This window comes from Aplidium turbinatum, chromosome 4, assembly GCF_918807975.1.
Source record: "Aplidium turbinatum chromosome 4, kaAplTurb1.1, whole genome shotgun sequence".
In the NCBI taxonomy this organism is placed as follows: Eukaryota; Metazoa; Chordata; class Ascidiacea; order Aplousobranchia; family Polyclinidae; genus Aplidium; species Aplidium turbinatum.
The window spans coordinates 17,022,281-17,094,369 of NC_137475.1; the positions used below are offsets into that span (position 1 = coordinate 17,022,281).

Here is a 72,089-nt window from a genome sequence, read left to right on the forward strand (position 1 = left end):
ATTCCACCCTTGCCGCGAGAAATAACCACCATCAATTATTTCCAACTCAGCCTTTCCACCCTCCTTGTTAACAACGTGTGTATTTCCACAGTTTAGGGTGGATTAAATTCTAGATGGTGGAAATATCCACAATTCTTTTCGCTTTCCACCCTTGCCGCGAGAGATTTCCACCCATGGAAATTTCCACCCCAAGGTTTCCACCCTTTTGATTAACAGTGCACCCGGTAGATCCGCCCCTGCCACACAGTAGCCTACGACGATTGAGGTTTGAGATCCAGTTTAAGTTATTGCTTCTTGTCCTGGTGGGTGATGGAATGGGTGAGCTGGTAGATGATGATGTCCTGATGGTGTTGATGAAGCTCTCGTCTGCTTTGGTGTCGTGTTAGTTATGGAGTGTTGCGTTTGCTGTTAATATCTACAAACATAAAAGTACAGCACAAGCAGTCAACATTATTGTTAGGTAGGCCTAATATTTTGTAAAGTATTTCGGATTTCAACTGGAATCTTCATAAGAATGCAAAAACAGCCTTTCTACGTTGTCTTTCTATTGTGTATCCGATCCGTTTTGTTTGCTTAAATGAACATTGCTTTAGTTTGTGGACAAAAAGTGACTTTGTATCACTCTTTCTAATTGAAGAAGGAAATTCGTTCCATGTTTTTGCACCTGTGAATTCTATTGAATGCTGAGTTACAAGCGTTTTTGAGAAGTAGGCTATGGAATGTTTAGAGAATCATCATCATGGTTTCTTGTACACAGGCTGTGAACCTCTTTGACATATTTAAAACGGTTGGAGAAGCAATCTGGTAGTAAACTGTTGTGAAATTTAAACACGAAAACACCATTTTCCAGTTTGAACACAAATGCTCAATTGATATCGGGATCTTGCTACAACTATCATTGTTGGGGCAAAAAATACGATGAATTCAAAGCAGACTTTTTCTCCTAATTTACAAGTAACAAGGAAGTGTCCAACATGAGAGTGACAATCTAGCCTATACAATATACATTGGTTAAAATTATTTGCAGTATCATATATATAATGTACATAAAGCACTGTTTTGTAAATAGTTACCAGTTTTAACAAATTAGGTAGGCTATTAATAGACCTAACGCGAAACATTAAAAGATTAATTAATCAGTACATACTTAACTTTAGGATATCTTCTGAAGATCTGATTATGTGTGTCTGTGAATAAATAAATACAAAACTGTTGCCATTGATTGTCCAGACATTTCTTTTCCCAAATTGGTGTTTTGCATCATTGACGAGCTGAACTATCCGCTAAGTAGTGAGTTACTCAGTCAAGGCCATAGATGATCCAGCAAAGTTTTTCTTTTGCTGAAATACAAGATTTCTTGTGGATTGTCTGACAAATTTTATTATGATGGGTTATTTCATCATTATGAATAACAAATAAACAAAAGACACAAAGTTCCTACAGTGGATGCTGCACATGTACTATAACTAGGGTGGATACAACTTAGGTAAACAGTGGGATAAACTACAAAACATTAGTTTCTTACAAATAAACTGCTCCATATCAACTGGAACCAAGCTTATTTATAGACAAAATCCATTCTTCTTGTTTTCTTTTGAGCAAAAAGGTAAATGATTTTGTCGTTAATGTCTGGGAGATGAAAAATAATTTCTCCGTTGAAATGACGGCAAGAGCATTTAGTGATTAGAGCCTTTCTTGATTGATGGTACTCCTCAGAAAAGTTTTGATTCTTTTTAATGTTGAAAAGCAGCGTTCAGGCTCTGCTGTGGTCATAGGAAAGGTCAGGGGGAATTTTAACAGTTTGGAAATTTCACTGAGAGTGAGAGCATCATTTAAATTACTTTTCTGAATAAATGTCAACAATTCAAATAACGCGGAATATTCATGCATGTCCGACCTGCTGCAGAATACTGCAAGTTCAGTTTCAAACTTTTCTTTTTCTATGATGATGATGGGATATGCTTCAACAGTTACTGCCACCTCATGTATGGGCAGTTTATTCTTAAAGCTATTGAAGCTTCTCTTGTTGAACAATTTTGCAGCTACTAATTGTTTGGTGAAGGAATATCTAGCCATTAAGTCAACGCATATGCAGTCACACACCTCCTTCGCTTCAGCCATAAGTGTTTTTGAAGAATTCTCACAGTAGCCTACAGTACTTTTGAGTTTCTTATCACAGAAATTGCACTTTTGAAATTGCTTATATATTCATGTACTTTCAACACATCAATATCTCGAGATTGCATTTGGTTGAAAATCACTTCAACATGAGGCATTATTTGATGAAACAGCTGCAACCAACAGAGCAATTATTTTTCGTTGGTAAGTTAATGCAAAATACCTGTTGCTTCTGAAATGGTATGATCAGTGGTTGATGTAGACTGTATTTCATCAAGGCAGAATTTTAAGGGTTCCAATTGTTCATGAACTTTATTAACTGTTCGTATATGAAAGTTGACATTGACAGCACCACGTTGCAGCCTCCCATGTCATAACCTATCCTTCTACCAGTCTACCACTTGCTGCACAAGTAGACTAGCACTTATTTATAAACCATCAACACACAGCCTGAAAATAACAATGCGATGTGGAATTAATGTAAATATGGCAGACCCTGCTCAGCAAAATGCTGATAAAAAATCTAGCCAATTAAGAAGTTGCGTTGTTCTTACAGTTACACCCCTAGATTTTTGACCTTAACTTATTATCACAAATAAACAATGAACCTAGCTTAAATTTAATTAGTAAGAACGATAATGATAACCTAGTCTAAGCTTTATCTTTTAGTGCAGAAAGCAAAGCACATTAGTCTAACAATGTAACAGCATCAGTCGCAGCCACCTAACATTATGCTTGAAAACGATGAAGTGTACTTGCAACAATAGCTAGCCTGACAGGCAACTGCAAAATTTGCAGTTCGGAATTGTGCAGTTTTAAAGCAACCTCAGCCAAATATGACGTCACCATTCCTGTTTGTTCTTTTTTTTATAAGATCGCAACTGCAGAGCTTGCAGTTCAGAGCTTCCAAATATAAAACTTGAAAAATCATAATAATTTTTAAAATTTAGAAATTATGAAACTTCTAGTCGGTAGGATCTATAGAGAAAATAAAAAAAACGTAACATTAATAAAAAAAATAAATTCGGAAATGTGCAGGGGGTGTTGCAGTTCTGCAGTTTCTATAGACGAGCCGCCACTGGTCATAAATATGATTTAAGATCTCAGTGGTTAGGTGTAAACCCCACTCGTCTAAAGCTTCGATTATTTCAAATATAAAAGGAAATATATTGTGGAATAAAATACAACATTCTCTAAATAAACAGAAGGCATCGTTGTCGATTTTATGTGAGCAAACAGTTCAATTCAATAGTTCAAACATTTTTCGCTAAATTTCATTTCAATTTGTTTTTCTTTGTCGGAGTGCAAAAGAAACCATATTGTGGAATAAAATACAAAATTCTCTAAATAAACAGAAGGCGTCGTTGGATTTACAGAAGGATTTTGTTGGATTGCAGAAGGATTATCGTTTAATTTTCAAAAAATTGCCGAATAGGAAACTATCTGATAAAGACTGTAGCCAAATAGGGAACTAGCCCAATCGGACTAGCCAAATCGGACTAGCCGAATCGGGCTGTAGCCGAAAAGGGAAATAGCCGAATCGGACTAGCCCAATCGGACTAGCCGAATAGTAACAGACCCCGAAATCCTAGCCAATGCCTTTAAATTATAGACAATGCCTGAAAGTAGCTACTCTACAATGCCTGACTTTGGATATTATATTACGGGATACGAAGCCTCATTCGTTTTTTTCCTTATCCGCACACTAGAAGGGTTAGTTTCAGGATACTTCCTTTTCGTGATTGGCAGTAAGCTAGCGTGGCTGCAAGTGAGAAATAACCAAAAGATTGCTGCTGTGGTACTTCAATTTGAACAAGATAACGGAAATAATGTGTTAACTATACAAATTTGATAAAGTGCTTTTGAGAAGTACGTTAGCCCAAGGCAGTTTGGTTGGTTTTGGACTTTGTTTAGCAGTTTGGACACAGTTTAGCAGTGGAGACTATTTTCAAACTTTTCTTTAGTCTTATAGTCTGCTCTATATTTTATTGAGTCAGTGACAGAGGTGGGCACCCGCTACTTTTAAAGTAGCGCGCTACCCGCTACCGCTACTTTGGCCAAAGTAGCGCGCGCTACCGCTACCCGCTACCAATTTACAAAAGTAGCGCGCTACCCGCTACCGCTACTCGGGCTAAAGTAGCGCGCGCTACCGCTACTTCTTCCGCTACTTTTGTCTAAAATGACACTAAGAAACACTCAAGTCTCTAGTGACGCAAAAATGACCTTGAAAACGAATGTTATCATTCGTTTACGCTGTCATTTTAACGTCGTTATAGAAAACTAGGGATAGTAGATCATAGGGATGCGAAACTTCATCCGCTTTTGGCTTATCCGCAACACTAGAAGGGTTACGTTTTTTTCTAGTTTACAAAATATTTTACTTTTTATGGGTTATATAAGAAGAGTTAAGTTGGTTTTAAAGTAATTGAAGGTTTTAAGTTGAAAGCAAGCCTGCAGTAAAGCGTAAAAAAATGTCAAATTGGCAATTGACCCTTCTAATGTTGAAGGAACAACGGAGTTGCGCGTCCCGTAATGTACCGTCCACATTCTAAGGGAAATTCTAAGGGAAATTTATTGTTACGCATCTTTCAAAAATACGAGCATTTCAAAATGAGAGTCACTAAGTCCTAGCCGCACTTTCGCTTAAGCACATCTTTTCCAACAGAGAAAAGTCTCTCCACCGCAGCACTGGAAGGAATGGGGGTGTTGTATTTAATGAACAGATGTTTTAACTCGGTATTCGAAAAGCTCAAGGACTTGCTCTTATCCGAAAAAAAGGCGTCCACAATTATTGCTGTTTCCTTCTGCACCGACGTTTCACGGGATGGCGCAAACACTCCAAAAAATACATTCTCGAGTCATGACTGGTGTTGGTGTCACTCTTCTCGGTATCAACCTGGCTTGATGTCTCCTGCAACAGTCGAATTGCATCTGTCTTGACTTTTTTTCGCAGTGCGTCAGCATCATCCGTGGAAACGTAGTGCAGAAATTGTAGCCACGACGTCTTGAAGGAGGGATGAAGACATGATGCCATAACGCATTTCATGTTGTTGAAGCACTTATTGAATCGTTTCTTCACCCCTTCAAGGATTTTCACTTTCAACTCCTCACAGGTCACAAGATCACTGATCTCGGTCAACTTCTTCGCGCAAATTGTAATGGTTGGAAGCAAGACTCCGTCATACGCCTTGGACTCGCCCTAGAGAATGTCTAAAGCCTGGCAGATAGGCTTCATCACACGGAGATATTCCCCGAAGAAATTGACGTCAGCTAGAAAAGACCGAAACTTTGCAACCAAGCTGATTATATAGCTGCTTGACCACGCCAGTATTGCAAAAAACTCAAGCATTTTTTTCAATTTAAATTAAAAAGTAGCGGTAGCGGGAGTGCGACTGAAAAAAAGTAGCGCCTCTCCCGCTACCGCTACTTTGGAATAAAAATAGCGCCGCTACTGCAGCCGCTACTCCAACTAAAAAGTAGCGGCGCTACCGCTACTTTTACCAAAAAAGTAGCGCCGCTAGTAGCGCCGCTACAAAAGTAGCGCGCTACTGCCCACCTCTGGTCAGTGACAGTAGTCAATTAGTTTATAATAATGATGACATTGAAGGTATGTTGTTATTTGCTAAACCTTAGATGTCATGTAATAAATATTATTCATTTGTTCAAATAAAGCAGAAATCCTGTTATTAGCAGAATGAAAACTAAGCGGATTACCCGTAACTTTTCAATTGTTTTATTTATGTAAAATCTGTCACCTGTCTCAAATAAAACAGCTTTTATACCAGAAAATGCTTCACACATAAAACCTAGGCAAGGTATTGATGTCATAGGTAATTCTGTAGTTTTAACGTACCGGTATTAATCATTCTTATACCTTTAGTAGTATTTATAAGTATATAATGCATTTGACCATTAATTCTTAAAATAGTTAACACTTGCTATGTACCCGGATGTACAACTGGATATAAATCAAGTAGCGAGGTTAAAATGTCTCTGTTCAAATTTCCCAATGATGTTGAACTGAGGAAAAATGGGTGCGAGCAATACCACAAAAAAATTCGAAGTTGAATGATTGTAACAGAGAATGCAAGAGTATTGCTTTGATATTCCAACTTCTGGCTTTGAACACATTTTGGAACACTCATGCAAGCCATGTTTTTCTGACACATGCTCTCAGTAAGTCAAAAAGTATGTTTACAGTATTTTGTGTTAATCGTAAACTAAAATTTTGACTTGTGCAGATAAAATTGATTTATCACATGTATATAGATATTTTGGTTAACCATTATTTAATCAACTATAAAAAGTTTGCGCTACCATTGGTTTCATGTACTGCAAGGTACAATCATCAGGCGCATACTGAAAAACACATAAGCAGAAAATTAAAAGCTATAAGTCAAAGGCAATTTCTTTTATCAAGCAAAATTTAGATATGTTTTGAAGATGTTGCTAAGAAAAAGCGGACAATCATTCATTGTGACGTCTGAATAACAAATTAAATATAATTATTGAAAAAGGAAAGGGAGTGAAAAAAAGCAATGGTTAAGAAAAATATGCGATATTATGGTAAATAAATTAAAGCGAATGCAAAAAGCAATAGGCATGTTCGATAGGAAGCAGCAATTGAGCGTAGGCTAATTATGAAGATGGAAAAAATGCAATAAACATGAAAAGTGCGTTACAAGCAATACTAACGATAATTTTTTAATTTAAATTTGTTGCGATGTCTACATTTTGATATAATTTCATCTCTCTTGTTGATACAAATTGATTGATCGTCAGTTGCAATTAAAACTTTTTCAGTAAGGCACAAATCACATCTTCTTGATCCGCAGCGGTATGGTTTCGAATGGGCAATAATTTTCTAGTTGATTTTGTATTCTTGATTATTACATTTCAATGACCAAATTAATTTAGAAAGTTCAGTTTCATTTTTGTACTTTATATTATTGAAAGACTTTGTGTGGTTGCGGAATCTAGTTTTAAACTGTCCTTCTGTTAATCCGTAGTATTTCTTTTGAACGTCAGGTTGATGGAGAACTGTAGCTTCGTAGACTATGCATTCTGCAAGACAATTACCATTCAATGGGCAATCGTCTTTTTTTCGGCAATTGCATGTTTTTGCTGCTGGTGTATCCGGGTTGTTTAGAATTTTGCAGTTGTGGCTTTGGATCAGGTCTGATATGTTCTTCATGCAAGAATATCTGAGTTTAATGGTATTACGGTTAAAAAGTTTGAAATATTTGTGATGAGATGTGAAGTGTTTATTAACAAGAGATAGAAATTGTTTTCCAACATTGGTTTTTACATTGGTACTAAAGGGGGGATTAAACCAGATGACGTTTCTTTTTCTTTGTTTTTTCACCGGAGAAATAGCTTCGTACTTCAATGAGAAGTCATATCCACTTTTCTTCAAGGCATTGTCGTAAATGGTCTTACACTTGTCAAACTCTTTTTTATCAGAAGACAGATATATTATCAGAAGACAAGATATATTAAGAAAAAATCTCATTAAAGTCTTCAAAATGAATGGTCTCAGCATCACAGTTGATACCAATCTTTCTTGCACAGATTTTCTGGACGTAACGTTTGATCTAAATCTCAACAAATATTGGCCATACAGGAAAGAAAATAACAATTCTCTGTACATTAATGTCAAATCTAACCATCCTCCTTTAATCACAAAACAACTTCCACAGATGATTAACAAGCGGATAAGCAGTCTGTCTTCTGATAATAAAGAGTTTGAATGCCTTGAAGAAAAGTGGATATGACTTCTCATTGAAGTACGAAGCTATTTCTCCGGTGAAAAAACAAAGAAAAAGAAACGTCATCTGGTTTAATCCCCCCTTTAGTACCAATGTAAAAACCAATGTTGGAAAACAATTTCTATCTCTTGTTAATAAACACTTCACATCTCATCACAAATATTTCAAACTTTTTAACCGTAATACCATTAAACTCAGATATTCTTGCATGAAGAACATATCAGACCTGATCCAAAGCCACAACTGCAAAATTCTAAACAACCCGGATACACCAGCAGCAAAAACATGCAATTGCCGAAAAAAAGACGATTGCCCATTGAATGGTAATTGTCTTGCAGAATGCATAGTCTACGAAGCTACAGTTCTCCATCAACCTGACGTTCAAAAGAAATACTACGGATTAACAGAAGGACAGTTTAAAACTAGATTCCGCAACCACACAAAGTCTTTCAATAATATAAAGTACAAAAATGAAACTGAACTTTCTAAATTAATTTGGTCATTGAAATGTAATAATCAAGAATACAAAATCAACTAGAAAATTATTGCCCATTCGAAACCATACCGCTGCGGATCAAGAAGATGTGATTTGTGCCTTACTGAAAAAGTTTTAATTGCAACTGACGATCAATCAATTTGTATCAACAAGAGAGATGAAATTATATCAAAATGTAGACATCGCAACAAATTTAAATTAAAAAATTATCGTTAGTATTGCTTGTAACGCACTTTTCATGTTTATTGCATTTTTTCCATCTTCATAATTAGCCTACGCTCAATTGCTGCTTCCTATCGAACATGCCTATTGCTTTTTGCATTCGATTTAATTTATTTACCATAATATCGCATATTTTTCTTAACCATTGCTTTTTTTCACTCCCTTTCCTTTTTCAATAATTATATTTAATTTGTTATTCAGACGTCACAATGAATAATTGTCCGCTTTTTCTTAGCAACATCTTCAAAACATTTCTAAATTTTGCTTGATAAAAGAAATTTGCCTTTGACGTATAGCTTTTAATTTTCTGCTTATGTGTTTTTCAGTATGCGCCTGATGATTGTACCTTGCAGTACATGAAACCAATGGTAGCGCAAACTTTTTATAGTTGATTAAATAATGGTTTACATTAGCTCTGTCTTTTAAACATTGAGCACTTTTATTTGCAACTGCTGCAATCAATTTCTGGATTATATATTTTGGTTAAATACACAAACCGTTTTATCGCATGAGATTCTTGAATACCATAACATAATTGGATAATCGCATGTATCATAAAAATTTGACAATTGGACTATGCAATTATCCGGTTTTGTCTGTATTTTATATTGTAATCTAATATGCTTGTTTGCAATATAAAGAAATATGCTTGCTTGTCAATTTTGCATGACTGTTATTTAGCCTACATTAACTTCGGTGTTCTTGAAAGTTGCAATGTATTAACTCTTAAACATGTGACACATTTTATGGCATTTTCCAAGAATCAACTAGTCGAGGATTGGAATTTTATGCTGAGGATCACCCATCTTTTCTTGAAACTGCTCGATTTATCAAAATAGTGGAGAATTTGTGGAAAGTGATGTCTGTGAAACATTCGTTTAAAGGTTAGAGCAACTTCACATAAATATTAACATTTTGCTGCAAAGGTACACATTGAAAAAGTATAGGTAGTGCGGGGCAAGACTAGTCACATTTTGGTATTATTGTGCATATCTTCACATAAAGTTAAAAATGTCTCAATTTTTAGTGTTAAACAGTTGTACTAAGGCTTCCTTAAACAAGATGGCAAAAAAAAGTGAGATTTATTTTTAAGTTATGTTATTACAACCAGTGGCGTACCGTGACCACTTTGACAGGGTGTTCAGTGACGGCAAAGCAACAGCGGGGGGTCTGGGGGACCTCCCCCAGAAAATTTTTAAAATTAACATTGAATTTGGTGCGTTCAAGAGAGCATTTTCAGCACAAATTCTGAACATGAACAGAACTGACAAAAATAATGTTGTCGGAATGGAGAAGAATACAAAATAGATATTTATTTGACAGCGCATTGAATGAAAGACTTAATAATATCAAACATTAAGTTGCATTTCTAAAGTCACATACTTCAGTTCACTTTTTATTTCCGACCATCAAAACGAACAATATTACTTGCCATAACACAGCAGGAGTCTGAAAAAACGCGAAAGTTAAAGCGTGCTCGAGATGGAAATGATTTACTTCATGCGATGATTAGGCACGGTCGCAACACCTTGAGAAATGTACAAGCGAATTAAAAACAAACAGATGAAAGTTAAAACAATAGCAAAGCAACTCGATAATAAACAAGAAAAGAAAGTCGATTGCTATGTTGGTCGGCTGTACTTTTATCCGCCGTATTACTTAGTAAAAACGAAAATGTTTAACACCTCGATCCTCGACTACAGAAGGAAAATTCATCTATAGCATAATTCGATTCTTCTTGTTTGTGCAATAAATTTTTGAATTACATCGTCGTAGAAAGCTTGCTTTTGCTTCAGTTCTAGCAAAAGTTGTTTCCAACGCTGATCACCTCAAACTCTAATCCAACAAGCTAAAACTTGCTATTGCCTGGGATTCCCCCAATGACGCGCCAAGGTGTGCAGATCAGCGAGTGCACAGCCTGGCTTACCTAAAACCATTGCTGTTTTCGCTGCCTTGTGACGTCATTTTTCTTAATTGTTTATTTTAAATAGCACTCGCCAAGCTGTCAGTGCACACCCAGCTTAAAGGTAATGACCGAAAAAAAATTAAAGGCAATGACCTCAAACGTTGGAATATTAAAATTAAAAGGGGACGAGTTTTGCAATTGAAAAGAAAGCAATCAGCATGCAGCAAGATGTTAGAATATCATGAAAGTAAAGAACATCGACAACTGATGGAAATTTTGTTTTTTTCTGGATTTCTTGGGGTGTGCAGTGCACACCTTGAACACCCTGAATATACGCCACTGATTACAACATCATTTTTACGACCGAGTCAAATGACTGGTTTTGCCCCTAAGTAAGGGTAAAACAGGTCAGTGTTTTTTTGATGAAGGAAAGAATAAATTTACACATAAAAAGTGCAGTTACACATACAAAGTGCACTACTGCAGCACATTTGTTCAGAACAGACATCAGCAAACATGCTGGATTCTATTTTATGACATTATTTGTTCAATTGCTGTGCCGAGTAACCACGGTTCTTCTTGACGACAAAACAAACTGAGCAAGGAAGATTATGACAAAATTTGCCATTTTGTTCATGACAATGAGGTCCACATGGTAGGCTACATTACAGTTGTCAAATGTTAGAACAATTGCTTTGTGACCAATTGATACAAACACAATCAAAAATACACTTCAAATGTTTTCTAGTAGCCTCTATAGTTCAATATTGTTACATTTATTTTAAATCTTTCATTTGGGATTTTTTGCGTTTTTGTCCAAACTTTGACGCACACTTTCTATAAAAAAACATTGAAAACCATTGATAAATTTTGCATGGTAGCCTTACCATATCTTAGTGAATAAGTGGACAAAATTAATTTAGTGCAAATTTTCACTGGGGTCATGGGCAACCGTGGCCCACGATATAACACGGCCGTATATCGTGCCGCAAAGAGAAAAAATTAGAGGGGTAACGCTTTGCGTCTGGCAACACTGTCAGTTCAATTTTCACCATTTAATTTCATTCTCTGAAGTTACTAAACTGTAGCCTAAATGTAAAGTGTTGCTGTTGCAGAACAGCTCCTATAAAACCAAAGCTTTTAAAATGGTATCTGTTGCAAGAGTAGGCACTAGGTAGCACCAGTAATCATACACCATTTTAACATCTTTGGTCTTGTTAAAAACTTTGATGTAGCAAGCAGTATCAATTTTGCTGACAAAACAGCAAATGTAATTCGGAGTGGCTATTTTTACCGACATATTGCCATGGTCACAATCAGGTTTTGCCAGAGTTAGGATTAAAGTTAGGATGGGTTAAGCTAAGGATCTTTGCCCAGGACTAAAAAAATTTCCAAAATACAAGTTTTGTTTTCAACAGCTTTGAACTTTTCTCAAATTAGGGCAGAATTCCTTATCTGGCAATGCTATTGATCCATATCTAATCTAGTTTGAATTGCTGATTGGAGCAGCTTGTTAATGCTTGAAGATAAACAATAACAATAATATAGCGATAACTTTTTGCACAGAAAATATTACTTAGCAATAATGACTAACAGGTTAAGGTTTTAGTGCAGTGATGACACCACAGGGTAGACGTATATTGTGCTGCAGTACTAAGTTATGCTCTATGTTATAATCTGCAATAATGGGTAGGCATTACATTATTAGTCATTAGATTATTCAGTTTTGTGATGTGATCTAGGCCGTAGTCAGGATCGAGAGCAGCAATTAAATAGCTTGCATTTTTTCCAAAAATCCTTTTATTAACATTTAGTAATTTGATGTCAAATTTTTTAAAAATATCCTTGTACAAAGCCCAGAAGCAACCAAACTAGAGGAAATTTTGGCTGATATTCCAAAAACCACTTGGTTATAACCAGTATACGGTATATTTGTCAAATGTCACAAGGTTGAACAGACATAATCATGCACATTAAAATTTTTCTGTGGAAGTCAAGTGCCTCATTTTCGTCAATATAGCCACAGCCTTCGTTTAGATAGTTTATGTGCTTATACTGTAATTGTACATATTAATTATAAAATATGTTTGTAGCTTTAGCAATATTTGGAATACCGTTAATCGGGGTGACTTTTGACATTGGTTATCAAAGTCACACTGAACGTCAAATTTGAACAATGGTGTCCAAAATTCTGTATAGTTGTGTTTTTATGATAGTAAATTTGTATTTTGTGTTGTCTTTGTAGATACTGATTAAGTTTGATACTATACTGTAACAATTATGCCACGAGTCTACAAACGGAAAGCTGGGTCGAGGGGGTATCAAACTGCATATACTCAAGTAGACCTAGAAAATGCTGTGCGGCAGGTGCAGAATGGACGATTGACCATTCATGCTGCATCGAAGCAATTCAAAATACCATATGGAATGGTTGGGAACAAGACACGTCCAACAGTGAAACATGCAGGATAACCAGGTGGACAATCAGTGTTATTGGCTGCTGAAGAGACAGCACTAGTAAAAGTCATCAACCACCTAACTGATTGGAAATTTCTATTATCGTCTTCTGACATTCGTTACCTTGTACAAGATGTTAATCGACAAAGTAAAACCATAAAAATCTTCCGGGAAAACCTGCCTGGTTAGGACTGGCTAAAAAAATTTAAGGAACGTCAACATCTTACACAACGACTTGCTGACAATGTGAAGCTAAGCCGTGCTGAAATTAGTTCAACTATCGTGAAAGAATATTTCAAAAACATTTATGAGGAACTGCATGGGGTAGAGCCCCAAAACGTGTACAATTATGATGAAACCAATGTAACAGACAATCCAGGGGCTAAACAGTGCATTGTGAGAAAAGGACTTCGAAGAGTGGAAAGACATCACACTCCAAGCAAGCCGTGAGCATAATGTTTTGTGGAAATGCAGTGGGAGAGTATCTCCCTCCGATGGTCGTGTATAAATCAAGGAATCTCTATGCTGGTTGGATGGAAGGTGGCCCACCTGGTGCATTATACAATCACTCAGTTGGTGGTTGGTTTGATTCCACTACGTTTGAGGAGTGGTTCAAGTTGTTTCTGGACCATGTAAAGGAGAAGCCTGGGAAGAAAGTGCTTATTGGGGATAATTTGGCATCACATTTCAGTACACAGGTGATAGCTGATTGTGAAGAAAATGATATCAAGTTTATCAGTTTAGTACCCAATGCAACCCATCTACTTCAACCACTGGATGTTGCCGTATTTGGGCCAGTAAAGAAGATGTGGAGAATGATACTGGAGGACTGGAGAAAGGAGAGCAGAGTGAGGGGCAGCATACCAAAGACTGTGTTTCCATCGCTTTTGAAATGACTGTGTAACAAGATGGAGGAGAAAAAGGAAAACCTTGCAGCTGGATTCAAGGCTTGCGGTCTAGTACCTCAGGATGAGCAGCAGGTGCTTAAGCGTCTCCCTGATGCAAACAACAATCCAACTGAGACAGTCCAAGAGGCCCTGGGAGAAGTTGTGGCAAACATGTTGAAGGAGCACCTGTCTCCACCAGCAACAACACGTCAAAAACGTGGCCCCAAAGTAGCAGCAGGGAAGGCATATACGTCTGAAGACATAGCTGCACAGAAAGAAATGTCGAAGATGCCATCTGGAACAGGATCTGGAAGTACCAGTAGTCAGAGAGGCAAGAAACGCAAGGTCATTGAAGTACCATCGAGTTCTGAAGAAGACGATGAAAGCGAAAGTGCCAATGACGGTAGCTGTGATACTTTGCCACATCGAATTTTCAAGTTTTGACTGACCAGATTAGCAATTGAACCAAGCATATCAGCGTATGATTACAATTTTATGTTGAATGCTTTTTAACGCATCATTATGTCCATGAATTGTTCAGAAATGTAAAATATTTTGTCTGTTAACCATTGTAAAGCTGTTAGTATATGCAACTTTGTGCAGAAAAGTTACCCTCTAATTTTTTCTCTTCGCGGCACGATATCCGGCCGTGTTATATCGTAGGCCACGGGGCAACCAAGATATTAAAAGGACCCCACTTATTGCTTTTTTTTCATTTCGACCCACGTTTCACATTAAATAAACTCCCAAACCCTTTAATATTTTGTACTGATATTTTCTCAGTTTATCGAAAATCTTATAAACAACATTTTTACCAAATTTCAGCCAAAACCAATCAAAAATGAGGTCTTGGCAAGGTTTTAAATTTTGGAACATCTTAGCCGAGAGCTGGAAACGGCCAACTTTGGATGTCAATGACCTTTGACCTTTTAGAGTGACAATGTAAACGATGTTGTTTTTTCAATATTTGGCAGAAGTACTATCACCTGTAAAAAATTTGGGTTGTTACCTAATTTGGTTTAGCAGTGATAGGGCCTCAAACATGGCCAAAAATCAAAAAAATCGTGCCCCCTTGGCATACCCCCCCCAAAACTAAATGCTTCGCTCACATTAGGATAAGCTGATTTTTGATTTAATAGGCAAATAATACCCTATGAACCAAATGCTAAATTCTTTGGTTAAAGAATTTAGCATTTTCGCCAATTGAGGCAAAAATTTGGCACAGCACTTCGTGACTGACTTGTGTTGCCCCAACCAAAATAGCCATGACTGAACAAAAATAAATACCCAATAAAACTAATTTCCAAGGAAGAACTACAAAATGAGTAGTTTTGAGACAAAGTACAATAATTGTAATTTTGTTTAAACTAGAAAGTCTTGGTTTAATTAACAATTTTCATAATGTAATGCTCTGTTTAGTCGAAACCACAAAAAAAAAGTTAGTCCAAAATATGAAGGTAAAATTTTACACCAACTTACGTTTCGCAGCCTAGACCGAGACAGCAAGCAAAAACTGCACAGCAGTTGCTGTTGTCGCATCACAAAAGAACCACCAAGTGCTCTAAAGCATTTTTTTGAGTGTATTATTTCCCCAAAAAAAGTTATGCTTGATTAAAATCAAACTGACCGGTTTTACCAGACGACTTGTTTTGCCCCGAACTACCCTATATTTTTATTCTTATTTGTTAAATTATTTATGGAGACTGAAGCTTTCTGGCATGTTACCTCCAAAATTTGTATGACTGAATACAAAGAAAAAATATACGTATTAGAACACATTATCTTCATAAAGTACTGTCATTACCCAAAGATTATGCTTATGCCGAAATTAGTTGAAGCTTCTTAGATAGATATTACATTTACTGAATGTTTCAGGTAATAAAATACGAGATAATGCTGTCTTTACTTCAACAAGAAGCTTTGCTAGCTGGAGCCAAATTGTCATCCTTAAATTTTTCAGCAAATACAGCAACAAAAGTTGCATTGTCAGTAACTTGGCTGGTTGATTTTTTTAGAATTGTGACATTAGATGACCTATCCACATCTGACATGAATGTGGCATACTATGTTGCTGGGTATATTGACAGAAGCATTTGTCGTCGTAGGAAATGTAATGATTGCAAGGAACTTCTTGTTGCCGGTCAAGATGACACTTTAGTGGAAAAAAGCAACGAGTATTGCAAGCTTCTTGCTTTAGCTGATCGTAGTCGTTTATCCAAGCCAACAGAACTATGTTTTATTGTAACCTCTCTTGCAGTGCACCATTATTATGCTGTGTTATCAGAGTGGGAAATTAAAAGGAGACTGTTCACTATTGGGAATCAACGTAATATTTTTGTTTCCGCTCTCACGAAGTCAGTGTCTCAATTTGATCACCTTCTTGGTGTCACGATTTATTTCTATCTCTTACCAGGAAAAAGACTTGGAAAGGTTCAATGACGTAGTTTAATGGGTTATAATCGAAAAGCAGTCAATTAAATGTCAAATAGTTCTACTAGTGAAATGATATATATGAAAACGCTTGAAGGACTCCAACGAATGGTTCACCACTTCCAGCAATTAATCAAAGTAACAGTAAACAGCAATAAATTCCAACGCTTGCGGCTTTTGATCGAGTTTAACGTGATCCACTCACAGCTTCTCATACGATTCTAATTTCAATCAGAAATTATATTAGCATCAACTTTGCTTTACTCGTATTCAATACTTCAACTCTCGATCAACAATAATCTTTGCGTCTATTAGCAACTGATACTACTACAACAATGATCTCTCATCACCAACTCATCATAATAATCAACTCATCATAATCGACTCCCATAATAATCGACTCAATCATAATAATCAACTCATCATAATAATAATCCATCAATTCACACCACTATTTATAGCAGGTTTAAAGAAGCTTCTAGATCGTCACGTAGGAGTAGAAGGTTGTAGAAAACACGTTACATAATAAAGATTTCGCAATCACAGATCTACTGATAAACATCCTTATGACGTCATGACAAACGTCACTCGGCAATTGTGAAAAACAACAGAACATTCCAGATTTGTTCTGAATGAATGTCCCGAATGCTCTGGAAACACATTACATAATAGAGACCTGTAATCAAAGGTTACTTCAGGTCAATAACCGATAATAACACATCGCTCAAAATTCCATAATGAAAACAGCACATTCTGTCAAGATACAAAGCAGCCCATCGCGAGACCTCGCACATTGATTGTGACTTACGCCCCCCCTTAGAATATTGTTGCAAACAATATTACAACACAATCAATACAAAACACACCACAAAACAATTAATTACTCAATAAAACAGTCTCATTAGTCCATCGTTGCATGATCTACCAACGACAGTGTTTCTCAAAACAATAATTATCACGTTTACTGTGAAAGTTTCCACTGTCCTCAATGTCTTCAGTGCACTGGCGAGCAAGATGACCCATCTTCTTACATCGGAAACACTTCCTCTCCGGACAGTCCTTGGCCAGATGACCTTCTCTGTGACAGTTGTAGCAAGCCTTTTCATCAAAAGGGCAGCTCCTGGCTATGTGTCCAATCTCCCCACATCGGTAGCAGTGGTTGTCACGGCAACTTCTGTTTTCCGAATGTCCGCCATCAGCAACACACTCCCAGGCGAAGTGTCCGCGTCTACCGCATCTATAGCAAACTCCAAATGGTCGTCGCCTGCCTCCTTTCCTCGGTTCTTCGCGCTTGTAGTATTCGTGATCGTGAGATCGTCGCTGATCATCTGCAGAACAATCTCGAGCAAAGTGACCATTCTTTCCACAAGAAGAACAAGTAACTTCAGAATTTCTCTCAATAATATTTCCGATTATAAGATCAACTAAAGGGTTTTGTAAACATAACGCTTTCACAGTCCCACTACAATACGGAGTTTCGATATATATCCTCGCTAACGGTCCTTGGAGTGAAGTGTTATTTATCGACATCACAATTCCAGTTTTTCCCGTTAGCTGACTTTCTTTAACCAAATCTCTCCTCACCATTATACCCGTAGAACCAGAATCACGTAAAACTTTTACCTTTTTGTTTCCGACTGTTCCATTCACTACTGGCAGGTAATCTTCAGGTATTATTTCTTCGTAAGCATCTTTTTTTGTCTTTCCCGTTTTCTTCTCCAACTGATCATCTTCATCCGATCTCTCATTTCCAAGCGTGGGTTCATAAATCATTAACGCACAACCGCATCGATAAACGTCCGTGTCTTTATTCTTCCCAGACTGATTGGATAGGGAAAACGACTTGTCCTTGCATTCCTTCGCTTCGTGTCCTTGCCTATTGCAACGATTGCACCACTTTCTCGATTCCTGATGATTTCTGTTAGTCTTCCTCCGGCAGTTAACAGACTTATGACCTAAGCCATTACAATTAAAACAACGTACTTCTCTTGGAACAGCACCTCCTTTAAAATTAGTTGTTTGCTCCTCGTCATCATCGAATGACAACATCTCTTCGGTGGACAACTTCTCATCATGGGCAACTAAATACTGTTCCGCCACACTGGCTATGTCTTCTAGAGTCTTTGGACTCCTCTCCATTAAATAAACAGACAGATCTTTTGAACATGAATCTGTGAATTGTTCCTTAACCTATAAGGTTTGCCAATCCGTCCAATGATTGTTCGGCCCCCGAAAGTTCAAACCATTTTAACAAAAGATTTCTCAGACGTTCAATAAATTGACCTGGGCTTTCGTGTCGTTCAGGCTTTGCCTCTCGGAATCTTTGACGGTATCCATGCTCGGTAAAATTGTATCGCTTTAACAGAGCTAACTTCAATCTGTCGTAGTTCATGGCTTCTTGTGAAAGTCTTAAATATACATCAAGAGCTTGTCCCGATAATAACATGCTTAGCTGGGTAGCCCACGTCGACTTCTCCAACTTGGCTATTGTAGCATATCTTTCAAATCTTAACAAATAACTATCCAACTCATCTTTTTCTTCAACAAATGATGGAAAATCTGGACGTCTAAATTGCGCCACAATAACATCTCGAGCATTATCGTTAGTAGATTTAGATCGCTCACCAATATCCAGTTTTTGTCTTTCTAAATCAAGTCTTAACTTTTCCAATTCATATTGCGCTCTTCTTTCTTCAGCTTCTGCTTCGTACTGCCGTTGTGCCCGTTTTTCTTCTGCTTCACGTTGTGCTCGCTTCTCTTCAGCTTCAAGTTCTGCTTTCCTTATTTCACGAACAGCTCTTCTTTCTTCTCTTTCGACAGCTTCTCACTGAGCTTTTTGAGCCATTATCTTGTGATACTCTTCCATCACAAACTGAGACTTCTCATTGCCAGTCAGCTCCATTCGTTCAGCCATGCTCCCTAAGTCTTTGATCATCTCATTTTTGACAGTATCCGCCATTTTGATAGCTTGTTGTTAATTATCTTTTTTCGGTTAATTCCCGGACGAGCCCCCAGAATGTCACGATTTATTTCTATCTCTTACCAGGAAAAAGACTTGGAAAGGTTCAATGATGTAGTTTGGGTTATAACTAGAGATGTAAATGCAAAAAAAACGAACCGTTTTTTTTAAAAAAAAACGTGTTTTTTTTCAAAAAAAACTTGAGCCAAAAAAAACACTCGTTTTTTTGTTTTTTTTGTTTTTTTTCATATTTTTCTGAAAAAGTTGCAATTTTTTTGCAATTTACAGCTTAGTTTCATTATAGTGCTCTTGAAAAACATTAAATTACTAAAAATAGTTTTATTGGTGTGCTGAAATTCCTAAGTGTTTGTGTTTGGCTGCATATGTTCTTGCATAGTCCTATGAGGACCTATGTTGTTTCGCTTTGTTCTTCATTCTCTGGCATGTTTGTGGCAGTAGACCTGACAAACATTGAATTAATGAAATTTGATACATGACATAATGTAGATGAGTTAATTTCTTTTTCCTTTTATGGAAGTTAGCCTATGATGTTAGTATACTGTGGTACTGGTTATTCTTGTACACACTCAATGGGTTGACGAAATTTTGACAAAACAAGGTGGCAGTATTCAGTACACACATTTACCTTGTTTGTGGACGTGGTAATTTACTAATGCAAGCTATTGCCAATAGCTTGTTTAAACATGTTTTGTAACTGATAGCTTGCCAACGATGTATATGCTTTATAAATGTTGAAACAGAAGTATTCTTTTCGTGTGTTGTAAGATCTTGGATTGGACACTTCGTCATTGATGCTTCTTGCAGATTATTTGGGACATATAATGCAAGAGACCTTATCACTGATATTTTTAGCTGTCAAAAGTTAGTGCATTTGTCAGAAAAGGTTTAGGTTAATGTTCCTTTCAAATGCCCACCACCCATGTTGACTATTGCTAGTAACTACCATTCTACCAACCTTGAATGAAGAAATTTTTCCTTTAAAGTGGAGTTTTTCAGCACTGCTCAGTGCTCAGTGTTCACATAGTGAATAAATGCTTTATAATGCTTTTCCTGACAAGAATAAAGTTTTACCCATATTCCCACAATGCAGGATAAAGATACAAAACAAACATCAAAGATGAAAACCTATTTTATTTGAGAACTAGGCCTACTGTTTTTTGAGATAAAAAGAAATTGACCTCTTGTCGTTACGCACCAATAAAACCATGATGCAAACTTTAATTTTTTTTATTGGGCAGAGGAAAGATTGACGAAAAGTTAGGCAAAAACAAAAAAAGTGCTAAAGTCTCAAAGTTCTGCAAACTAGTTCAAATTGGATGGATTAAGTGCAACCAATAACCATACTTCTTTTAAACATGTCTATGACAGCACAATGGTGTGATTAAGGGAAAACAAACATGACTATGACGTCACAAAGGATTATTGAATCTCTTCAGGGAAAATAAAAAAACATCAAAACGTTTCCATCTTTCACTACATTTAAATGGGGTCCACGTCTTTTAGGCGCTGACAGTTAGGCGCTGGTCTAATAGGCGCGCACACTGTGGCGTCTGGATATTTAGGTGCGGAGCACTGTGGCGCCCGTTCATTTAGGTGCTATTCCTAGTAAAGTCTGTAGATTGTATCAGCTTAGCAGGTAGGGGCGTAGGGCAATGCTTTTCACACAAAATATTATATTGAACAGGAAAATATATTGTTTTGTTAATGCGTGTGCGTTGTTGGTCATGGCTTCAGTGAGTGAAGCTGCTTAAACCGGCAATGATTTTCACACAAAATGTTATATTGAACAGAAAACTATGTTATGGCTTCCGTGAGTGAAGCTGCTTAAACCGGCAATGATTTTCACATAAAATGTTATATTGAACAGAAAAATATGTTGTTTTTTTAATGCGCGTGTTCTGCATTTATTTCTTGTTAGTCCAGGTTTGCGTCGGCGAAAGCTTTATCAATAAATTATTCAAGTTTCCGAACATGTATGAGTTCACTTTTAGTTAGGTCAAATAATAACTACACTAAACATCAGTAAAAAATGTACCGTAGCCTGTATTCAACCGGGCGGTAGGCTTAAGTGAAGAGTAACTTAGCTTTCCGTCAAAACCCCGACTAGGTTTAATAACGAGCGAAGTCCCACCATTATGTTTGAAAAAATTGCTGCTGATGGCTTCATGTATACGTTGCAGTGTTTGATTGCGCATTTTTCGTATTTATTAATTGTTTAATAAAAATCTTCATCCTTCCACCTCGTGTAGCCTACCTTCTCAAACAAAAGAGCTTGCTGTGGGTTCTTTGCTGTAGCCTAGGCTACTTGCAAAGTCAGGCACTGCACACCAAAATTTTAACCACCCGCTTCAATATAGGCTAAGGTATGATTTTTTTTACTGATGTTTAGTGTAGTTATTATTTGACTTAACTCTTTCGCAACCACCAAGGTCAAGACGTTTAATCTAAATAACCAGACATTTTTCACACAAATCTGTTGTATTTATGCCGTAAAAACATCTCATGTGATCGACGTAGACGCACAATCTTGACATCAAATGAAAGCATACATCTTCAGCTATCCGAAGATGCAAAGCTTTGCAATAAAATTTAAAACATTCAATGTACAACTAGCAACTTTCCATACGGTGTTTTTTCTAAGTTCTAAAAAAATTAAAAGTTGGCAGAAAAGTGTACTTCATTATAATCTTTACTACCCAAGCATGATAAAATAATTTGAAAATATATGTAGTTTAATCGAATGCCAAAACAATTCTGCACATAAGAAAAATTTTTCTTCGTTTCTGCGCGCAATGCTTTAGGAGGTACAGCAGAATGATTATGGAGAAAATTTGGAAAATTTTAAGCAAAAACTTTACGTAGTTTAGCCTACAGTCTTTTTGATCGAGAAACATTTTGTGTGAAAAGCATTGCCGGTTTAAGCAGCTTCACTCACGGAAGCCATGATATAATTTTCTGGCAAGCTGCCATGCTGATACAATCTACATACTTTACTAGGAATAGCACCTAAATGACCGGGCGCCACAGTGCTCCGCACCTAAATATCCAGACGCCACAGTGTGCGCGCCTATTAGACCAGCGCCTAACTGTCTGCGCCTAAAAGACTTGCTCCCTTTAAATGTGATTTGGGCTAAAAGTTGGGACTTTAGCACTACACTGCTTTTGCCAAACTTGTCATCAATCTTTCTTCTACCCAATTATTTTTTTTTTAATTTACGCACCATGGTTTTATTGGTGCGTAACGACAAGAGGTTAATTTCTTTTTAGCTCAAAAAGTAGTAGCCAAAACTTGTTTTAATATTCATAAACAGATAGCCCACCCCATAAAACATGGGGGTAGAGCTAAAACTTATGTAAATATGTTGAGAGGTTCTTGAGATATGGCCGTTTTTCTATTGCTCCTTATCTATAAAGCCACTTAGTGGCTAAGGTTATTTCACTTATAACTCGAGAACCGCTTGTGTGATTTTCATCACGTTTGCACCAAATGCACATCAACTGGAACAATCTCTTGACGTTGTACTGGTAATGGTGGGGTGTGCTGGTGAAAAGTGCCTTTGTGAAGTAGAGAAACAGGACCCTGACCACCTGGTCCTAACGTAACATGCCCATTAACCAAAATCCCAGGTGGCTTCGAAACTGTACACGAGTGTGGTACTGCATTTAACAACTGGCTGAACCAAATTACAGACAATACTTGAGATGTGCCAACCATAGGACACTGTGTTACTATTTGAGACGATGAGAAACCTTTATGGCTCGTGTGTTGAGACTTGAGAGACATATTGTCTCATTTGAAAGATGTTATACGAGTTATGAGACTATTTTTTTGTTGAAAGAGACGCTATTGCAATGAGTTTACCCTAATTGCTGCATATTGTGACATTTAATGAAAAAATAGGTAAAAAAAACAAATAAAACGAATAAAAAACAAAAAAAACGATAAAAAACAAAAAAAACGAGCTCGTTTTTTTAAAAACAAAAAAAACCGTTTTTTTACATCTCTAGTTTTGATACATTTATTACTTTATTAGAACGTTGTTGCCATTCTTTAGTGACAATACATTCATATACGTTCAAAATTGATGTGCTGTTCCATGTGACTGCGTATCTACTTAAATTGTGCAGTGACCCTTCTAGTGTTGGCGGATAAGCGGAGTTTCGCGTCCGTAATATAAAGTCCCTATGCCTGACAACCCCTGAAAATGCTCGACAACCCCTGAAAATGTTCGACAATGCCTGAAAATGCTCTATAATGACTAACAAACCTGTCAACCACTGATAATGATCGACAATGCCTGGAAATCCTAGACAATGCCTGGAAATTCCCAACAATGCCTGAAAGTAGCTGCTCCACAATGCCTGACAACCCCTGAAAATGTTCGACAATGCCTGAAAATGTTCTATAATGCCTAACAAACTCGTCAACCACTGATAATGATCGACAATGCCTGGAAATTCCCAACAATGTCTGAAAGTAGCTACGGTACCGTACTCTACAATGCCTGACAACCTCTGAAAATGCTCGACAACCCCTAGAAATGCTCGACATTCCCTAGAAATGCTCCACAATCCCCCAAAAAGCCGACATTGCCTGACAATAGGTATTTAGAGGTACCGATAGTTTGGTGATCTTGTTAAACTTACTTTTTATTTAAAAAAAAAAACTACTTACGTGCTGGGTAACCAATGTGGTTACTTTTATTATAGATGTAGTGTATAATGTCTGTTTATATTTGAATTAAGATTAAGGCTGTCTGACTACCTGATGAGAGTTCTATCTATCTAATTTATCTAGTTTGGCTATCTGACTCCATGAACTAATTTCCACACAATTGTTATTCGAATTATAATTTTAAGTTATCAGAAGGTGTTCATATAATATTGCAGGTCTCTAACACAAATTTAATTTAAACATTACAAAATAGTGAAATTACAGAACAGGGAAACATTATCACAAATTATTACATTTTATCTAAACAATCAATTTAACGTTTTCTCAGCCGAGCTGAGCTGGTCCGACTGAGCTGGTTTGATGTGAGCTCACGCCAAATGCGAACAAATCATTTTATTTTCTGTTCCCTTTTTTTCTATTTACTTCGAGAGCAGTTTACATGGAAAATTACAGAAACACTAGGAAATAAATTTAAGTTAAATTAGTTCACTATAGTAAAAGGCAGAAAAACTTACATGATGAAATAATGGATCGCTACACGGTGACATAGTTTGTCATCGCGTGTGGATTTAGTGGCAATCGGCATTCTTGTGTGTGTTTCTAGTTGCTCTAGGTCAGTGGAGCTTTTGTTTTTGGTTAATTGCTTCGTGTGAAGCATACCATATTGTTGTAGGTGCAAGTGTTGTAGGCGATATGGTTGTAAGAGTTAAAAAGGTATTTCATTGTAAGTTACAGTGTTTGACTTTTAGTCTCGTATTTTGCTTCAATTAAGCTGTTGATTTATTTGCTGTTGTGCAAATGACTCACTAGGCCTACTTCCTTAGATCAAGTGTAGGCAGTGGCGTACGCAGGGGGGCATTGGGCTTTGCCTCCCAGGGTCCGTTTGTGATTCTGCAAAATTCGGTTGTTACATCATTTTAATTGTTGCAATGTCTGCATTGCAATGTTATTTTATGCAGTGGTTTACAAGTGAAGTGGATGCTCTGGAAGCTATCAAAGAGTTTGGACGGAAAAATGGAAGGAAATTTGTGAACAAACATTTTAATGAACTTTGTAAGTAGACTTTTTGTTCTACTTCAGTTTTGTAAGAACAACTTTCCATGATACCTAGACACCGGCTATTTTCAGCAGATATTGTGATTTTCAGCAGATGTTTCTGCCCTTGAGTGTGTGCTCACTCTATTACTGGAATTACTTACGTTGTTAGGCTACCTACTCACTCTTTCAGTGAGCAATGGGAAAAGTCAAGAGGAGATACATTGTCTTGGTTAATTGTGTGTTGTTTACTGTCAGCTTAACTGAAGATGGCCTAGCAAATGGAAGTTGATTATTAAATGTATAGGCTAACACTAAACTGACTTGCATGAAAATGATTTATTTGTATTAGCTTTGGCAAAATGTCGAAATATTTTCTGGCATTCCACAAACACACCATATGTCATTATCAAAACAGCTGACTTTGTCTCATCAGCGAAAGTTGGGTCTGTAAGTAGCCAAATCTGTTGTTTTCCAGCAGTGCTGGTTCGGTTCTCTTGAGCGCTTGAGCAACACATTTCAGGACTGCTATCCATTCAGCGGCACCTAATGGACTAATTTTCCAGCAACAACAATCCAAAAATTTCACTCTGCCTATGTCGGTAACCGCCCCTGCATCAGAAGCCTCTACAAGAATGTAAAACTACTAAAAATAACCTATCAAAGGCTTTGTCAGTCTGAGGATAAACATTCAAAAACCAGCCGACCAAACCAAAATTGTTGCAAAGGCAGCACTTACTTCTATTTTCTGCCTTTTTTATGCAATAATTTTGGAATACAATGAACATAAAAGTTTATTTCCACTTGTAATTCTTTTATGTAGCAGTTAAATTTAGAAAATGTGTTCGAAGTGTTCCCATCTACCCCTATATTGTCATTATTGTAAAACATCAATCTAAAGTAGGCCAAATTGTACAGTATTAACTTTATTATTCCTGTCTGTATTTCAGGAATGCACTGGAAAAATTAGCAAGTAGGTACACAAAAATTCACCTATCAAAAGTGGTTAAGTTTCCTGACTTTCAAGTAAGTATCATTGTTTGCATTTGTCGGAGAACGTGAATTATTATATTGTTTTGTCGAAAAAACATTCATACAAGACAAAACGGTGAGGTTTGACTACGAATTGCTCTGCGTTTATGAAAATCAATGCAAGTTTCATACAGTTTGGTGAAATGTTGTGCTGCAGCTTTCTGTTTATTTGGCAGGTGTCAAGTGAGGTTCTTTCAGAAGATGCAAAATCAAAGATACAACCTGTTCTTCGTGCATTTTGTGCTGGCACCAATTCTTCTCAGATGACTAAGAAAATAGAGTATAGTGTCAAGTTCCCTGCAGTTGACAAGGTCTTACCATAGTAGTGTACTTACAATACATACCAGCTGATATGATGATATGAGAAAAGCAGATATGATGAAGTCTGCGTGCGCAGTGTCTTCCTTAGATGAAATGAGGAAGCAAACCTTTTAAAGTGCTTATCATTTGCATTGTCAACATTTTTCCGCTGTAAACCTTTTGGGCTTTTCAATTAAGCTATGTATAGCAGTGGAGATACTCTGTATAGAACAGGCTTGTTTGTTCTTTCTATCAACCCAGGCGACAATGAGCATATTGCAATCGTGAACCCCCCCTTTTTTAGGGCTAATATGCGTGTTTGTGACCGCAGGGGACCTGGAGCCAAACTTATACTTATATGAACACAGCATGAAATGTATCAGTGAAGGTGGATTGTGTAAATATCTATCTACTATATCATATCTACCGCCATTTCAATACAGTCCTGCTATTAAGTCTGCTTAAATCTCGTGAGTTAAATCATTGGGATTAGATAGCAATAAAAGTAGCTTAGTGGTCACAGCGGTAAACCATAATCTCTTCTTGGGAAAATTGTAACGTAAGATTCCCGAATCCGTTCGTCTGCATGTAATGACCGAAAAAGAAACACTCCTTTGAAACGTCTATTCAAAATTGTATTTCTGTAAAATTAGCCACCTGGCTGTCGAAAATGGGACGCAACGCCGTACACCACTAAAACTTGTCACTACAGAACAGATTACTTGGATAAAAGACGGAAAATTTGTCCAGCTAGTAAGCACCAAGCAAACAGTTAAATATGCGACTGACTTCCAACAAACAATTTTAAGAATAACCAGAATGATTTGCAATATCTCAAACTCACGTACGCAGTACTGTGACGCAATAATGAAAGACAATTATGAAGTCATTCAAACAGGTGTTCAAAGCGGCTGATGCAATATTTCATAAGGTCTTACGAACGATGGTGCAATATTTGGACATTTTCTAGCAATTTCCATGACGTAAAATGCCAGCTAGGTTAAGTAGACCATAACGGTTTTTATATGACGTTTGATTTGGTGAAAATTGTCGGGAACATAGCGGCCCCTAGTTATGACAGTCTGACATGGCATAACTGTTCCAGCCAATTGTTCACCAAATCAAACGTCATATAAAAACCGTTATGGTCTACTTAACCTAGCTGGCATCTTACGTCATGGAAATTGCTAGAAAATGTCCAAATATTGCACCATCGGTCGTAAGACCTGATGAAATATTGCATCACTACCTTTGAACACCGGTTTGAATTGCGTGACAATGTCTTTCATTATTGCGTCACAGTTACTGTCTACGTGCATTTGAGATATCGCAAATTATTCTAGTCATTCGTAAAATTGTTTGTTGGAAGTCAGTCGCATATTTAACTGTTTGCTTGGTGCTTGCTAGCTGGACAAATTTTCCATCTTTTATCTAAGTAATCTGTTCTGTAGTGACAAGTTTTAGTGGTGTACGGCGTTGCGTTCCATTTTTGACAGCCAGGTGGCTAATTTTACAGAAATACAATTTTGAATAGACGTTTCAAAGGAGTGTTTCTTTTTCGGTCATTACATGCAGACGAACGGATTCGGGAATCTTACGTTACAATTTTCCCACGAAGTGATTATGGTTCACCGCTGTGACCAATAACTAAAAAAGAATTGACGACAATTGTGAGCCAATGAATAAAAACACACGATACACAAATTGTTTGAATCACTCACGTTTAAGTTAACACGTAAATACAAAGGGCATGCAAAGAATGAACAACAATACAAATAATACACGACGATACATGAAATTGGTACCATAGGTACATGCTAAAATTACGCTATATACAATGGTTGCGATAATAACCGACTGTTCTGGGCTCAGACAAGTGTCGGCCACCGCAGACAAAACCAGGCTCAAACCCTAACACTTAGGTGTTCTTTACGGGGGCGAGGCACAAAATATCCCTCAACACGTAGTCTACTTTCACTTCCCCCGTACTCTCATCATAGTTGCAGACGGCAACTTTAGCTCTACGAACCACAGGCTTCCCTTTCCTAATTTGTGGAACTACCTCATGCACCCTCCCAAGTTGATACTTCCCACGTTTACCAATGTCTTGGAGAGAACCCACCACTACAAGTTGACCAGGCTCCAAATTGTCGGCCATTTTTAACCATTTTTTCCGGCCCTGAAGACCTGGCAAGTAAAAATCGATCCATTTGCTCCAAAACTGCTGAGAAAGTGACAAATTGAACCGATAATCCCTTCTTAATTGGTCACGATCATGTGGTTGCCCAACAGCACAGTATGGGTCTAACTATGGGGTCAAAAGTGAGGCAGGGGTGATGACAGTAAAATCCCTAGGGTCGTCACTCAAAGGTACCAAAGGGCGTTCGTTCACGATCCGAACGGCACTGCTTGTGTACGTAAGTAGTTCAATGAAATTGGGCTTACGTATTGAAGCGTCCAAAATGTGAAAAAAGTATTTAATCACATCGGCCATGAAACCAAATCTACCAAGTCGAAATCTAGCCAAGATATCTGCCAGAAGGTTTAACAAGTCAGGACCCGAAAACATTACATCATTAACACAAGTTCCTCGAAATTCAGACTTGCCATCGTAAACAATACGCTTTTTTAATTGTGACGTCACAAAGTATGGTAAATACCACTCAAATCTTTTTACATTTTCTGCTTCACCAGCACGCTCAATATAGCCATTAGATTTAAGATCCTTCATGGTGTCGGTAAGGAAATCACAAAGTTCAGGTTGTTTTAAAGCCTTCTTCCTTAAAGCAGCAGCTCTATCTGACGCCAACACAAAATTGTTAGGTAAATCAATATCTTCCTTCAACGGAACAGGTATCTCAAATCGACCATCTTTCAACTTAATATTCGGTTCAACAAGTTCTCTAGCCAAAATGTCATTGCGAGACAATTCACAGGTTTCATTTTGCAACGTCAAATCCTGAATGACTTTATTCAGGTCTGCTATTTCCATATCACGAGACTCAATTTTACGCTGAAAGCCAGAGATGACATCCGACTCTGAAGACGTCTGCACTCTGCACACATTTGCAACGCTTTCATCCAAGGGTGACTTACCACCACAAGCCAACCAACCGAGAGGAGTGAGCAAAGCATGTGGTTCACTACGATTCTCACCAACACGCTCTTCTTTAGCACACATCAAATAAGCGTTGTCGTTTCCAATCAGTACATCTACAGTACTACAATCATTCAAATGAAACATATTCACGTCATGAAAATGACGAAAACCACTTAAATCCTGCTTATGTGGTAAAGTTTTAACATCGTCAGCCCAAGCTGTGTTAACCACCGAAGTTATATCACAAAACAGTTCATCTGTCTCTAACGACTGAATGTTGAGTTTAACAAGGTCAGCACAAGTAGGTTTCTGACCAGCCAGAGTATCCATTTTAAACGACACTTTGTCATACGGTTTAACGTCAAGTTCGCAGACCAAATCACTCGAAACAAAAGTCAACTGCGAACCAGGATCATGCTGACAATACACCAACTTCGATTTGCCAGTCATTGGATTCAAAACACGAGCAGCAGTAATGCGGTTAAAGGCTGCTTTAAAATTTCCAATCTTAACATTACACACAGGAACTCTGGCACCAGCATCATCTTTGCCAACCGAATCCAGAGAATCACGTGACGTCACATAAAAATCATGCAGAAGAAAATAGTGTTTCCTATCGTTGTTAGGCCCACACTTACCACAGTTGTTTGCATGAACGCAATCCCTAACCATATGCTGGCGCAAACAATTCAAGCATTTGCCAGCTTTCACAATGACATCTCTCCGATCTTTGGGTGTCAAGCGCAAAAATTCTTTACAATTAGACAAAAAATGATATTCAACTTGACCACGTGACGAACAATAAAAACATGCCGGTATGTCACTACGTCTGGCCACACCACCGCGCGGTGCGCCAACAGCAGTCGAGTACTGCGAACTCCCTGAAATCACATTATCATGGGGCTTTACCGACGTATGCCTAACCGGACATGAAGGCAATTTTCCTTTGCCAGACTTTTTAAAATGCTGCGACTCACCAGAATCGCCCATTAGCATAATGCTAAAATCAGTCGACTTGCGCGTTTCCTCCCGTACTACAAATTCAAACAAACTCTGAAAAGTAGGCTCATCAGTACCACCATACCGATCACCTAAAAAGTCAAGGTAACGCTGCTTAGCGTCCAACGGGAGTCGCTTAGCCAAATCCAAAACAAAACGTCCTTCCAATTTGTCACGCTGACCATAAGCTTGCGCGTAGAGCAGACACTGCGACAATTCATCTTTAAACTCTTTCAAATCACTAGAAAAGATCGAAGTTAATTTGCTACCATAGCGATACTTTCTAATTTTCGGTTCGGCGAAAAGACCTCCACGAACCCCCAAACGCTGGGACAAGCGAGCTAACGACATTTCTATCCTGTCTTCTTCTGACAAGCTAGGAGTGTCGGAAACTAAATTAGCAATCGTTTGCGCAGCTGTTCTAACACAAGCTGATTGTAACAAAGTCAAACGAGTTCCTTTAAAGGGCGAAGCTGCCATTAAGGCCGTAACACGATTTTTAAAGAAGATAAATGGCATATTATTACCATCGTAACCAATCAAGGCCGCCTTATCGAAAAACGTCCTACTATTTTGGTATTCAAAAAAGCAATCCTGTTGTTGAGAACTCGATTTAGCGGGAGAAGACAAGCTATATCCCTTAAGGGGCTGAGGGGGCTCAGTCACATGCACAGCCTGATCACGATTTTCACACACGTTAAAATCATTAGACGCGACATGCCTCTCACAACCACCCAGATTACGTGTAGCTGGGCGATCAAAAACTAGCGGCGCAGAAAACTGTGAAGGGGGCAAAGCATTACTGCTAATGGCGGCCCCGTGACCTGCACGCCCTGGGGGAGGAGTTCGGTTATAATTCACAGGCCTTGGCTCTACAGCCTTCGGAACACCCGTAGCTGCGGCCCAGAGACCTCCTGAAACAGCTTGAAAATGTGGGGATTGCACTGGTCCACTTACAGATTGAACAGGCGTCTGGAAAAGGTTATGTAAATTAAACTGTGATTGATGTTCACTTCTGGAATGCCTAGAAGATCCCTTCTTAGAGCTATGCCGGGAGCCCAACTCTGAACGATATTCAGCTAAAACTACCTCTTTACGTTGTTCAGCCCTCAACTGAGCGTCTTTGAGTGCGAACTCAGCAGCTCTAGCTTCGGCCTCAGCTCTCGCTTCAGCCTCAGCTCGTATGGACTCAGCTCTCGCGGTGGCCTCAGCAGTTCTCGCTTCGGCCTCAGCTTTCGCGGTGGCCTCAGCTCGTATGGCCTCAGCTCTGGCGGCGGCCTCAGCAGCTCTCGCTTCGGCCTCAGCTCTCGCGGCGACTTCAGCAGCTCTCGCTTCGGCCTCGGCTTGTATCTGGAGCTCCTCTCGTCTTAGCTGTAGGTTAATTTGTGCAATTATTCGTGACGAGCTCCTAGACATCCTAGTGCTTACATTTGAGGCGCTATCCTCAGGATGTATGTCAGCATCTAACATATCTGAGAACTCACTTTCTTTTTTTTCAAAGTTATTTTTCAACGAGTTAAATTCGGGATCTACCCTATCACGAAGTTCTGCCAAGATTGCAGAGTTAAAAATTTTAGTCAAAAGAGCATGGAAATGCCGTAATTCCTCTTCTAAAGTAAAGAACTTAGATCTAAAAATTAACAGTTCCTGCTTATCACTCAAAGAACCTAGGGCTACAGAAAGTTCCCCAATTTGAGTCAAAATATCCCTTCTAAGATGCCGGTCCTCTCGAACTGACTTAGCCTCATCGTTACTGGATCCCTCCCCAGAATGGCCTGCCCGACCGCAAAGAACATCATCAGGCTTAAACTCAGTCAAGTCGACGGCGGCCGAGTCCCTGTCGCCACCGAGTGTAGACATATTAAATGTTGGGGCTAAATTTAACAATTAAAAAAATTAAGTTACACAAACACACAAAATTAAGTTATAAAAAACTTAACTTCAAAGACCGTAAAAATACAAAAAAGAATTTAAATGCACAATACCGTAGTTGTAGGGGTATATAAAGTCCTAAAGTTCCACACAACTTGCTTGGATTCGTTCACTTGAATCTTCAGGCACAGATCGATTGTTTTTAATCTTTTTTCTTCAAATGAATGTCAATGTTGTTTTTTCTTCAGAACCAACAAAGAAACGCCTTTAATTTTTAACTTGAAGTTCTTCAGTACCAACTGAGAAGAAATGTCTTTAATTTTCTTTTGCTTCTGTAGACTACCAACCAACAAGATCTTCTTTTATTATTTTGCTTTAATTTCTTCTTGGCCTACCAGCTAACAAAAACGTCTTTTATTTTTTATGTGCTTCTAGTGGTTCTTGGCCTACCAGCTAACAAGTCACGTCTTTTATTTTTTATGGTCACAGCGGTAAACCATAATCTCTTCGTGGGAAAATTGTAACGTAAGATTCCCGAATCCGTTTCGGGAATCTTATCGTCTGCATGTAATGTCTGCATGTAATGCATGTAATGCTTTACATGCAGACATTACATGTCACTTATTCGTCTGCATGTAATGACCGAAAAAGAAACACTCCTTTGAAACGTCTATTCAAAATTGTGTTTCTGTGAAATTAGCCACCTGGCTGTCGAAAATGGGACGCAACGCCGTACACCACTAAAACTTGTCACTACAGAACAGATTACTTAGATAAAAGACGGAAAATTTGTCCCGCTAGTAAGCACCGAGCAAACAATTAAATATGCGACTGACTTCCAACAAACAATTTTAAGAATAACCAGAATGATTTGCAATATCTCAAACTCACGTACGCAGTACTGTGACGCAATAATGAAAGACAATTATGAAGTCATTCAAACAGGTGTTCAAAGCGGCTGATGCAATATTTCATAAGGTCTTACGAACGATGGTGCAATATTTGGACATTTTCTAGCAATTTCCATGACGTAAGATGCCAGCTAGGTTAAGTAGACCATAACGGTTTTTATATGACGTTTGATTTGGTGAAAATTGTCGGGAACTTTTAGGTAATATGTTTCTGGTAAGATTTTGAAATTTTTTCAACTGCTTCTAACCAACCAAATCAGTTGTTCAAAATGTAGTTGTGTGGCCGTCGACCGCCACTGCATGTTGACATAAACACGTAAGACCATTATGCGTGTCCCTCTTAAGCAGCTAAGCACAATAAAGAAAGACAAGATCTACTGATTGTGAAAACATCCTCAGACGCAAAACCATCAGTAGTTTTTCATAGCTTTGATGTGTTTGCCCAATCTAGGGATTTGCACGTTGTAGAGTGTAGATAACCACCAGTCTTCTGCTTCTTAAGGTTAGACTGAGCTACTCAAGATTGAATAAATCAGGGAAACACCTAGCTTGTATGCTCACATTACTTTTAAGCACTCAGAGAGTTAGATCCAGTCAAATTTCAGATAGGCTACGCAACCCAGGGCGTAGTTAGGGAGGGACAATTGCTCCCCCGAAATATTTTTATACATACGACTGACCAACAGACTTTTAAGCTATTGGCCAATAGATAACGCGTAGCCTACACCTCAGACCTAATGTGAACATTAGATAGCGTAAGTCTACTGTTCTGTATTTTGTACGAAATGTATTCATTGACAAACTGAAGCCTACCATTGCACCAACCACTAGCCTATATTTACTCTTACAAATGTTTTGGTTTTATGTAACTTAAATAAACGTTTTACCCTCTGTTGCAGCATCACTTGACAGAGTTTTGCCATTGATTTCGACCTACTCTCAGAATGCGCAAATTTAGGATATTTTTTCAAAACTTTGTGGAAGAAATCCCACAAAGGGTGTCACCTTCAGCGATAGGCTACGCCGTCGGGTTCACTTCATCATCATCATAATCCATCGTCGGTTTGTTCCCCACTAGTGGGGGTGGCCGATTGTTTCCGCGCAGCAATTGTTTTAATCCCTTTTCTCCATTTCACCCTGTCCCTTGCATCTTCCTCTTTCAGTCCAACTTTTTAAAATTCATCCTTCACTTGTTGTTTCCACGTTCTTCTTGGACGACCGCGTTTCTTCTTCCCATCCACCTTTAGATCTAGTGCCTTTCTAAGAAAACTTCCTTCCTCCCTCCTTATCACATGTCCATACCATCTTACTCCATTTGCCCTTGCCATTTGGTCTATGGTCTCTCTGATCTCTAGCACCAACAATTCTTCAGTCCTTTTTTCCTTTCTCGTTTTTACCCCACACATTGCTCTCACCATTGACCTTTCCGTTCTTCTCAGGATTGCCAGTTCACTCTCTCTCAATACCCATGTCTTGCTACCATATAGCATTGCAGGCCGCACACAGCTCCGATATACTTTTCCTTTCATCCTTAGTGAAAATTTTCTGCCATACAACATTTCCCCACATTCCCTGAACTTTGCCCAGCCCAATCTTGCCCTTGTTGTCACTGCTGCTTCACATCCACCACTTCCATTTATCCGATCACCCAGATAACAGAAGTCTGTCACTGTTTATGCCATGGCAGAACTCATCATCATGGCCTTCCACTTCATTCCTTCCTTTACTGCATTTCCCACAAACAAAACACTTCGCCAATCTTGTTGCGGCTCTCTTGACATTAGCACATCTTGCATGTACCCACTTTCCACATTCCTTGCATTGCATTGACACATTTACATATATAGTATATATAGTTTTCTAGTATATATAGTATCTATAGAATCTATAGAAAACTATATATGTGTCATATATAGTATATACGACACATATATAGTTTTCTCTGCTTCTCTCGGTATTCCTCCTGCATTCTTCTCAATATAAACAGAGCATCCACTGTACCTTTTCCTGGCATAAATCCAAACTGCGTATCATTTAATTTCACCAATGTTCTCAACCTCTTTTCTAGTATTCGCTCCACAATTTTCATTCCATGCTCTAGTAGTTTTACACCTCTATATGCACTGCAACTTCTCACACCCCCCTTTCTCTTGAACAGTGGAACAACAGTACTATGCTTCCACTCCTCCGGCATTCCCTCTCCATCTAATACCCTTTGGCTAAGTTGTAGCATTACTTCAATTCCCAACTCTCCACTTGCTTTTATCATCTCTACGCTCACTTTTGATGGACCGGCTGCTTTATGCAGTTTCATTTGTCCCATTGCCTCCACCACTTCATCACGAGTAACCTTTCCCACTGGACCCTCCACCAGATCAACCTCTGTCATATGATCCCATACATTCTCCTTATTCATAACATTTTCTATATGTTCCTTCCACACTTTTCCTCTGCTTTCCGGGCTGAAATGCAATTTCCCATCTCCACTCCTTAGGCCTATACATCTTCCCCCTACAATATCTTTCCCATCCTTTTTCATTTGCTTTATGAGTCTGAATACTTTGTTTTGGCTTTCCCCCATTTTATTAAGTTCCTCCTCAGCACCATTCTTCATAGCTCTTGCAACAACCCTCTTTGCCTTCTTTTTCATACTCTTATACTTCTTTTTATTCTCTTCTGACCCATTTTTGCGCCACTGCTTGTATGCATCTCTTTTCTGTGAAATCGCATGCTTCACCTCCTCATCCCACCACCATGTGTCTCCACGATCCCTCCTCACTTTCTTTTTCCCACATACTTCATCACATGCTGCTAGGACACTTTTCTGAAATGAAGCCCACAAGTCCTGCGCACTCATGTTTACCAGCTCTTTTGCTCTTTTCACAAACTTAATTCTCGTTTCTTTTTCCTCCAGTTTCCACACATTTCTCACAAAAACTCGTTCTTTCTTCACAATTTTATTCACTTTTTTCATATTTAAGTCTCCTACTACTAGTCTATGCTGCAACTCCCACGGAATTACTTTCACATTCTTCAAGTACTTTCTCTGTTCCTGCCCAACCACAATAAAATCAATTTTCGACTCATGTCCTCCTGAGCTGTAAGTCACCTTCCTTTTCTCTTTCTTTTTAAACCATGTGTTGGCAATACAAAGTTTCCTTTCATTACAAAATTCAAGTAGCATTCTTCCTTCCATGTTTCTCTCCCCAAAACCATACCCTCCATGAATGCCCTCGAACCCATTTGCTTGTTTTCCAACATGCCCATTAAAATCTCCTAATCCAAACACCAACTCTTTTGAACTAGCTATTGCACTTACAGGTGCAATAGCTAATACTAATTTTCCTCCTCCCAAAATTTTGTGCTGGCTACAACCCTGCACACAACCAAATGCTGCAACTTTGTTAAGCTCAGCCTGATGGTTTACACTTCAAAATTTGCTTTCGATTGTTACGCATTTTAGCACCTACAGTCATAATGTGCATGAGTCACAATGACTGCGTTCACCTGGTCTACAAGGAAAATTTTCATCGGTTAAAATGTCAGCCATTTGACACATGTTAATAGTTAATACTCAGAAGACATTTCTTTCTTTTTTTTGCCGCTGGATACCTACTTTTTTATATTCCTTTTTTGTATCAACTTTAATTGCAGAAAAAATGTTGGCAACACGATTTGTGAATCAGCTGATTCACGAGGAAAACTGTCCTGCGTTAAAGTGTCTACCTGCACCGACAGCTTGGCGAGTGCTATTTAAAATAAACAATTAAGAAAAATAACGTCACAAGGCAGCGAAAACAGCAATGGTTTTAGTTCAGCCAGGCTGTTCACTCGCTGATCTGGACACCTTGGCGCATCATTGGGGAATCCCAGGCAATAGCAAGTTTTAGCTTGTTGGATTAGAGTTTGAGGTGATCAGAGCTGGAAACAAGACAAGATAAAAGTACAGCCGACCAACAATAGCAATCGACTTTCTTTTCTTGTTTATTATCGAGTTGCTTTGCTATTGTTTTTTGTTTTAACTTTCACCTGTTTGTTTTTAATTCGCTTGTACATTTCTCAAGGTGTTGCGACCGTGCCTAATCCTTGCATGAAGTAAATCATTTCCATCTCGAGCACGTTTTAACTTTCGCGTTTTTTCAAACTCCTGCTGTGTTATGGCAAGTAATATTGTTCGTTTTGATGGTTGAAAATAAAAACTGAACTTAAGTATGTGACTTTAGAAATGCAACTTAATGTTTAATATTATTAAGTCTTTCATTCAATAGGCGCTGTCAAATAAATATCTCTTTTGTATTCTTGTCCATTCCGACAACATTATTTTTGTCAGTTTTGTTCATGTTCAGAATTTGTGCTGAAAATGCTCTCAGAACGCACCAAATTCAATGTTAATTTTAAAAATTTTCTGGGGAAGTCCCCCAGACCCCCCGCTGTTGCTTTGCCGTCACTGAACACCTTGTCAAAGTGGTCACGGTACGCCACTGCATGCTAATAGCATCATCAGCATCCTCATTGAGAGTTTAAACCCTAACTACAGGTTAACTCCACGAGTTGCCAACAAGTGGCCAAAGTTTTCGTCTACTGCCTGAACTGAATTGCAGATCACTTCTCAAAGTCTGGTCGCTTAAGTGCTAGTTGCCCTATACTCCACTCTACTTCACATACCACTAGGTTAGCAAAAGTATAATGACACAACTAAAGACACAATAAGACACACACACAAACTATGAGAAATAATTACAATAAAAATGGCAGCTCTTACCTCCACAGTAGACGAAGCAAAAAGAAAGAGCTACCAGCAAAAATGTGAAAATCGTGCGCTCGAAAATCAACCGAGCGTGAAACAATTAAAATCATTTAAGAAAGGGAGTCGAGTTTCTAACATACCGGCCCCGAAAATGCGAATGACATTTTCTACTTTGTGAAATAGACGAGACTAAACATAATTTACTGGGTGATCGTAACATGTTTACATAGCCTGACATCAGAAATTCAAGCCTGACCAAAGCGGCCAACTATCAGAAAAATGCGTATGAATAGAATGAAATACACAAGGACCCATCTTACAATTCTATACACAATAAGGCTCTAAGTAGTAACGACATCGATGGATTGGAAAGCTGACGCTAGACTTCAATGTCACAACTTCAAGGTAAAGTAGGCTACATGGAACAAATTTAAGCCGCTTGGGCTGAAGACATAAAATGGAAAACACGCATAACTTATCACCATTGTCAGCGGTATCAGAGCATGCCGAGGCAGCGAGTGATACAGTGGAAAATAGAGACCAGCACATTACACATTAGCTATCAGTATACGAAATTCTCCCATGCCACAGCAACGTCGAGATGAATCAACAACGAGACTGAGAGCGTCCACACAAATAAACGCCAATACAGGCATGCAACAGTGACTGGAATATAATATTACGTAGTCGTTTCACTCAAGATTAAAACGCCATTCTAATGTTGAGTGAAGCCTTCAGTCACGCTACAACTGAGAAACACTGTAGCACATAAGTCAACCACAAACCGGAGATAAATAATAGCTGACATATACCGGAATAAACAACAGGTGCAGCAGCAACGTCGAAATGATTTGACAACGAGAGGGTCCACACAATCATAATATTAAAGAATACAGATAGTGTCAGAAGTAATTAGCCAGATTAACTGAATGAAGCGTTCTCGAAGGCAATAACAAATTATTAAAATAATCGACAATAAATCGACAAAGATTTTTTGGTATTAAGTCACATTACAGAAACTAGTTAGCAATCGAATCCTGAATAGGCATGAGTGACAATCCAGTTAAAACCAATACCACACAACCGTAATACGAAAATACAACTCAAGTTTCTAACCTACATGAGGTCATGACACAAATAACGCAAGCATGCACATTATGCGACCATTGTCACCTGTGTCCAAGCATGCAAAAGCAGCGCATGACACAGCCGAGAATGGTGGCCCAAAAATTCATCAATGAGCGTACCAACTTGAGGACGTACAGGTACAAGCAAATGTTACATCATCATTGTAATGCTCATCAGTTAACACAAGGCCAAGGTGGCAAAACAAGAAAACTGACATGAGATATCAGATACTACGCAGATATGCTTCACCCAATAGTAAACATGGTTGTAATGTTGAGTGAAATCTCCATGGTCATAAGACAAGAAATTAAAAAGCGACGTTAATTGGCACCTGATGAACATACCGTAAATAAGGTGTTACTAGTTAGTGTAACAAACTAACAATAGATAAACAAAATAACAATGTTGTCACCGCCACCACCGTAAACAACTAACCTACTACAGAATACTAAACAAGTCAATAACAATAAAGGAAAAAAGGGCCTTTGAAATAAAAACGCCGATGAAAGGCCACAAGGTAGGCCTACTACAAAATTAGTCAAAGTCGGTTTTACAGTCCTGCAACAGACAATTTCAAACATAGTCTTGCAAATGTCCCTCGAGCAGACAGATCTTCCTGGTATCCCTCATGAGCACTGCATCCGCTGTTTGCACGCGAACCCTTCGCACAAGACCGTCCTTGTCGGGAAAGCATTCTTCAACGATGGCTTTAGGCCAGGTGCCCCGTTTAGCGTTGTTGTCCATCAGTAGCACGAGATCACCTGGTTCAAGGTTGGGTGAAGTACCCCACCACTTCTGCCTGGGCTGCAGCAAGGGAAGGTACTCGCTCATCCAACGGCTCCAAAACATTTCTGCTAGGTATTGCGTCTTACGCCACGACCGCTTGTATCGATCACTCTTCACAAAAACGTCTGGCGGCAACGAGTCGTCGATAGAGCCGGTCAACAACATTGATGGAGTTAAGGCACTTAAGTCTCTGGGATCTGTGGACACGTCTGTTATTGGACGGTTGTTAAGGATCGATTCAATTTCGGCTACCAGAGTAAGCAAATCGAAGTCGTCGAGAGTGGCTTCACTAACAACAGCACGCATGATTTTTCGAATGCTACGAATCATTCTTTCCCAAACGCCACCTGCGTGGGAACAAGTCGGAACATTAAACGACCACTCGATATTGTCCTGGAGCATTGCCTCCTGAAGTTGGTGGCCGTTCCAAGCTTTGATGCCGTCATTCAGCTCTCGTTCGGCGCCTTTGAAATTTGTGCCGTTGTCGCTGAACATTAGCTTTGGCTTTTGTCTTCTGCTGGTGAACCTACGAAAGGACTGGATGAAAGCGGAGGCCTCCAGCGACTGGGCGATTTCTAGGTGGACGGCCCTAGTTGCCATACAGGTAAAAACGACGACGTACCGCTTTACGTCACTCCTGCCAAGCCTTACAACGAGCGGACCCATCAGATCCACACCTGTCGCAGCAAAGGGTGGGTTTCCAGCTGTGACCCTGGCCTCGGGAAGACTTGCCATGCGTTGACTTCCGGTACTGCTATTCCAAAGGCGGCACTTAAAGCAGGAATGAAGCACTCTTCGCACAGCTGCGCGTCCGCGCAGTATCCAGAACTGTTTACGAATCGAATTTAGGACATGAGACACTCCACTGTGGCCTTCCTTCTCATGGTGGTCCTGAATTATCATGTCAGTTATTCGATGCTTACTCGGAAGAATGATTGGATGTTTGGTTTGAAAAGGGAGAGTTGAATGTTGTAAACGCCCATCCGAACGCATGACCCCGTTGAGAACAAAGGGGCTTAGTTGACGCAACTCCTGGAAGTAGCTGGCGTTTCGCATTTCTTGGTCGGAGTGTAGTCTTTCTGGTGACGTACAATCGGATACGTTTGGCAACGCACGCATGGCGTCATGAAAGGCGTCCCATTGAACTTGCTGTAAGATTGCTATAGTTGCGTTTTTCAGTTCATCCACGGTGAGACGTCCTACAACCGGAGGCGAGAAACCTGACAAATACTTCCATTTCATGAATTGCTTCCATTTCAACCACCAGGCGGTTAGTCGTTGTGCGGTCTTGTACTTAGAGCAGCGCGCTAGCAGCTCATGCAGATAGCTCACGGGAGATGTGACGATGGCGCAGATGTTTGTCTTTTTCAACTCTGGATCATCCGAGGTAAGGTCCTTGATGCAATTCGGTTGTTGAGGCCAACTAGCCTCGGGTTTAAGTAAAAATGGCGGCCCCTTGAACCACAAGTCAGCAACATCAGCCTTGTCAGGCATTAACCCACGTGATGCAATATCAGCGGGGTTTTCTTCAGTAGGAACATGGCGCCACTGACGGGGTACAGTATGTGCGTGAAATTGTTGCAGGCGGTTGGCCACGAAAGTTTGAAAACGGGTGGAAACATTGTTAATATACTGAAGCACAATCGTCGCGTCTGTCCACAAAACTACGCTATCAAAATTGAAGTCCATTTCGCGACAAATGAACGAACACAACTTTACGGCGATGGTGGCGGCGGTCAGTTCTAGGCGCGGGATGGTTACCGGCTTGAGAGGGGCGACACGGGACTTTCCCATACAAAACATGTTGTCAATGTGACCGTTGGCATATACATTACGTCAACCCTATTTGATAGAAATTTGGTAAGGTTAAACCCACCACTGGCCAAAAGTCCTTTTAATTGGGTAATTGCTGTGACAGCTTCCTGGGAAGTGTTGTACGACTTAAGAAGGTCATCTACATAAAAAATTTTATCTACAGTTTGTAATACTTCCTCAGTAGCTGCAGTTACGTTGTCACTGGCAGTTTTCTTGAGGGCAAACCCAGCACAACTCGGAGAGCATGTAGCTCCAAAGACCAGAACGTTCATCCTGTAGTCGACCGGGGTCTGGCTCATATCTCCATCCGGCCACCACAAAAATCGAAGGGCATCTCTGTCCTTCTCAGACACAAAGACCTGGTGAAACATGGCCTTTATGTCTGCTGCTACAGCGACATTACCTTGCCTGAATCGCAACAAAACACCAGTTAAATTATTGTTGAGGTCTGGTCCCTGTAAAAGTTTATCATTTAAGGAAACGTTTTGAAACTTAGCAGCACAGTCGAATACTACACGGAACTTTTTCCCGGTGCAATGGTGAGGCAGGTACCAGACGGTATCCGAACACTGTAATTTATCATCAGGCACACGACTGGCATAACCACTTTGAATGTAATCATTAACTTTCTCGCAATACTTACTGTGCAAATCCGGATTTGCACTTAACTTACGTTTCAGACCTCCAAGACGCTTTTCTGCCACAAGTCGGTTGTTAGGCAGTGTCGCATTCTCCTTCCATGGCAGTTCCATCTCATAGTGGTCTCCTTGCTTGCGAATGGTGTGTTCCATAACCTTCAATGCTTGCCGGTCATTCAAAGAGGGCGCACCTATTTGGGGTTCATCGATGTCCTGAAAATCCTGATTTAAAATGTTAATTATGTGCTGACATGAGCTGTCAGCAGGTGACGACTTAACGAACAAGCATGTCGAGCAAACACCATTTGCGTCCGATACTGACTCGTAGTCTGACCCAAAAATAGTCCATCCCAGAGCAGTATGTAGCGCAAATGGCTGCCCAAACTGACCATACCTTTGTTCAGACGTTCTAAACATCTCATGAGCATTAGCCCCTATTAGCAACTCTACCTTTTTGGACTGCAATTGGGGAAGGTTTACATCTGCCAAGTGAGGATAACCTTTCAACGAATTGGCACCAGGGATGTTATCTTCCAAATGAGGCAACTCTCTTAGCACTCTACACGAAGGAATTCTAAAGGATTGATCCTCATTTATTCCCTGAACACACAACTTCCCTGCACTTATTCCACACTTACTTACCCCACTAATGCCTTGCAGCTCAATATCATCTCTTTTTGTTTGCAATTTTAATTTACGAACCAGGCTTGTGCTACACAGGCATGTTGTTGAGCGTGTGTCCAACATAGCATATGTGGTAACGAATGAGTTTGAGCCTTCTTCCCACACTTTTACAGGGACAATGTTAAGCATAGCAGCACCCTTGCGACCTGAGCTTTTACGCGTCATGGCTACAACTTCCCTTTTTGACAAGTCGCTTTGTTTAGGTCTTAAGTGGAGCAAAGAATTATGCCTTTTGTCACAAATTTTGCATGACTTTTTGAATGAACAGTCAGCTACGGTATGACCAGGTTTCAAGCAATTGAAACAGAGTTTACTTTCCTTTACAAACCTATGACGGTCCTCTGCTGTTTCCTCCAGAAAGGTAGCACAAACCCACAGCTGATGTGATTTACTGCAAAACTTACACAATATAGACTGGTTACTTACCTTAACGTTGTCATTCACAGCCAAAGTCTTAAACCTGTAACGCCGATCCTTGCCATCTCTGGTTCGAACGTCTGGGTCATTCCTCTTTTCCTTGAGATGGAAGACTTGCTGTGCCCATTCTGTTTGTGCATATGAGGCTGCATCTTCCACAATATCGATTAGGTCAGAGAAACATGGTCTCATGTTAGCCTTTTCTCTAGCGTGAGACAGAATCGAAAATTGCTCTCGAACCTTCAATGGCAGTTGAGTTAGAATTTTATGCAATAATTCAGAACCATTGAGCTCAGTTAAAATGCCTTTGCTTTCAAACAAGCACCTACAGTTATTCATTTTTATGGCGAGCTGGCTCAATTGTTCTGAATCACTCTCACGGATGGAAGGGCCCCTGGTAAGTTCATCTTTGGCCCTTTGCATTAAACGCATGTTGCTACCATACTTACCATTTAACAGGCTCCAAGCCTTGCGATACCCATCACTCTTGTCCATATAAGATGAACAACCCTGTATTAGGTTCAATGCATCCCCTTCCAAATACATTTGAAGGTACATCAAACGATTATGGTCATTTGGACAGTAGGGCTCTACAAATGTGAAAAACTCCTGCTTAAAAGAACTATAAAAGGAGATATCTCCATTAAATTTCTTTAACGTGAGTTTGGGTAAATGCATTGGTGGGGCATGCTGGGATGGAGGTGCTTGATGCAAATGCATAGGATATGCATGCTGAGAGTGAGGTAGCGATGCTCGAGGTGAATGCATAGGTGGCGTAAGCTGAGATAGCGATGCTTGGGGTTGCTGATAGGGACTGGGCTGAAACGCTGACCCCATACGAGTACCTGCCATAGCATTATGCTGGATTGGCAGCGTAGGCCCAAAAGATTGCCCTAGAATAAAGCCTGGAGGAGGGCGAGGTGACATAGGCCCAAAAAACGGTTTATTGTCATCAACCTCAGGCATCTCCTGCTTGGGAGTTTCATCCAGAATCAAAAGGTCAGATTGGTGACGACTAAGTGGGCTTTCAAACTCAGTTAGGCCTATGGGTTTGGAATGAAATGGTTCACTGGGACCTAGGTCCACAGCACCTTTCAATGGCAGTAATGAACTGTCTCCCTCCACATTTCCTAATTTTCTTTTGAGCAGAGACATCAATTGTTCTTGCCTATGATTAGCTTCAGCCTCCCTCTCACGAGATAGTTTTAATTCTTGCTGCATCTTTATCAAAAGAGCAGCAAGGTCAGGGTTGGAAGCTTCATGATTAGGTTTAACAGCGTTAAAACCACTAGCCTCAGAACTCATGTCTGTAAATTTACAATTAGTAAACACAATATAATCCACAAGTAGTTTAACCAGCAGTCTATAAACTGACAAGGCTACGGTACTTCAACTATTATCAAGATAACAAAACTATAACAATTAATGAAAGCTACAAGAAAAATTAGCTTATACAAATGATTACAATTAAACCAACTTACAAATCAACAAACAAACGACAATGGTATGGACTGACACACAATTGCTTAGTGCAATCCAAATACTTAGCACATACAAAACTTACCTTTTACTAACAGACCAGGTGAATGTCACATACGGTACCAAGCTAAAGTTACTAAATAAAAAAGTTTTGTAATTTTATAGCAACAAAATTACTATATAAAAACAATACTACACCAAAGGGAAAAGCTTCTAAATTTTATTGTAATGATGTAGAGTTTAAACCCTAACTACAGGTTAACTCCACGAGTTGCCAACAAGTGGCCAAAGTTTTCGTCTACTGCCTGAACTGAATTGCAGATCACTTCTCAAAGTCTGGTCGCTTAAGTGCTAGTTGCCCTATACTCCACTCTACTTCACATACCACTAGGTTAGCAAAAGTATAATGACACAACTAAAGACACAATAAGACACACACACAAACTATGAGAAATAATTACAATAAAAATGGCAGCTCTTACCTCCACAGTAGACGAAGCAAAAAGAAAGAGCTACCAGCAAAAATGTGAAAATCGTGCGCTCGAAAATCAACCGAGCGTGAAACAATTAAAATCATTTAAGAAAGGGAGTCGAGTTTCTAACACTCATTCCTACGTCTACTCACACAATCTTCTATAGATCTCGATTTTTTTCCTCATGTATGACAAAATAGAACTCGCTTTCTGTTTTCCAACACAAATAAGTGCGAAAACAACAACTAGCACGAACACTAATTTTGTAAACAGTTAATTTGATGTGGACGTTTTTTCTACTTACAAAACATTCAAAATTAGTTCATATTTTCAACTAAAGTCCCAGACGCCTTTGTCTCGCTGCTCAATTTTCGTATAGGCCTACAGTTTTACATGTCTGTGTGATTCGGCATTGATGTACGATACATCGGTATGTCCACCAGACATTTGGCCACGAGAGCATCTGAACTAAATGCCATCAAAGACCATATGATGGAGTGTTCTTTTTGTACAGATCGAAAATTCTCTGCTGACTCATTTAAAATTTTACGCAAAGGCAAATCCCAATTTGACACACATTTGACAAAATTCAGGAAGCAGTGTTAATCCCACTCTACAACTCAAATTTAAACAAACAATTAACTTATTTGCTGGAGGCGCGTCTATTCTCCTCAACATTTAGTTGATGTAGGCATCACGTTCCTTAAGGTGCAAATTTTTTTGTAGTTATTCATGTAGTTGCCTGTTCCGAATGTAATTTTACCTTCAAAAAGTTGAAATTTATTGCATTTTTATAAATATTTTCAGGTTCCTGATGAGGGCTTAAAGTGCCCCTGACAGGTTGGATCCAAGTATAATAACTTTTTTAAGCATTTCCCAGCGCAGAATTATGCTTAGCGAACTTTTTAATCTTAACCTCGTAGCTCGACTGGTTAGGGCGAAATTTATGTCATACGACTGCTCCGCTGAAACTCCATATTTCACTGCTCTGGGACGACTTTGGTGGTGCTACGTCATCCTAAGTGGGCGTCGTTAGCGACGGATGAAACAAATGCTTTCTAGATGTAATTGGTGGATCACAGTTTGGTCGGAGTTGGTACAAGTGGTTGCTTTTTTTAAAGATTTATTGTTTTTGCAGTTTAATAAAACTGTAGCCTACTGGATACGTTCCTACAAAACCTAAAATATACTTGAAGTGAAAAATGAAGAAATCGTACGAATTATCATTCATATTCACTATTTATAAATAACAGTAGAACTCGGTTAATCCGGATTCGGTTAATCCGGATCTTCGCCTAATCCGGATGAAACTGGAAGTACAAATGATTTATAATCTTTTTCTTAAGAAACAGCTTCGGATTATCCGGATTATTTAATCCTGATCTTCGCCTATTCCGGACAAAAGTTGCGCTTTCTCTATCGCTTTATCCGGATTTTCCAGACAGTTTTGCCATTTTATGCTAAAACGTAACGTGGCTTATTGCAAGAAATTTCTTATCTATTGTTCCGTTAATGTGACGCAATAAATTATTGCGGATTTCTTCCTTTTCATGAACAGTAATCCTTCCTAATGCAAAATTCGTGCGCAAATGCCCAAACTCGTACTGTTAAACTTGAAAAGATGTCGGTGGAATTTTCGGCAGGATGTCGGTGATGTTTTTCCAATAGAAGACTTTGTTTGATTTTTTGTAAGTTTTCCAAAGAAACTCGTCTTCCGTAACTGTTTTCAAAAGTTTTGAGTGACTACAGATTATTCCGACACGCATGTCTGAAGATATAACTTTTGCCAGTGTGTTCTTGCGTTAGACGCAGAGTCTACAAATACAATCGTTTTACATGCATACTGCATTTCAAAAGAATTCTATCGCTAATATGGTGATCGCGCGTCTCGGAATTGGCAGATGACCACACTAATGCGTTCAATTTCGGTGATTTTTACCGATACCCTTCTATCTAGGTAACGTCAGGCTTGATAAAAACCGTCATCGGTTAATCCGGATCTTCGCCTAATCCGGATGGAATCGCCGGTCAAATCGAATCCGGATTAACCGAGTTCTACTGTAAATAAAAGTTCGCTCTCTCTCATAATGTTCCTTCAGTTGGCCATTGAAATCCGGTGTAATCACTTCTTTTAGTGTGCATTCTTTAGCGTTTAGAGTATTTTTAGCCTAATGTATTCGTTTGATAGGTTTCCGTTTTTTCCTTTCGGTTTATTGATTTTTCTCCAGTTCCTCCTGCTCCTCATAAAAAAAGTCCTCAGAACTGCATGATGTAAGTGTGCCTCAAAATCGGTCAAATTTGTAACACAACTAGATGCGTCTTTCTTCAAAAGTTCTTTCGTCTGTGGCACTTCATGGCAACATACACATTCATTGGGCTGGGGCATAGACTCGCACTTGTGGCAAACGCACTACCTAGAATGCTAGTTGTGGCAAACGTACCACCATAACAAAATCATTTTCAGTGAAGTAAAGAGAATATATACGACTAGTTTTGTAAGGCCCCTCCCACTTTCGAACACTTGAAGAAAACTTTGACCATTTTCTTCTCAGCACCTTGTTTTGTGGGAAAGTGTGAAAAGATAGCACATGGTCTTTGTCACTGACAGTGACACTGTCACATAAACAGCAATTAGTAGGCATTGTCTCAACCATAAATTAAGGGTAACTTACTGTTTGTGAGATACTGTTGTAGTGTTGTTACACTGCAAATGGCTATAGCCAGATTAGAACAAACAAAAATTATCAAAATTGTAGCTCTACGAATCTCTACAATTTCAATTGAATTGAGATGCTGTTTGATAAAAATAAACTCAACCAATTTGATCTAAACATGATAGTAATAATAAGTTTACTTTTTCATTTCGGTAATTCTTATTTTGCACATGCTTTTGACCAACAGAGCCCCACACATTCACGTTTTGCAGTAGTCGTACTATACCTTCCCAAGTCAATACAGAGAAAGAATGTATCCTTCCCACTTATGGTGACGTCACAGCGGAGTTGCCGTTTTTATTTTCGCAATTGAATGAGTGCCAGATTCGCCGAAAGTCAACGAAAGTTTGCAAGCGTGTAACTTAGTAGTCTGTTGGTGTTTTTAACGATTTGCTGGTCAGGGAAGTTTGTTAGTGTCATCTTTTTGGTATCTTAGATAAATTTAGCGAATTTATTTACCTGTCAGAGGCACTTTAACCTTATGTGTAGCGACACGAAGTTTTAAGAGGACGCCCCACTCTAGTAGTGAAATATTTCTCAGAAGGAAATCTTCTAGAAATGTGAAATTTCTTGACTTTTAGTTTTTGTTCTTTGCGAATTTTCTAAACCTACACTGGTAATTTTTCTACCTTCCTGCCCTTCACAAAAAGCATTTCGTCTCAGGTGCCTAGACATTTTCGTGCAATGCTAGATATATATAATTTAAGTGCAATATAAATGCTAGTGCAATCACTTTGAAATGTAAAAACGCCAAAAATGCCTTAGCAAAAGTAACTTTGTTTAGTTTAGCATTACTTTATGCATGGCCACCTGGAGATGCGGCCTGATTTGTCACATTTTACAGATTTTGATTACAGCTACTGCTGGTGTTTGACTGACATTTTCTGAGATTTTTTGCTTTTTACTGTCTCTTAAGGATATAAAAGTTTTTTGTTGACTTGGGGAAGCAATAGCAAAGAGAAAAAGTAAGTTGAAAAACGCTGAATCAGACTACAGTCTTCGACATCAAATTTTCTTTGTTTTTCAACATGTGAGGATGTTAAAACCTATTGTGTCATCTGGAGAAAATAGAAAAGAAAGCGTAAAAATATATTTTTTAGAAATATTTATTTAAACATTTGCCCAAAGTCAGCGAAATCTGGAAATTTCTGCAAAATGTGACAAATCAGGCCATATCTTTAGGTAGCCATGCTTTATGTTATAATTCAAAAATTTCAATTTTGAAGCTATTTTTGGGAAAGTAGAATAAAAACCGACTTTCTGACGATTTTTCATCTCAAACACTTTATTTCAATGAATTTGTTGGGTAAAAATTTAATTTCTATGCCCACAATACACATTAGTCTGGGAGCCTACGACAGAAGATTTCACCCCATAAGGTACAAAAGGTTTGACCCCTTGAAGTTACTGGGGTCAACCATGTCATTCACAAAAAGTATGGAAGATTGACCTCACCGGGTGGGTCTGGACCCTAGAGCTCCCTAACAAGCCCCCAAATGGGGGTTATTTTACCCCATAGGGTACATAGACCAAAGTTGGTCAAAACGAAGTTCTATGTCAGGACATCACAAAAATATCAAATCTAACAATATTTTCGGGTGGAAAGGTGATGTAAGACCCCCCAAAGTGACCTCCCAAGGAGTTAATTTCACCCCATAAGGTACATGGACCAAAGTTGATCAAAACGAAGTTCTATGTCAGGACATCACAAAAATATCAAATCTAACAATATTTTTGGGTGGAAAGGAGATGTAAGATGTCATCAAAGTGACCCCCCAGAGTGTTTATTTCACCCCATAGAGTACATAGATCAAACGTGGTCAAAACGAAGTCTTATAGGACACTACAAAATATCAAATCTAACAATAATTTCAGTTGGGAAAGTGATAAAGACTTACCCAAAAGTGAATCTCCTGCTGGTTTAATTTACTTCATCCCTTACTCGAACCAATCTCTTGATGTAACGGAAGTGCTCTGCCAGGACAGTAGGGGAAGGGAAGGTAATTTGATACACTTTTAACATTTTGCCTGTTAACTGAAAATTACGTGTCACAAACTATTGATTTTTAGCTGAAATGAAAGTCTGATCCCTTACACACTTTTTAAAAACATTTTCACTTTTCTATTTTTGTTACTTTTTTTTTAATTTAAATTTTAAAAACGTTACTCAAATGTATCAATTTACCTTCCATGGAAGGTAAATTGATACACCCGGAAGGTAATTTGAGACAGTAAAACTAATACAGAAATCCCCTTTGACAGCAAAGCAATAAATGAAAATTTAAAATGTGGTTGGCGTGCTTGGGTGCAAGGACGACTATTGAGGCCTATGTATGCGGCGAAGCTTCTGCAGCGGGATGGACATGGGAAGGATCATTGGCTGGAGTTCTTATTCAAGGGGGGTGCTTTGCGCTTTTCTCATTTTTTGAAAGCAGATAGCGTGTAGGCCTACGAAAGCCCATATAATAGTTGTTTCCCAAAGTAGCAGGTCTTGTTAATGAAGAATAACTTATTTAAATCAACTAGATCAATAACAACATTTATTATAGTCACAAAAAGAATTTACTATACTGTATCAATTTACCTTCTCCACATGTATCAATTTACCTTTTTCAAAAAAAGTTATAAAATTCTGATTTTTGTATGCTTGGATGCACATTGCAGAAAAAACGTGACATGCCCTTGAAGCCTTATCAATGAACTGTCAAATGAGTTAGGTTTTATCTTTCAGGAACTTTTCTTTAATTTTCCAGACGAAAATAACCATGAGTTAAAAATTTTACAAAAATACTCAAAAAACACACTTTTACAATTTTATGCCATAAAAGCACGAGTTAGCTGCATGGTGCAATTTTTGTAGGCATTATTTTCACAGATCTTCCACCTAATGACAATATTTTTGACTAATATTTTTTGTACATTTCTGTAGGGGGGGTGTATCAAATTACCTTCCGTATCAAATTACCTTCCCTTCCCCTACGAATGGATTAAATCTAACAATATTTTTATATAGGTTTTGGTGAAATACATTCACAAGCTGTCCCATGATGCATGAAATGGAACTATATTTTACAAAAACTTTTTGTATAAATCATATTCAGTCAATCAAAAAAAGGCAACAGGACATGATATACATGGCTTTGTAACACTAAAAACAGAAAGTACATACGAAGCATATGGCCAGAAAATTGATCCAAGATCTTGATACGACCACTAAATGTTGACTTAATCGTACAACTAACTATCCAAATCAAAACGTTTCGAAATGAATCATTTCGGAACGTTAATTCAGGCAGTATTGAACATTTTCCAGCTGCTACAATAAATAACCCAGTAAACCCAATGTAGTAAATTTTTGTCTTTAAAGAGCGGGGGAATGAAAATTGAAAACGCAAATAAATGATTGGAATACGTAAATTACGCATTTTTGAACACGTTTTACTAAGGCATATGCAGCTAATAAGGCCCGGCCAGTAATAAGGCCCACCCCCTGGATCTCCGTTGTTACAAATCTTTTAAACAAAATTGGAAGCTCTGATTGCTGCTATGGTGAATTGAGACTAACTGGTAAAGTTTCACAGCCTAAAGTTGAGAACTTTTTGAGTTACGGAAAGTTGAAGTTTGGAGGGACTGAAAATGAGTGGTTTTATTAATTTTCACATATTTTAGACTGCTCTGCAGTTAACAAGCCGCTTTGACTTCCGTTTTTTTGCATTTTATGTGAAAGATAGGTGCATGCTGATGCAGTAAAACCAATAAATTTGAACTTTTTTCTAATTAAAGCAAGACTGATAATGATGATCAGACTAGGCTAATTTTGGTAATAAGGCCCATGGGCCCCTGGGGTAACGTTGTGCACTAGGGTGGAGTGAAAAAAACTTTTTATAAAATTTTTATTAGCTCGGGGTTGGAAAACTTGCCAATTACTACTAAAACTAATTGTGCAAAATTAGAATGTAATCTGACGAGAGCTTGATCTGCCACCAGCCACTTGAAAATTTACCATTGGGCCATTCGGTGTGAATTCACACAGTCAAGAAATTCAACCTCTTCAATTTTTCTTAAATTTTACACACCTTTTCACTATCTTATATGATGAACACCTGCAAAATTTGAGTGAAGTTTATTGAGAAACACGAGAGTTATAAAGCATTTAGTTTGGGGGGTCTGCCGAGGGGGCACAATTTTTTTATTTTTGGCCATGTTGAGGTCCTATTACTGCTTAAGTAAATTAGACAAGAACCTAATTTTTTTACAGGTGATAATAATTCTGCCAAATATTGAAAAAACAACACCGTTCACATTCCCACTTTAAAAGGTCAAAGGTCACAGACATCCAAATGTGGCCGTTTCCAGCTCTCGGTTAAAATTTTCCAAAATTTTAAAACCTTGCTAAGACCCTATTTTTGATTGGTTTTGGCTGAAATTTAGTAGAAATGTTGTTTACAGGATTCTCTATGAAATTTCAGGGTAAATTTTTACTGGGGTCATGGGTAATCGGGATATTAAAAGGACCTCTTTTTTGCTTTTTGTAATTTTGACTCATGTTTCACATTAAATACCTCCCAACCCCTTTAATATTTTGTACTGAAATTTTCTCAGTTCATAGAGAATCCTGTAAACAACATTTCTACTAAATGTCAGCCAAAACTAATCAAAAATAGGGAATTGGCACGGTTTTAACATTTTAGAAAATTTTAGCCGAGAGCTGGAAAGGGCCACATTTGGATGTCTTTGACGTCTGACCTTTTAGAGTGACAATGTGAACGGTGTTGTGTTTTCAATACTTGTCAGCAGTACTATCACCTGTAAAAAAATTAGGTTCTTACCTAATTTACTTAAGCAGTAATAGGACCTCAAACAAGGCCAAAAATTAAAAAAAATGTGCCCCCTCGGCAGACCCCCCCAAACTAAATGCTTTATAACTCTCGTGTTTCTCAATAAATTTCACTCAAATTTTGCAGGTGTTCATCATATAAGATAGTGAAAAGGTGTGTAAAATTTAAGAAAAATGAAAGAGGTTGAATTTCTTGACTGTGTGAATTCACACCGAATGGCCCAATGGTAAATTTTCAAGTGGCTGGTGGCAGATCAAGCTCTCGTCAGATTACATTCTAATTTTGCACAACTAGTTTTAGTAGTAATTGGCAAGTTTTCCAACCCCAAGCTAATAAAAATTTTATAAAAAAATTTTTCACTTCACCCTATTGTGCACCCCTGGTTAAGAAAGTGAGGGTTAAAGACTTGAGTGACCTAAACAATTCTTGTTACACCATTAATCCAATTTGTTATTGCAATGGAAATATCATAATTTTAGAATCAAAATACTTTATCATCCCTACCATATCTAAAAACACCATGTCGCCTTTTAAAAAATGGAGCATGGGGCGGGGGAGGGAATAGTTGTCTCTGTGTATTCAATTATTAGTTATGTGCCTGTGTTGTCGATTAGAATTTGTTTTGTGGTGTGGTTATAGTGAAAATACACCTTTTCCATCACTTTTAGTGCTAATTCAAACCGGGCCTTATTCACAACACGTGCATCTAATAAGGCCCGCTTGAGATTTTTTTAATATTTTACAACCCCTTTTACTTAGAAACTTGTTTCATACATATGTTGTTTAGATAGACCCAAAGTATCCTCATTCCAAGTTTCGTTGAAAATTATGCAGTATTTAGAAAAATATTGAAGTTTGAAAATTAGCGGGCCTTATTAGCTGCAGGTGCCTTATCTTTTAAAAAAAAACAATCATATGCAACCGCCCCAGCAAGGGGCAAAGTGCGCACTGTCATTTCTCACCAGTGTTACATGAAACGTTCTTGAAATAAGCCACTTGCGCTGTGACGTCACGAGGTACAGTCCTTCATTTTCGTAATTTCGTTGTGTTTGGCTGGTCGGACTAGGTTGTTGTGTTGTATAGCTTGTTTCACCATGCCACGCATGAAGTAAGCTGATAAGGGTTCGGCTAGCCTAGCTTGAACAGCTACTGTACCACACTTCTACTGGGTATACTGGTACAAGAGTTCACTAGCCAACTAAACTAGGCCTAGTTGCAGAACAAGGGTTCATCTTTCTGCTGATGTTTTTGCATAAGTCTTCAATTTAGGTTGAAGTTACCAAGTTGTAAGGTTTAAACAGCTAAACCTGGGCTAGCAGTCACTAAGCTAATCCTAAGTTGAAGTGCATAGACAGGTTAGGCCCTGAAGTTTGTCCTATATGCTGTAGCACAGTGTACTGTAGGTCTAGTACCTAGGGGTTCCCAACCGGGGGTACTCATATCCCTTGGGGTACGAGATTAAACATCAAGGGGTACGAAGATCCTTGGGCCACAGAGCAGCTTTTCAAACAGATGTCGCAGTACAGTTTTGTTTTGGATTTGTAAATGATATTATGCCATTACAGTCTTTGCTTTGAAAAAAACAATTATCCACAAATAATTAATGTTATTTAGTTGGCTCAGTAGTTGTATTGTCTCATAACCATGTTTTTTTTTACTTGTTCCTGCTCAAAATGAAAATGGAAACCTTGTTAATTTTCTTTGTCTTGATCGGCAGCCACTTTAACAAGTCGAAATTTTACCACTGCGAATGACTACAATGCAACTGCCAACCAATCAGAACCTATTATAAGAGGCTACCGTCCAATTGTGACCCTTCTAGCACTCATCCAGAGAGCTAATGCTTGTTTTGAACTTTATTTGGTAATTGCAGAAGATAAAGAGCAATAGCAGTGGTGGGAATCGAACCCGCGTCAATGAAATGACTACTTTCTAGCCCTAACCCCTAAGCCAACCAGCTGACAAAAAATCCATCACTTAATTTGCTTTCTATCATCTTCTTTTCGCCATTTTTTACGTCACTTAAACCGTAGATTATGATTGGTTGGCGGTTTCATTCTAGTCAAGTTTAGTAGCAAAATTTCGACTTGTTAAAGTGGCTACCGTCTTGATCAAATTGCTAACTCTTTGCTGCAAAATGTCAAAAATGAAATTATTTCCCATTTAAAGATGCTCGTTGATTCTTTCGATGGTTATCTTTCTGCTGGTGAATTGAATTATTTCCAGCATTGGATTATAAATCTATTTCTTTTTGATTTAACAAAAATGTCGGATAAGGGTAATTTGTGGGAGAACATCATCGAAATAAAAAGCTGCCAAAAATTGAAACTGCTATTTGACAAATCAAAGTTAGAAGAATTTTGGTGTGTTGCTATGAAGCCTTCCCAAGTCTTGCTATGGAAGCAGGGCCTCCGAGAGAAATCAGCACTGGTCGGGAAACAACACGAAAAATGGGCCCCATAATATTTTTTAGCAAATATTGCATTGCATGTTCGTGTTAAGCTGAAATTAGCCTACTTTCCTTTCGTTCAATGTAAAAATCATCAATATATAATCACTGGATTACACTTGCAGCAAAAATACCATTGAGGCAAACTATTTTGTCTAGAAAGCTTTGTAAACACACAATAGGCCGACAGGCAACGAAAATAGTTCAACCAAGCATTTAATTCAGGAGTGTCCAAACTTTTTCCCACGCGAACCAGTCTTGATAATAAGTGTTCGCATGGCCACCTAAAGATACGGCCTGATTTGTCACATTTTGCAGAAATTTCCAGGTTTTTCTAACTTTGGGCGAACGTTTAAATAAATTTTTCTAAAAATTTGATTTTGACGCTTTCTTTATTCTTTTCCCCAGATGACACAATAGGTTTTAACATCCTCACATGTTGAAAAACAAAGAAAATTTGATTTCGAAGATTTTAGTCAGACTGTTAATTTTCAATAACAGTCTGATTTTGCGTTTTTCAACTTACTTTTTCTCATTTGCTACTGCTTCCCCAAGGCAACAAAAAAGTTTTATGTCATTAGGAAACCGCAAGAAGTAAAAACATCTCAAAAAATGTCAGTCAAGCACAAGCAGTAGCTGAAATCAAAATCTGCAAAATGTGACAAATCAGGCCGCATCTCCAGGTGGCCATGGTGTTCGCGGGCCAACAGCCACAATAATTTTTCTGAAAACTGAAAGTTGAATTTGTATGATTTTTGTGTGTCTGCAGGCCAAAAATAACACATTGTAGCCTACAACAGGCGCGGCCATACAAAAACGTTTCGTGGGCCGGAGTTGGTCCGCGGGCCGGACTTTGGACATCCCTGATTTAATTCAACCCTTTCTGGACTTTTTGCAATGCAAAGTTACGGATCACAGCATCAAATGATAAAATATTGCGACGTCTGAATTGATGCACAACATGCCTAGTTAGGCTTTTCAATCGGTTTTGAGTCATAGACCTACTGGAGCGCAAACAATTCTTTACAAATTTCAGTAATTGCTTAAACCACGTTCTCAAAGCACAACCGTTGGAGGTAGCTACCGGAACACAAAAAAAATCCTAACAAAATTATTTGGAAAAACCTTTCGAAAGTTGCAATCAATCATTCCATGTGTAGAGATTATGGGGTGGTTCGTTTTGGTTTGCAGCTGAAGTTTGCTGTGTGACTAATTTCTGTCAAAAGTACCAACTCATCCAAAATGTCTTGAAAAATGTCATTGTTGTAGCCTACAAATGGTTTAAATTTGTCCCACATGCCCGCAACTGCACAACAGACATACGATGAAATTTTCATGGAACTTCAAACTCATCGACGATATGTTTAAGTTTGTTGATGCATTTGTCAATTCCAACAACGATCGAATCCTTTGCAATGTACGGTAGAATACATTTCCTTCGAATGATTCAGCTGGTTAAGTGGAGTTATAAAAGCGTTCTGTCCTCAGGAAAACAAAGTCATTTTCTTTTAAACTTATAATTGCCACTGCAACTTTAGCTTGCGATTAGTAGCCTACTCTTCTCAGCTTTTTCTTACTTAGATTACAGCTTCCTTTAATTTCATTAAATTCATCAGTGAATCTTGTTTAGGACCGTAATCCACATAATGCAAAGCAGTCACAAATTTAAAACTGCTAGTTGTAGGCTACTTTAGCATTGACTCAGCTTCCGATCAAGCTCTTGTTGGTTCTAACTTGATGCATTTAAGAAACGTCTTTAGAGCTCCAATTGCAAAAGGGTAATGTAAAGCATTGGGTTTGACTGCACTCCGCCTTGATTACATTCTCGAAGTCAATTTTCTTTGCAAGATGATAGGACAGCTTTCTTTAGATTTTTCAGAAATTTTTCTGTGACTGGTCTATAACTTTAAAGATGCCACAACAAGCTTACAGATAATCAATTACTCCAAAAGGATAAGACATTTGAACAACGCTGTCTGTAGGCAACATTATGAATTCCAACTAGATTTAAGCAACAACATCCAGAAACAAAAAACTCAAATAAAGAAAAAATTCACTACCTTCCAAATCACATCATGAGAAGCATGACCAACAAAAGGCTACTTGACCACACGAAAACAGAAGATCTTTTAACTATGACAAAATTACATCCAATTCCAGCAATAAGTTAATAAAATCAAAAGTTTTAAAACTGTTCGGCCACATTAAAAGATCACGATTCGGAATCAACAAAGTTTGCACAGAAGGAAAAAGAAAACGTGGCAGACAACCAAAACGATGGCAAGACAACATCCAATCATGGACCGGACTCAACTTGGCGACACTGGGCGAGCTGGCTCAAAATCGTCACTCTTGGAAGCAAATAACCCATGTTGATGCGCAATCTGGTGCAGGCGGAGATAATGACTGATGATGATGATGATCCATAAACAAAAAATATACAGGATTTACTTAATTTTACCCAACAACAATGCCAAGCAGACTTTGAATTTAAAATTATTGGAAGAGAAAATGCCGCGGAACAATTACGTTTCAAAGAGGCCATATTCATTAGCAAACAAAATCCTAAAATCAACAACCGCGCCGAAAGGGAAGAACTACGTCACCTAATCTACTAATCAACTGATCCAACAAAACCTCACAGCAATAACGCCTAACAGCACAGAAACTCAACAGCCGGCAGCCTCAAGCTAAAACAAAGAGTCATTTTAAAAAAACCACTCACTGACTTCAACACCATTCGTCATAGCACATGACTAGGGAACTGTGTTCCGAAAGCTAGTGTAATTTGATATTGCCAAAAAGAACCCGCAGCATCAGGCTATAACAGATCGTTTGAATCTACACTGTGAAGTAAGCAACGATCATGCTGCTAAAAGCGAAACTCATTCAACTACATTACTTTCTTTAATCGTGCTTGGACTGATACCTTTAACTTTCACAGATAACTTATGTTGGATACAACATCCTATGCCTGGCCAACGCAGATTTTGAAGTTAAGGTTCAGTTGTCAAGCAAAAATAGTTCCCGCTTAGCTAACACAGCGCCAGTTTTCAAGTTGAAACTATCAGTACAATCGAAACCGTTCAGTGATACAGAAATCATTTCAGCTTCAGATTTTACGTCTTGAAGCTGTTCAACATCGCCTACCTTAACACGAAAATGATTTGTTCTTGATGAGAAGCATCGAGAGTGACATTTACAATGATTGAGAAATACTTGGAACTACGCACTTCATTTAAGAATTTGTTGATTATTTAGTTGGTACATTTTTACTTTAGTACTAAAAATGGGCCCCCCTCAAAAGTGCAAAAACAAAAAACTACTCGTTTTTCCTTTATAATGTTTTGCTAGGGGGGAAACCGGCCCGACTTCCCCCCCCTCTCGGAGCCACTGTATGGAAGCCATGACAGTGTTAATTCTCTTAACAACTTATTACTTTGAAAGTGGCTTTTCGACCATGATGTATATTAAGAATAAGTACAGAAATCGTCTGCAACTGGAAGATGATTTACGTTTTGGCTTGAGTAAAATTGAACTATTGTTTGAGCGGATGTTATCAATGAAGCAGCTGAGAAGTGACAAACAAAATAACTAACATTTAATTTCTTTTGGTGATTTTTGTGTGAAATATCGGTTTAACGTTTAATTGAGCTGTAAAAGCAATTTAATTTAGCAATATAGGCTATACCTGAAAAATTCAATCAAAATTTTTTTTGGGGGTACAAAGAATGTTCTGACCTGACAAGGGGCACGAACACCAAAAAAGGTTGGGAACCCCGGAGTAGTATTCCCAGAATCTAACTTCTTGATATATTACACAGGTATTGGGTTAAACTCTTCTCATGGTAAAACAATGTGTCGTGTATGGCTGTGCCTCACAGAGATAATTGTGACAAAATTTGTGATTAAAATTGAAAAAAAATTGGGTAAAATTTGTACGGTAAATAGAACAAGAAAATGGCTTGGACCAACATCATCAAGTCACATATGCAGTTTACATTTTCAAGAAACTGATTTTGAAATCAAGGTTTGCTAGAGTAAGCCTAATCACATTCCTATTTATATAGCCTACTTTGTTAAAGTTTTCATGCTTGATTTCTTACCTTAAACCTAAATGTAAATGACACTACATATGAATAAGTGTCTCATTTTTATTACGTTGTATTATCTCTTGCATTATTAGGCTTTGCTGTCTTCTGACATAGCTTGTAAAACTTCGTAATGAACAAACCACCAAGAAAAAGAAAAATGTTGATGGATGAACTTATGTTATATGATGAGAAACTGAGTTTGATTTTAGAAGAGGTACGGTAGCCTATGTTACGGTAACCAAGTTGGATTTCAGGCTAGCTCAAATTTTGACCTGAAGATACATCTTTTAGGTAGTTGAAGTTCATTCTAGTGGTTGCTATGTGATAGCTTCAAGTGTATGCATAAGAGGGTCTGCATTTTGAAACTACATTGCTCTGTGTCGGCATTGAGCACTTTTTGGTCTGGAAATCTGACTATGTTATTCTGTATACCAGTAAGCAAATATAAGTACTAGTATATATATAAATATTTACTTTAAGTAAACAAGTCAGAACATTGATATATATATGTAATCTTGAAACCTCAGACTGCACACGTTAACATATAAATGGTAACATGTACGATTGTATGGTTATATAAAGTGTATCTGGTACATGTACCACAACAGTATATTCAAAATGCTCAACCATGGAATCAGAGTGTTATATCTAGCAAACTTTTTTCTCCATGAATCTCTGCAGCCTGTTTGACAAAGGTGGTGTATCAGCCAGCAGTGTCGATATTCTTGAGATTGTACTCTAGCTAACCTCTTTAACATATTTAAGCAATTAGGAAATGTTCAATCGTACATGCGCTTAAAGCAGTATATAAATGTTACCTAAAGGTTCTGTATTGTTGCCTAAACAAAATGTGCTTACAGCTGGTTTTACCATTTTCAATAAATGAAGAGTCTGAAGACACTGCAGAGTGTTCTTCTAAACAAACTGTCGCAAAACAATCAAATGAATGAAGATGGGAAAGAAGACTGTTCACAGAGTCAGCATCATCTCCATGCAGCTTTAAGGAATATACACTGTGATTTTCTGGCAAACAACAGCTTTTGATTGTAAGTAACAGTAAATTACAAATCACTTTTGATAAAAATGCTGTATTGTAGCACACCCTTGCATATATCATTAACTTCCCAGTACGTAAAATGTAGCCATTCAGATGCAATGCTATTGCTTGAACCAGCAGAGGTTGAGGTAGCATGTATTCTCCATTTGTTACCAGTACGTAGTTTTAGTGACCTAAAGCTCAACTCAATATCAGAAAAACTGGAGTATAATTTTTTCTTTTTGTGGGGTACTGGTGATATTTTATTGTGAAACACAATTTTACGCCTCTCTGGAACTATTTTACATGGTATCGATTTCTCATGGAGATTCAAACTTGGAAGTGCACCAAAGTTTAACCAACTTCTTTGTGAAGTTTTAAAAAAATTACCTTCATTGAAATGCACATTACAAATTATGAAAGCTTTACCATCATCAATTCATTGTTTGAGGGAAAGGTTTGTAGGTGGCCTGTATGTGAACAAAACTTGCAAAAACTTCTCACTCCATGTTTTTACATCTGCAGCCTTTCCATAGCAACCATGATTTTTTTCGTTTGGAACAACAAAGAGTGAAATTCCAGAGTATGAAGGATAATTGGTATATACATCCTGGCATACAACAATATTTTCCAAGGCAAGCCATGGTACATACATATAGCTTAGCTAGAGAAAAATTAAAAGAAACTTTAATAGCTATCTTTGCCTAAGAATATAAATCAAAATCGCTCACAAAAATGCACTTAAAGTATTCAAATGCTGATATGCTTTAATAACTAATTTTTAATATTTAAATTGCAAGTCACTGTTTGTCAGGTAAGGTTCTACTGTAAGTATGCCATGGACATCTATATAGTAGTATCAGGACGTGAAGCTGAATTTTGGAGGTGCCCAACAATTAGCCAATGTGAAAAAACTCCCAAGTAACAAGTAGCATTCATAAAGTGCTTAAAAGCATTGAAGATAGTAATACAACTTATTGTACTGTAGATGTTACACTTAATTTATCCAAAAAGTATTGATCTGTTGCAGGGTTGTCGGTATTTTACCCGACCCAAAAAAACCCGGGTGGGTTTTTTCAAAAAAACCCACTTAAAAAAACCCAAAAAAACCCATAAAAAAACCCAGAGCATCATATTTGTCCAGTTTTTACTAGAAAATTGAAAAAATGAACAAAAACACTACAAGGCACTTAAAACAAACTTTAAATTAGGACTTAAGGATGTGATTGTGAAGTAACTTTCCAAGAATAAACTGAAAACGCAGTGGATATTGTACAGTACACAAAAATCAAGTAATACCCCTTTGTGTATACTACACTAAAACTCATTTATGCAAGAAGGCCTTATAGTTAAACTGGTAAAAGTACTACTCTACAGTAGTCTGTATATATGATATGAAATGCAATTTAGGAGGCTATTTACCAATTACAGATTCTGCGAAGCAGGACATTAAGGCGCGAACAAAACGGCGCGAGACAAAACGGCGCAGAGACAAAATGGCGCAGAGGCAAAACGGCGCAGACATAACGGCGCCAAAGTCAACACAACAAGTTCAATTTATAGAACGATAATACTCTGCAACCATAACGAAAGTTTATGTGTGAATAAGGATTTTTGGAGCTGGTATACAAGTCCCCCCCCACCACCCTTGGCAACTCATGACAAAGAGGAATTGACCAAAACATGTTAACAAAATGATGAAAAGGTTCTAAGCTTGTTACGTTGACTTTGGCGCCGTTTTGTCTGCGCCGTTTTGTTCGCGCCTTAATGTCGTGGACCGCAGATTCTGGATTCTAACGCTTGGCTGTTTCAGAGCATTTGCCTAAATGGCTACGCAATCGCTCAATTGCTCATCCATTACTATATATAATATATTTATAAATGATAAAAAATATTTAAACATGATGGCATAAATGCTCCTTGCCTTCAAATCTAAAGCAAATGATGCAATAATGTCATTTCTACCACGGTAGCATCAACTTGGTATAGAAATCAGTGGATATGCAACATCCAACTTGATCTTGAAATTAATGGATGATGCAACATTCAAGCAACAACAGCCTTAGTGCATTATTTTATTGAGTTATGCAAGCATTGTACTGTGAGTGAAAGGCACTTCATTCGTAAAAAGTAGTTTTGAGGTGAAATAAGCATGAATCTACCTTTTTTTGCATCTTTTTTAAAAAAACCCAATAAAACCCAAAAAAACCCGGGTTTTTTTAAAAAAACCCGGGCGGGTTGGGCTTTTTTAAAAAACCCGGGTTTTTCTCAACCCTGATCTGTTGTTTCATACATCAAATTTCAGTACTTCATATCAATATTGTAGAGAAAATTCCAACATTCTAACAATGATTGAAACATTCAGCATCAGTAAAAATCACATAAAGATTCTTTATTTGCACATTTTCAAAAATCTCCAGTTAAAAAAACAACATACGTAGTAAGACAACTTTGGCACCAGGTCCCCCGCAGTCACATTGCTGCGTATTACCCCTTTGAAGGGGGTATCACGATTGCCAGTCGCTCATTGTAGCCTGGTTTAAACACATCACTTCAATCCAATAATACAGCAAGTGGCTTCAATTCAACCAATTATTTTTGTGTGAAAACATGCCTTCGGTGACTAACATACGGGTACCGTAGTACACTTAAGATTACAATGCAATTACAAAATAGAAAATCAGGTAATGGTGAACTTCACAACGGCATGAGGAATCTAAAAATTGAACATTGAAATATAAATCTTGCATCAACTTACTGTTTCCATGGACATTTGATGGCTAAACTTGGTGCTGCAAGCATTCAGAGCTATGTTCTGAGGAAAATCTAATTTAAAATTCTTCAGAATAAATACCTGCACATTAGGGTGGTCCCGAAAATTTTTTTTTAGAATTTTGTTACAACCACCTTACCTTTTTTTTACATTGCCTAAAAGAAGTTAATGTGCAAAATTTGGTTAAAATTGAACAATGTTTAGAGGTGCCACAAAGCCATTTAATTTTTCTCTCAAGACACAATATAAAATAGTGTGGCTTATTAACTGTTTCTAAACCCTTCTGTACTATGTTATATTGTAATGTCATCACGACCTTAACAAATGTTTATTCCATGGGCATTGGGCCAGCTTTAACCAAGTTTTTTTAGCCCAACAACAACAGTTCTTTTTGTTGCATCTGGAAAGTTCTTGCAGTGATCTGCTACCACTTGAAGCTACCACATTGCTACCACAAGCTACCACATTGTCTTTGTTTCTCATCCTTTATCAGAACATGGATATACTCCTGAATTAGAGCCACTCATCTCTCAGCTGTGCCGTTAAGCACTCGAAACTGTGCTGCTTTCTTTTTTCCTGCAATGTAACCGTCATTTGACAGCCACAGTGACAGTGGCAATGACAGGAAATCTGTCGACAAATTCAGAGCTTTGAAGAACTGCATAGATTTTACTGAAACAAAGTCTTCTATCTCACTTGCTTCAATTTCTTCCATCTTCAAGCTGGCTTTCACGGCACGACTACTCTTTCCAGGCTTTTTAAGGTTCTTAACCATTCTTTGCTTCCTCTCTTCAGCAAAACCATCATCAAAGAATGCAAATGCCACAACTTCTTCACTCATGTACCAAAGATGGTTGAGGAATTTTCTGCATGTCATTTTGGAGACACTGCTGTTGATTGAGGCATAAGCTTTCAAATTCTTCAAGAAGACCAGATCATTGGCTGGTGCTGAAACTGCTACCGGTGCATCAAACCAGGCTCTGAAATACACCAACACTGCAAACAGAACAACTTCTGCAAGCCCTTTCTTTTGCTTTGCTGTCAGCTTTACTTGTGCCCGGAACATCCAAATCTTGAGAGAATAAAGGACCTTGCTCATCTACCGTGCTCTGTGGAAAGCTCCGGGCTTTCTGATAACCAAAACACCCTGATCTGGCAATTAACTAAAGAAGAGGATGATCAGTTCCAGAAAGTCTCTGTAATCTTTTCTTGGTTGTTGTTTGCATAAATATTTCTTTGCAGACATCAACAAGGAATCACGTTCTGGTGCGATATAAATATCAACTGAAGGTTCACTTGCTGCGGTTTCATAATCATCTTGCTTGAGATGTGGCCAGCGCGCTTGAAACTGCTTGAAAATCTCGATGTAAGGCCCTGATGACGGTCCCATTGCATTGTTGAATACTGCACCTATTACTAGTTCAAATATAATATGGTGCCGACAAGGCAACCATAGAAGTTCCTTCTCTAGCTGGACCTCAAGAAGATGACATGCTCCATTCCTTTTTCCTGTGTTGCTGCTAGTTGTATCAAAACTCATTGCTACAACATTGTCTTCTAGTACCCAATCATTCAGGACTTCTTTGACTGCCAAAGCCATCGATTGTCCAGATCCACTTGTCAACTTTGGTACAGCAAGCAACTTTTCTGTACCATCATACGATACAATCACTGGTAACCTATCGCATTTGTCCTGACACCCTGCTGTGTCTGGGATTAGCTTTCCATCCCAACGCACAACAACCTTAACTCCCGGGTCAAGAATGTTAAGACTGAAATTGTCCTTACTGGAAATAGCAGCTTCTTGTCTTAGTGACCTTCTTGACTGACAGATAGTTTTTCGATTAATGGCCAGTTCATCCACATTGTGGCCTAAACTTTGAGCTGTTGCAGCAATGATATGAACAGCTGCTCTGTCACTGACTTTGGTTCGGTCCAGAGCTTGTGCTAGTCCTGGAGAGATAACATTCTTTGCTCTAGCTGTAATTGTACATTTCCGTTTTTTTGGTGTCTGCACTTCTGAAGAACTGGACTGTTCACACTGTTCAGTATTTTCAGACTCTGATGACGATGTTGAGATATCTTCTTGATAACATGCTTGCACTGCAGAAGATGATACTTTTGCCTTTTCAGCTCGAGCTTGCTCCTCTCGTTTCCGCTTGACAGTTCGTGCTTCTTTCGCAGCAAGTTCGTGATCAACTGAACCTAGGAAACCTCTTCGTCCATCTCTTTGTGCCATCAGAAAAGCACGGTCTTCTTCAATAGTAGTCAGATCCAGTGCTTTCTCGTGTGCTATGTCAAACAGTTTGTCAAGATCGGCACTGAACTTTTCTTCTTTCTTCATCTGTGTATCTGTTCTCCTTAAAGCCGCCTGCTGGAGTCCTTTCCATTGCAGAAACAACTTTTCCAGTCTTTCTCTTGCATGTATTTCTGTGCATGTTATAATCCTGGCTCTCTCCCAGAATGGAATACACAATTTGATAACTTCTTTGCAACTTTCTTTGATTGTTACATTCTCAATCTTGTGGAGATGGAAGAACAGGACTTCCCTAGCAGAAGGAAGCTTTCTCCCAGACAGTTCCTTGGAAGTGGGACCAATCAACCAAACATAATTGTCCTTTCTGGTTTTGGGATTTGCACCACCGATAGGCCTACTACTATCCTTACTGGTGCTAGCCATCTGAAAAACATAGAAAGAAAAACGTTCACAACTTCATCAGTACACTACGATCAGTGCTCATCGTTTAAGGACCCCTTAGTGCATGAAAGTTAACCTTCTGTCAGTGTATAAACTCCTCCTGCCTCTTCTGTTTCATAGAAGTAGCATACCGTATTCAATTTAGAACTGCAACTTGTTCGCTATGCTTGCTATCTTGAAATTCTTGGCTTCGCTTTTAAATTCTAGCCATCGAAGAAATTACGCAATACTCATTGATTTGGGTGTAAAAAGAATTTGCTTGAAGAGAAAAATTCTGCACTGGGGTGGGAAATTTTTATTACGAATCGGCAGTACCAAAAAAAAAGATTTCGAATCATTAGGGAATCGTATCAAATTGAAATACTGAAATAAGCACCCTTAACCCGATTTCCAACCTCGTGTGGCACCTCTAAATATTAACCAATTTTTCTGAAATTTGGCTTGTTACCTTCTTTTAGCCTATGTAAAAAAATTGTAGGGTGGTCGGAATGTTTCGATTAAAAAAAAATTTTCCCATACATTTCGGGACCACCCTACTGCACATATATATTTATAAACTTTGAATAGACAAAAGTACTGTTTAATCTTGAGTCTAGGTCAATTTCCATTGGCAACAAGTGCCTTCCTTTAAACTAACCAGTGCCTAATATTCCTGGCAGAAAAGTTACCGTACCAACTGACCAGCCTTTCAAGAACCTACGGTATGTTTTGGTCTTCTGCTGAAGAAGCCAAAATTCAATTCCTTAGTAATTTGAAAACTCACATCATCTATTAACTACTTGTTGGCCTAGTCATGCTACCAGTGCCTTTCTGCGTGCTTTCTGTCTATATGGATCAACTTGGTGCTGCAAGCATTCTGAGCTACTGTATGCTCTGAGAAAAACGTGCATATGGAGTATTATATTTTAATTGAAATTACACTGTGAAGGCCTAAAAGGAACGTTTAGCACTTCTGTAACACATTTTCTTCTTTCTAGCGTTATTCCCCCCCATTCAGCAGCCCAAACTCACCTAACAAACACTGCAACCATTCAATTCGCCAATTTTCTAAAGGTTTTCTCTAGTGGTTTATGCTGAGTCAGCAAAACGTATTAACCACCGACAGAGGGCGTACGTGCCGAGTTTAAACGGCAAGATTCGTATTCAGTTGGCGAACTACAGGTAGGTATATTTATTAACTATGCTTCAACACGTGGCGTAATACAAGATGTACTTCCTGATCTCAACAATCTAGTGTCGTTGTCACTTGTCAGCCACCTTTAGTCAGAAGCATTCAACCAGGAATGTTACAATGGTGCCTCCGAGTAAATTTTCTGAACTCACGACCTGCAATAAAGACATCAACGCCACCTGGTAATGTCCCACGGTTTTGTATTTTTTTTTTAATTTCTGTAATTACCTCCTACTGTAGTCTATATGCATAGTTTCTAACTTCTATTTTCAAGGTACCTTATCCTTATGGTTGCAACAGAAACCATTGCATGCAAATTTTTTTTTTTAAATATCTCTAATCATCTAGAAGCCTACTGCAGCCTATATTAATCATTTTTAACCATTTATAACTTCTATTCCATGGTACCTTATTCTTGTGGTTGCTATAGAAACCACTGCATACAAATTTTTTTTTAAGTATCTGTAATCACTTATTAGCTTATTGTAGCCTACATTCATCGTTTTCAACCACTTATAAATAATTTCTATTCCATGGTACCTTATCCTTGTGGTTGCTATAGAAACCACTGCATTCAAAACTTTTTTTAAATATCTGTAATGTCAACTAACTACGTCATGATGTCTCACTGCGCTCTGGTCAACTGCCAGCGCAAATATTTCTGTGTTTATGTAAGCAAACGCCATCTTGTATGTCATACGCTACCTACACCTACTGTATTGTTTCATATGCTGCAAACTCACTTGTCAGCCTACCGATTTTATCTCGGTATGTAACCTACATCACAGCCTCGTACACCACTTCAGCCTGCGTTTACCGCTATTTTTCATACAGTAGCTCACGTCCTGGACAAGACGTCAAAACTGCATCCATTCTTCCATTCTATAGTCACTCGTTTGACTACAGTCTTGTGACGTTACAACAACTTTTTATGCTCGTGTTTGTCACTTTTTTTTTTAATGAGTGCTGAGCCTACTCAGTACCTATACTATGACTCTCATAGTTTCATGTCTAGTTTCCTACCTATCATCAGCCGGCATTTGCTGCCATGACCACCTCATTCCTTGTAAATTTAACAACTTGTGTGCCTGCATGTATCGCCATTTTTTTGTAATGTGTCCTTATACTGCTTATGTGTTACATTCTAGCGGGCGCTACTTTGTATCAATTTTGTTTCAGACGTGCCCATCAACACGGTTGCTGCGAGACTTGATGCGCGACTTCACGGGACTTCAATACAGCACCACAATGATGTTACGACAAGCTCACTGATGAGACCACTTCAACATGGCACCACAGCACCCCATGTTCTCCACGACTTGCACTGAGTTGAATAGTCCCTCATCACATACCTCAACCACGAGATGCCTCCACGGAGATGATTTCAATACGGCTATTCACAGCCGCCGACGCAACCAATATGGTCAACCCCATATCTGCCGCTACTTCCTGCGACACACTTTCGACATGCAATTGCTGCATCGTTTATCAATCAAGCCTTCTCTGCGTCAGAAGCACACCGCGACGTTTCAAGCCTTCTCCACGTCAGAAGCACACCGCGACGTCAACCAAACCAGTGCCGCTATTTGCGCCACTTTCGACATGCAATGGCTGCATCGTCACACAGCTTGCAATTATACAAGCTGGCCTCTTTCGTGTCATATTCGGCACACATCAACGGACTCACAACTCAACAGCTGTCGTGCTTGTCATCCATCAATGGACTACTAACTGAACTGCTTATCACCTGCTGTCGTGCTCATCATATATCATCGAACTTCCACATCAACTGCTGTCTTGTCCTCCCTCATCAAAATACTCGAACTAATAGTATGACTTTGGAACATCCTGTCTCGCACAACCGCGCGCGCACCGTTAAGCTACATACATTTTTTTTACCTTTCTGGTTTGCTTCCATGGGTGTCGGGTCCTATCTCTTCGGAGGCAGGACATGGACAGCCATGGACGCTTACCTGTTTGTATACATGCTTAATTTTTTTCTCTCATGGCTGATTTTACAGTTGCGCCCCAGTATTCAATTTCAGTTTCTAACCCTCAATCATAACTTAATTTGTTTTCGTCATTCACGACATCTCTCCTACGTTTCAATGTCGTTCTGACTGGGGCCAACGTATGTACCGACTGCTGTCTTATATTCGTCACCAGCCGGTATTCTGCGGTGCAGTCCAACGTTCTCATAATTCTATACTGTTTAGCCTACTTTCAAGTTTTAATATTTTTAGCATTGCGTCTGGCAGCACTCGCCAAGGGTGACTGATTTCGCTTATAAAACAGACTGGTGTGGTAATCTTCTTCTTTTTCAATCAACACACTTCTGATGGAATGACGTGACGTTTCTGAATCCGCCTTGATCGCTTCAACACGTGGCGTAATACAAGATGTACTTCCTGATCTCAACAATCTAGTGTCGTTGTCACTTGTCAGCCACCTTTAGTCAGAAGCATTCAACCAGGAATGTTACAGTTCTTTATTATTGCAAGTTACTGCTGATAAAATCTCTTGCTATTTTTGAGTGCAAACACGAGCGTAAAAATGTTTTATTTTTGCAGACGTTACAGACACATTGCCTATAGGCAATTTGTTCGATGGGTATGGGGATATCTTGGTCGATGCATCCGCGTTCCTCTACTATCATGTGTCGTCCACGCAATTCGAACAAAGTTTTCAAGCCAGGACGATGAATAGGCTACGTCGGATTTAATTTTCCTATTTTGAAATAAAAGTGGCTTTATGACATCTCATCGCTTTTGTGTTTAAAACGGAATTCCGCAGATGTAGACATAGTAGCTATCCTGAAGGACAAACCAGCATCTCGTAGGAAAGGAGTTATGTACCTTGTGACGTCACAGCGTACAGCGTCACGGCTGGATGCGCGTGCGCCTCGCAAACGAGGTTCAAACAAAAGCGGCCTTAGCGAGACTAAAGCAACAAAATTTTTTTTTTTTTTTTTTTCTTAAACGCATGTTGTACACAATGACATCACGCTGAGACAAAAAACTCGCAAAAAGTTAATTTGGGTTTCCCCGCCCTTTAATGCCATTTGCTTCATGTCTCCAATCAGTTATTGTAACTGTTCATTCATAAACAGAGATTGTTTGTGTAAATGTAAACGGTGGTTTCTTTATTCTTCATTGTCACTGCTGTCGCTTTCACTTTCTTCTTCTTCAGATTCATACAATTCTCTTGTTATATACAGAGAAAAGAAATAAAAACTGTTCGAAACATTTGCTACTATGCACTACAGATTTGCGTGACAAACAATAGTAATTTTATTGTCTTTTACAGACGTCTATTTTTCTTCGAATAATGCAACATTGCAACTTCCTATTAACTGGAAAAGGTGTTATTTTTTCAACATTTATTAATATTGTTCAGTGCATCCAGGCATTTCTCTTAAGATTGCAGAAACTATTGGTTACAGGTTTCTAAAACGGAGCTTTACAGCCAGTTATTGGCTAATGTTTACAGTCCAGAAAGTAAATGACGGATAGACCAGGAGAAAGTTTTATATTTATAAAGGGTAACCCAAGCGACATCTAATGCTATTTACCTTCTTGACTTTCCTGGATGGGATCAGATTCCACGCAGACATCTAAAAATGTAGGTGAAGCTTCATCTTCAAACCACCCCACTTTATAACAACCTCCTTCTTTTTCCAGCCATACTCTAGTGGCGATGTTGCTGCTTGTTCACTTCTAATTAAAGATAACCACCGTCTTGCGATGAGATGTGTGCGCCTTATCTTCTGGAGGAGTACTCGTAAACAAGGTGGTAGAGTACTACTATCTAACTTCTGTATGCATGATATCCTTTCATTTTCTTTATTGGGTTTGTAGCTGTCTAAAAACATTTGAGAACGGACTTCGTTGACATAATTAATTTTCTTGTTGTTGTACCTGTTACACACAAAGTTCTCTATTGCGATGATAGTTTCTTCACTAATTTCTTTGTCTTGTCCGAGTTGGCTAAAAGCTGCCTGCGCTTTGTGGTTTCCTTGGAGTAATTTCAGCGGCCCCACTTTCCCTTTCCTGCTAAATGACGAGGTGTAATCAGAACCTGTAAAGGCATGATATGCAGGTAAACACTTGCAAATCGTCGCTCCAAGGGGGGTATGCAGCTGGTTGATGCTGATGTAGCGCTGCGTGTTATTGCTTTGCAACCCAGCTTCTATCCATATCTTTAATGAAGGATCAAAAGTTTCGGTGTCCGACAAATTGTTCGTAAGCAATTGTTCGTAAACCAATTGTTCGTAAGCAATTGTTCGTAAAACAATTGTTCGTAAAATCAATTCTTCGTAAAACAATTCTTCTAAAAGCATTTTTTCGTGCATGCAGTTAAAATTTGATGTAGGTTATACGAAGAAATGCTTTACAAAGAATTGTTTTACGGTTTTATTTTACGAAAAACAGTTTACGAACAATTGTTTTACGAACAATTGCTTACGAACAATTGCTTTATGAACAATTGCTTACGAACAATTTGCCTATAACCAAAAGTTTCATAGCAACCTAGGCCAATTACAAGACAGTCAGTGTCAGACGTGCAGATAACCACATTGCTTGGGGCTGGTACATTTACTAAATGGTAAAACATCTTACTGTCCGCTTCTTCATGGTCCTTACACAGTGTAGCTTCTACATTTTTTACAACTTTACCATCTATTACTTTATAACAGTAGCACGTATCACCAGCATTAGCAAAGAGCGTTTTGTGTTGCAACGAATGAGAAAACTTGTCATCTTCCCAGCTGCTAACAAGAAACTCAATTAAAGACTCTTTAAAACTGTTCTTTTTGAGTGCTTGAATCCAGTTACTTGGACGTTTCTGAGCTGGCCCAGTAATATGATATGCTGCCGAAAATGAAGCTCTTGAATCTCTTTTGCAATCTTTAATCAAGGGAGATAGCCATTTGTCGGCGACAAAATGAATAATATCGCCAT

At 38.5% G+C, this 72,089-nt stretch overlaps 2 protein-coding genes, 2 long non-coding RNA genes and 1 pseudogene across 4 annotated transcripts; 3 read left to right on the plus strand and 2 right to left on the minus strand.

Moving 5' to 3' along the window:
- Positions 1-6,058: 6,058 nt before the first annotated feature.
- On the plus strand, positions 6,059-26,766 carry LOC145768780 (uncharacterized). Its single transcript, XR_014288976.1, has 5 exons — positions 6,059-6,294; positions 9,366-9,488; positions 24,899-24,992; positions 25,925-26,000; positions 26,183-26,766. It is a non-coding gene; the product is annotated as an uncharacterized LOC145768780 (long non-coding RNA).
- LOC145768231 (uncharacterized) lies at positions 13,423-14,298 on the plus strand (annotated as a pseudogene).
- A 12,870-nt stretch (positions 26,767-39,636) lies between the features above and the next one.
- Positions 39,637-41,538, minus strand: LOC145768957 (uncharacterized). The gene has a single exon (XM_082580559.1). The coding sequence runs from the start codon at positions 41,536-41,538 to the stop codon at positions 39,637-39,639; it is 1,902 nt and encodes a 633-aa protein (XP_082436685.1).
- Positions 41,539-41,606: 68 nt separating this feature from the next.
- LOC145768958 (uncharacterized) lies at positions 41,607-44,708 on the minus strand. Its single transcript, XM_082580560.1, has one exon. It carries the CDS (start codon positions 44,706-44,708, stop codon positions 41,607-41,609), a length of 3,102 nt encoding a protein of 1,033 aa, XP_082436686.1.
- A 14,545-nt stretch (positions 44,709-59,253) lies between these two features.
- On the plus strand, positions 59,254-60,412 carry LOC145768156 (uncharacterized). The gene is made up of 3 exons (XR_014288914.1): positions 59,254-59,386; positions 59,543-59,664; positions 60,311-60,412. It is a non-coding gene; the product is annotated as an uncharacterized LOC145768156 (long non-coding RNA).
- The last annotated feature ends 11,677 nt before the right edge of the window (positions 60,413-72,089 follow it).

Coding starts and splice junctions, on each gene's coding strand:
- LOC145768958 (XM_082580560.1), bottom strand. CDS start 44,708: ATGAGTTCTGAGGCTAGTGGTTTTAACGCTGTTAAACCTAATCATGAA.
- LOC145768957 (XM_082580559.1), bottom strand. CDS start 41,538: ATGGACTTCAATTTTGATAGCGTAGTTTTGTGGACAGACGCGACGATT.